The 72,089-nt window shown below is 39.6% G+C and overlaps 2 protein-coding genes across 2 annotated transcripts in view; both read right to left on the bottom strand.

Moving 5' to 3' along the window:
- The window catches only part of mrpl4 (mitochondrial ribosomal protein L4), a 16,401-nt gene extending 15,958 nt beyond the window's left edge, over positions 1-443 (bottom strand). Inside the window, exon 1 of the mRNA XM_020516115.2 lies at positions 252-443. Coding sequence (XP_020371704.2) covers positions 252-302 — 51 coding nt within the window. The 5' untranslated portion in view covers positions 303-443. The remainder of the gene's footprint in view (positions 1-251) is intronic.
- A 12,243-nt stretch (positions 444-12,686) lies between these two features.
- LOC109916401 (arginase-1-like) lies at positions 12,687-44,260 on the bottom strand. Its single transcript, XM_020516113.2, has 8 exons — positions 43,973-44,260; positions 43,798-43,870; positions 42,024-42,198; positions 38,423-38,582; positions 24,298-24,392; positions 14,728-14,832; positions 14,391-14,527; positions 12,687-12,972 (listed from the first exon to the last, which is right to left on the bottom strand). The coding sequence occupies exons 1-8, from the start codon at positions 44,078-44,080 to the stop codon at positions 12,845-12,847; spliced, it is 981 nt and encodes a 326-aa protein (XP_020371702.1). The 5' UTR covers positions 44,081-44,260; the 3' UTR covers positions 12,687-12,844.
- Between the last annotated feature and the right edge of the window lie 27,829 nt (positions 44,261-72,089).

The following is a 72,089-nucleotide window of genomic DNA, read 5'->3' as shown; positions in this document are numbered from 1 at the left end:
TTTCAATAGGCCGCTGTGCACATCATCCAACCTGAGAGGGTAAATTGAGAAGTTGACCCACTAAAAACAAAATCGCCTCTAACCGGGTGGGATCTGGTTCGTTCATTTTATCTAATGCAAAAATACGGAGTAGGTTGAGTGGATGAAATGTCATTTAAAATAAATCAGCAATCATTTAGATCTGCTTAAGATACCGCAAGCACGTTGGGGTTGGAATCAAGGGCAGGACTGGCGGGGAGCTATGTCCTTACCTTTTTCGCAAAATCCTTGCAACAAACGCGGGTAACCCGTACGATCATCATCGTCCCATGTGCCAGTCCCTCTCCAACCCCTCAACGTCCGTCCATTACGCTGCTCGCAAACCATCCACTTCTTACGGCGATCGGTTTTGACCGTACGTCGACACACTTTGGGGGTGGGGTGGGGAAAGGAAAAGGCACCAAACTTCGCGAGATTGAATGGACGAAATCCCATGCTGGCAAATAGACGTAGAGTTCCTGGGTTTGAAGTCATCGCCGCCATCTTGGTGACGGGCAATGCTGGTGTCACAGCGCTCGAGCAAGTACGACGGTTATGTGTCAGCGCGTGCCTCCTCCGAAACCCGAGGGAGGGCAGCAATTGGCATACTGCGTGATGTTGTAATTTCTCTGAATAAAGATAAGGCATTGTATCTACATTTGAAGATGCTCAGCTGGTTAGAGTAGCATTCTTGGAGAAAATACTACAGTTTTCGGGTCGGTGACTTGTGATCAGAACTGGAACAGTTTAGAGATTTAACAGAAATTAACAGAATAAAAGGCAAGTGCTTGGTTGGTGGGTTCAAACCCTCGAGTTTTTCTGAAGTTTAAAATGAAAATATAAAATGAAATATTAATCTCCTGGAGCAATCCGATAATACACTCGTGGGCTTTGGAAAATATTTAAGTGAGCATTATTAGAATCAGTGGTTATAGTACAGAAACAGAACATTCAACCCATTGTTTCTTCGCTTGTTCCAAACAGTCGCCCCGTAATCCTGCATTTTTTAATCTCCTCAAATTCGATTCTCTTCTGAAAACCACAAATGAAACTGTGTCACTACCCTCTTCACGTGCGGCTCAAATCCTAACCATTCACTGCATAGAAGCATTTTTCGTCCTGTCACCTTTGCTTTATCTTTGCTAGTACCTTAAATCAATGACCTTTAGTCCTCAACTTTTCTGCCAAATGGAAGTTCATCCCGATTTCTGTTCAGACCCTTAATGATTGTGAACACATTAGTCAACTCTTAATTTCTATTCTTAAAAACAGTCTAAGCTTCTCAAATTTTTCCATGTAAGCAAAGCCCGTTTCCTGCTACCATTCTCATTCTGCTTTATCCACACCTTCAATGCCTTTGCAACTTTTCTTAAAAAAGATGGTGCTGAGACTTGTACATAATATTCCAGATGAAGTTGAATCAAATTTTATAGTGCTTCATGATAAATTTCTCGCTTTTGTTCATTCCACCCAAGTTTTAAAGCTAAGGATCTTGAGTGCTTTATTAACTATTTCCTTGATCTGTTTCCCACAAGTTGTGGACATATGCCCCAGATCCCTTTACTATCTTTGGAAGTGTCCTTTATTTCATGTGACTTCTCCTTTGTTCTTTTTGCCAAAATATACTGTTTCACGCTTCAATTCATTAAATTTGATCTGCCCCAATATTCTGCTAGACTACCTACATTTATTATTTATAAAAGTGTTGTAAGTAGGTTAAAATGCTATTTGAAAGGATGAGGTAGTTGGAGGTGGGAGGTCATCTGTTGCTACTCAAGTGAAATGTCCAACCAGAAATGGCAACCCTTCTGTGACCAGATGGAGTGATTAAGTGATAGAAGAAAGATGATACAAGGCGAAAACGGTGGTAGTGGGGCATTGAAGAACCAAATGAAATGCTAAAAGCTGAACCATTATGTTGTTACGTTGTTGACAAAAAGCGCTAGTTACAATCTGAAGTTGTTGAACTCGTTGAAATTTGTTGATTTTCCAGTGCTTAATTGAAATATGAGGTGCTGATCCTCATGTTTGCATTGAGGAACTTTGCATGAGACCAAGAATAGAGAGGTCGGAGTGGGAGAGTTGCGTTAACTGCAAATTTTCATTGCCATTGTGGACTTATCTTTATCCCAAAGAAGCCATGGTGAAACCGTGCAAAAGGTAGTGTCTATAGTTACTTGTTAGCTAACTGATGAGGCAAGTTTGATATATTGTCAAAAAACGTTGGAATTAGAGAATGCGTACAGCAGAGAAGGCTGTCGATGCCAGCCCTTAAAATGTAAACCAACTAGTTACATTCCCCACTGTCTTTTGCCTGTAACCCTTCAGTTTCTTTTCTGTCCAAATGCTTCCAAATCCCTCTTGAAATCCAAATTCCTGGGTCGTGCATTCTAGCTTCTCAACACTTGCATTAGTTGCAGCCATTAGCTCTGTTGCCAATAACCTTAAATCTATGAAGGCCAGGCAGCATTAGAGGAGCAGGAAAGTTGACGTTTCGGGTCGGAACCCTTCCTGCTCCTCTGATGCTGTCTGGCCTGCTGTGTTCCTCTAGCTCCACACTGTGTTATCTCTGACTCCAGCATCTACAGTTCTTACTATCTCTTAAATCTATGAACTCTGGTTCTCGATTTTTCCAGCAATGGGAATACTTCTATCTACTCTGCCTAGGCAATTCATAGTTTTAAGCACCTCTACCAAATCTCCTCTCAACTTTCTCCGGGGTGAACAACCATAGTTTCTGCAAACAATTTTCAAAACGGAAGTCCTTCATTCCTGAAAGTATTCTCATAAATCTATTCTGCACCGTTGCTGGAACTTACACGTCCTTCTTAAAATGTGTCCAGAAATGAAAGCAATACACTAGTTGAGGCTGAACCATTGTTTTATAAACGTTAATCATAAATTATTTTGCATTTTGAAAGCTACTTATAAAGCCTTTTATATATATTTTCTTCGTATGCCTTTTTAACCAATTTCTCAACTTGATATATCACATTTAATGATTTATCTTGTCCCAGGGAATAGAACGATAATGTGGGAATTTAATTGTTAACCTTTTTAATTCTTTCACCTCGTTAGTTTTCTTACAAATTAGCACCTCCATATATTTCCCACTAGTGTAAACAGTACCTCCATTGTTTCTTAATTCTAACGAAATAGATCTGTTCCTAATCCCTCCAAAATGTATTTTTTCTGAAGCTACAGCTTTCTCCTAATTACTTTGCTCCTTTCCTTCCCTTACATTGCCTGAACTACTTGTATCCAGAAATATCTAGTTCTCAATCCTTTCTTTTTTCTTGAAGCAAGCCTCTATTATTGCCACAACATGATATTTCCATGTGGCTATCTGCACCTGCAGCTCACCAACTTTATTTGTCATAATTTGGCTCCTTACATGAAGGCACTGTAAATGTAATTTAACTATATTACAATCCATTCTACTCTCATCCTACCTAGGTCCTTGTTATTTCTTATTTCACTGCTCTCTGCCTCTCCCAATCCGTTGCACACCTTGTTTTCCTTTTCTAATGCAGCATCCTGATTCCCATCTAGCAAAGTTTGTTTAAATCCTCATAAGCAGCACATCCAAACTGCCCCATGAGGATATTGGCCCTGGTTCTGTTGAGGTGAATCTATCTGGACTGTATAGATCCCACCGCCTAATCTAATGTCCCTTTGCTATGCCCCTTGAGTCATGCATTCACCTGTCACCGGGAAGCAAAGTTTTGTGTAGACAGTATGGCAAGCTGCATGATTCACCATAAAATATGAATATGTAGATAATGGATCCCTGTTTCAAATAATTGAATCTCTAGTATCAACATGTATAATGCAAAATGTAAACAATAAAAGAGAGGTGGACTAAGGTCACTCTTACTGATAATGAGCAAAAGAAAATATATTTCGAAAAGGTCATAAGACCATAAAAGAGATAGGAACAGGAGTAGACCATCCGGCCCTCGAACGTCTCTGCCATGCAACAAGATCGTGGTTGATCCGACATTGCTCACGTCCACTATTCTGCTTTTTCCTAGTGACCCCTGACTCCCCTACAGATCAAAAATATACCTAGCCCAGCCTTAAATGTACACAGGGACTCTGTCCCCACAGCTCTTTGTGACAAGGAGTTCCAATAACACTCAACTTTCAGAAAGAAAAATTCCTCTTCATCTCAGTCCTAAATGGGCACCCCTAATTCTCAGACTATTCCCTCTTGTCCAAGACTCCCCCATCAGAGAAAATATCCTTTCAACATTTAATTTGTCAAGCCCCTTAAGAATCCTAAATGCCTCAATGAAATCACCTCTCATTCTTCTAAACTCCTGCGAGTGGAGTCCCAAACTGTTTAGCTTTGCTTGTAAGACAGTCTCTCCATACAAAGGCTCATCCTGCCTCCATTGAAACGATATCCTTCTTTAAAGAAGGGGACCAAAACCACTCTCAGTACTCCATGTGTGGTCTTCTTTAAGATTAATTGTTAAGCTATTGCAGTAACTTAGCATTATTACCAGAAAGAAACCACAAAATCCATTTATTATTTTCTAAATTACACAGAACAGTAACTGTTCACAATAATAAATTTTATCAATAACAAAAAACACAGGAAGCAGCATCCCTCCAGTTCAATCAGTGACCATCCATAATGAGAGAATGGAAACAATATGTACCAGAGTTTAAATTATTCAGTTGCTTGATTTTGAATAAGGATCGGAAGTACATTTTCCTGCATGAGCTGTTTAATCTAAGTTCAATGTTGTATTAGGAGATTCACTAGAAAAATACAAGAGGAAGTTTCCACATCTGAATCTTTTTTTGGAAATAAAAACAAGCCCTGGAGAAACTTGTTATCTCAGATTCTCCAGCATCTGCAGTTCCTACTATCTCTGATACAATTTTAACCCCACTGTGAAGCCTCTTCTAAGGATGCCTAGCCTGAAAAAGTTACCCTCCTCCCTCTGGAACCTCTCCACCTATCTTCTCCTCTATCCATCTTCTATCCGCCTCCCCCTCTCTCCCTATTTATTTCAGAACCCCCTTCCCCTTCCCCTTCCCCTCCCCCATTTCTGATGAAGGGTCTAGGCCTGAAACGTCAGCCTTCCTGCTCCTCTGATGCTGCTTGGCCTGCTGTGTTCATCCAGCTCTACACCTTGTTATCTCAGATTCTCCAGCATCTGCAGTTCCTACTATCCCTGGAGAAACTCAACAGGTCTGGCAGCATCTGTGGATATAGAAATAGAGTTACCATTTTTGAGTCCAATATAACCCTCCTTTGGAACCTACTTTTTTGAACAAATGTTTACCCATTAAATTCAAGGATTTAATTTCCACTGCCTGCCAATTTGAAGCACTTGCTTAAGCATTCAAATGAGTGTTCATAGACTCATAGGTGTTTACAACGGAGAACAAGTCTACTCGGCCCACATAATCGGTGCAGTCGATAAATATCTGACTACACAAATCCCCTTTTCCAGTTTTTATTTCATAGCCTTGGAGGCTATGGCAAAGCAAATAAATACTTAAATAATGCTTAAATGTTAGGAGAGTTTCTGACTGGACCATCTTTCAGGCTGAGTTCCATACTCCCACTATCCTCAGTGAAAATTCACCTCAAGTCTCCTCTTAGTCCTCTACCTCTAAAGTAATTCTGTACTCCCTGGTATTGACCGCTCCTCTAATGGGGGGAAAAAGAGCACCTTTCCATCTATCCATATACACCTTATAATCTGTATAATTTTATATACCTCCATCAAGTCCCCTCTTAATTTTTGCAGCTCCAAGAAAATAACCTTAGCCTAGTGAATTTTTCCTCATGCCTCAGACCCTTCAGCACAGGCAGCTCCTCATAAATCTCCTCTGCACCCTTTCTAGTGCAACCTTCCTTTTTCATGGTGATCAGAACTGCATGCTGTACTCCACTTGTGGCCTTAACAGCCTTTTGTACAATTTCAGCATAAAACTTACTTGCTCTTGTATTCTATATCCTAGCTCGTAAAATCAATGTGCACCCTTAACCATCTTACCTGCATGCCCTGATACCTTCAAGCATCTGTAGATGTGCAGATCAAGGTCCCTCTGATCTCCAGTACATTCCACAGTCCCACCATGCTTTTCTAGCCCTCCTTTGTTTTGTTAGGTCTCCTCAAATGCATTACCTTGTACTTCTCTGGGTTGAATTTCATCTGCCCCCTGCCCTGTTCAGCAGATAGTCCATCACTATCCTTCTGCAATTTATGGCTGTACATCTTGCTGTTTACCATCCTCCCAACTTTCATGTCATTTGTGAACACCTACATTTAAATCCAAATCATTAGTAAACACCACCAGCAAGGTGCCCAACACCAAGCCCTGTGAAACTTCCAGTCACAGAAACATCCCTCTATGATCACCCTCTTCTTTTTGCCTCTCAATTTTGGAGGCAAAATGCCACTTTGCCCTGAATCTCATGAATTCGTACTTTCTTGATCAGTCTGCTTTCAAAAGCCTTGCTAAATTACATGGAGACCATATCAAATGCATTACCCTCATCAACATTCCTGGTTAGCCTCCCCAAAAAAAATTGATCAAATTTGTCTAATATAACCTTCCCTTAATAAATCCGTGCTGACTATCCCTAATTAATCCATGTTTCTCCAAGTGCAGATATATTCTGTGCCTTAATTCTTTCTAACAACTTTCCACTGACTGACTTTCGTTAGACTGACTGGCCTGTAATTTTCTGTTCTATCAATTCCTCCCTCTTTTAATAATGGCATAATGTTAGCTATCCTCCTGTTCTCAGGCATCTCACCTGTGACCAGAAAAGAATCAAAAATTACTGCCAGGGCCTCTGATATTTCCTTCCTTGTCTTCCTCAAGAGCCTGGGATACATCTCACCTGGAAATTAGTTTGCATTTTGCTATCACCTTTCTCTTTAAACAAAAAGATTAGGCTTTAGTTCTCAGATAAAATTGTATATAAACCGAAAGTGATCCATGAAGGAGATTAAGTTGCCCTGATATACTTTTGTAAAACAAACTGTTACTACAAATGAAAGTACGCCTGATGATTGTTTATGAAGTTCTCAGTATGATCAGAATGATTGTGTAATTTGGTGTTTGGTGTTAGCAGAAATATAATAAATTGTACAGTTTTATATATAGAGTAAATGGTCAGAGTGTATCTAGGGAAAGCAAATTAGCAGAAAACAAACTTGAATTGAGATATTCGGTCAGTCAGATTCTGCAGTAGTGAACTGTGGGCAACTCTTAGTTATACAGCACAGAAACAGACCCCTCAGTCCAAATCGTCCAACCCAACCAGATATCCTAAACTGATCTAGTCCCATTTGCCAGCATTTAGTCCATATCCCACTAACCCCTCCCTATTCATGTACTGACCCAGATGCCTTTTAAATGTTGTAGTTGTACCTGCCTCCACCACCTCCTCCGGCAGCTTATTCCCTATGCGCACCACCCTCTGGTGTGTAAAAGCTGCCCCTCAGGTCCTTTTTATATCTTTGCCCTCTCATCTTAAACCTATGCCATCTAGTTTTGGACTCCCCGAGCCTGAGAAAAAGACCATGACTATTCACCCTATCCATGCCTCTCATGATTTTATAAACCTCTATAAGGTCACCCCTCACCCTCTGACAATCCAGGGAAAATAGCTCTAGTCTATTCAGTCTCTCCCTATAGCTCAAATCCTCCAGTCCCGGCAACATCCTTGTAAATCTTTTCTGAACCCTTTCAAGTTTAACGACATCTTTCCTATAGCAAGTATTAGTTAAAACCAAATATTGCAGCTCCTGGAAATCTAAAACAAAAAATGACAAAGAAGATTCTAGAAACATAGAGCAGATCAGTCAGCATCTGTGGAGGAAACAGCCTAGCTGTTTAAAGTGCACACCTTTCTTTAAACCCTTGGTCTGAATCTAAAACAATGGCTGCATTTTGCAGAAAAATTATGGTGTCAGAATGAACACGTGGGTTACTGGAGCATAGATCAGCCAACAATTCGTAGCAAGGCACAGAAACATTGTAAACTATGAATCACCATAAGTTTACTGTCCATAATGCAAAGTTCCACTATAGCTTCATTTAACCTTCATGCAATATTCATGAAGTTGCAGCATTTGCACATTAATTGCTGATTAAGGTCTTGTAATTAGATGCAGCTACTTTTAACAATACAATTGCTAATGATTGCCAAGCAATCTTGGAAAGAAAGTAACCAATTATAAATGTGGAATGTTGTTCCTTCAGATCACAAATATTTCTGATATTTTGAAAAGGTCAAGATAGTTTTTTTTTGTTATTTCCCTGTTTCTTTTTCTCTTAATACAATTTTTATTTCCCTGCATCTGATTTGATGTTTAATTCATCATTCTGAGCCTTTCCTATTTACTTCTCAAACACCAACATCTTTTATTTATTTAGTGACTTTAACATAATAAAAGGTCCTTGGGTGTTTCACAGGAGTATTGTCAAACATAGTATGACACTGAGCCACATGAAGAGATAGTAAGTTCAATGACCAAAAGTTAGGTTTTAAGGATTATCTTAAAGACACAAAGCAAGATGGAAAGTTATAGAAAGGGCATTTCAGAGCTTTTGGTCTAGCTGATTGAAAGTATGACCATCAGTGGTGGAGCAGTTAAAATCCTTAAATCTTATAAGTTAGTAAGATGTACAGTTTATCTTGTTGTTTAGACACTCCCAAAAGCTTTTGGTAATTCATCAACTTCACACTTTTTTCGACAATTTTGTGGACAAAACATCTGAAAATAAACATTTGTAAACATGCAAAAGCAAGTCTAACAGAGCAGGTCACAAAATGCCAGCATTAACTTTTAATTAAATCATTGACATTTTATTCTCTATTCAAATACTTAGTGATCTGCTATCTGTTTCCAGAATTTGCAAACAGTGTTTGACAGTTTGTTTAGCAGCAGAGCTGTCCCTTTCTCTGTTGAAATTCAGAAGAGTTCATGTTGAAATACACTAGTTAATGCTGCATGTAGATTTATAACACTGAAGATCTTAAAACTTAAATGTTCATATAAATCTATGTAATTCCCCACATAATTTGTAGGTTAGGAATGTAGGGAGGAACAACAGAAGACTAGAGGTCAGAAGAAGCTTAAGTTGAGGCATTTGAAATAGCTAGACAAAATGTTATTGGGAGATAATTTCAAAAATCAAGGCATGGTATCTGAAATAATAGCTTCTACTGCAATAGCAAATAAAACAGGAATCAAGCAGTTGAGTCACAAGTGCAGAATGATTAAGCAAGGATAAATCTGGAATAGGATGGTTAATGAAGGTATTTAAAGTGTAGGATTTTGAATTCAATTTGGAAAGGTTTTTCTCAAAACTTCGCAAAGACAGGTGTGAGGGAATCTATATTTTGGATTTTCAGTGTTTTAGATGTGGAACCATTGCAATTATGCAACTGTAGGAGTGACTTTTGGTTAACTGAATCTTGTAACATTTAAAATACTGAATGTATCAAGCTTCAACAGGTTAGATACTGCTTCAGGACAGGAATGGAACCCTTCTGGGGGATATTAGCACGTCACGCAGCAGTGTGGGCATAATGACCAGCAGCCTGTCCAGAGAGGACGAAACAGCAAAACGTTGCGATCTTTGTGCTTTTGGAAAGATCAGGGTCAGAGAAGCCCATGGGGAAAGCAGTGTTGGCATGGCAAGGCTGAAGAACAATTATCCACTGAACCATGAAACTGGCATAGGCAAAGGAAAGGCTGTGAGGAATTGGGTTCTGCTCTGAGCAGCTAGGAATTTGGGATCATGCCAGTGATTAGATGTTAGATGCTAAGATGCTCCCTTGTGAATCCTGTAGGCTGCACTCTCAGGAGAAGAGGGTTAGCAGTTATTTAGGCATTTTAAGTTTGACTCCTGTTACCTGACAATTATTTGCAGGCCAAGGAAGCAGGAAGGCCTCCAGGCACCTTTTGAGGGAATCAGACTAGATGCTCAAAAGATAAAAGCTGAAATCCATTGTGAAGAAGACAAACTCTAAAGAAGTTTTGTGATTTATATCTGGGAGAGATACTGAGGAAATTAATGGAATCAATTCTAGTTGTAGTCATCTACCACTTAATGTAGAATTGGTGGTGTATTCAACATCAATGTATCAATTAATTCATGTTTGTTTATTTCATTCTCTAACATGATATTGGCTTTTTGCCTTGTTGATTTGCAGTTGGAACAGTTTATTTCCTTTCATTTGTGGTATCTTGTTTTATTTTCAGTGATTTCTAATTTTGGCTACTTAAAATCAAAAACTAACCAGATCATAAAATAATTTAGAGACTTGCCCAGGATTGTAACATAAGGATGATGTACATTGCATATGGATACGAGCTGCAAAGCACTAAAATGACATTTATGAAGGGAAGAAATAGAAGAACAGTGAGGAGATCATTGAGATTGTAAAGGCAATGATTAGGGTTTTTCTTATGTTGAAAGAAAAAAATGGAACATAGTCAAAACAATATTCTGGAGGAAGAAGAATGTGAATTCGTTGACAGTGTGCATGCAGGTAAAAAGTACATTTCAGGAGTGGAGTAAGATGCTGAGAACATACACCACTACCAGAATGAATTAAAAAACTGGCTACAAAACATTGAACAGTTTAAGGATAGCTCCTCTGAGTTGCAAAGAGTGGGAAATGGTTTTGCAAACAAATTGTTGCTATACCACCATTGTTCTCAATGTACATTATTGATTTGGACTTGGGGGTCAGAAGTGCACTAAAACTTGCAGAGAAGACCAATTGAAAAGTATAGTTAATACAGAGGAAAATATGACAAAGTACAAAATTTTAATAAACTTGCAAAATTGGTGTGTAACTGGCAAATTAACTTCAATATTGACAAATGTGAAGGAGTGCATTTTGTAGGAAGATTAAAAAGACCCCATACTGATTGAATGCTGAATTGAAAGGAGAAGCAATGAGGTCTAGGATACTGATATGCAAGTCACAAAATTCATGTTTTTAAAAATGCACACCAAGCACAGAGATCCAGGAAGACTGAAAAGCAGAGAAGTTATATTAAACTTGTACTGAACCTTCGTTAGACCTCACATGAAGTACTGTACAATTTTATAATATGAAGACCAAAATTATTGAGTAACTGGATAAGATCCAGAGAAAATTATGTAGGATTATACCACTGAGAAGATATATTTATCAAGACAGGGTGGACTCCTCTGAAGAAAAGAGAAGTCACCTGATAGAGGTCTGAACATAGAACTTAGAACAGTACAGGCCCTTCGGCCCACGACGTTGTGCCGAACTTTTACCCTAAACCTAAGGTCTATCTAACCTCCACCCCTACCTTATATTATCATCCATATGCCTATCTAATAGCCGCTTAAATGCCCCTAATGAGGCCAACTCCACTACCCTCTCCAGCAATGCATTCCATGCCCCACCACTCTGAGTGAAGAACCTACCTCTGACGTCTCCCCGACATCTACCTCCTTTCACTTGAAAACTATGTCCCCTCGTAAAAGCTACCTCCACCCTAGGAAAAACTCTCTGGCTATCTACTCTATCTATACCTCTGATCATTTTGTACACCTCTATCAAGTCACCTCTCATCCTTCGTCATTCTAAAGAGAAAAGCCGTAGCTCTCTCAACCTTTCCTCGTAAGACCTCCCCTCAATTCCAGGCAACATCCTTGTAAATCTCCTCTGCACCTTTTCTAACACTTCCACATCTTTCCTGTGATGAGGTGACCAGAACTGGACACAATACTCCAGATGTGGCCGAACCAGGTTTTTGTATAGCTGGAGCATAACTTCACGGCTCTTGAACTCAATCCCTCTATTAACGAAAGCTAACACACCATACGCCTTCTTAACAACTCTATCCACCTGGGTGGCAGCTCTCAGGGAACTGTGAGCATGAACCCCAAGATCCCTCTGCTCCTCCACACTGCCAAGAATCTTTCCGTTAACCCCGTATTCTGCTTTCAAGTTTGTCCTTCCAAAATGAATCACCTCACACTTTTCAGGGTTAAACTCCATCTGCCACTTCTCAGGCCAGCTCTGCATTCTATCAATGTCCCTTTGTAACCTAGAACAGCCCTCCGTACTGTCCACATGACCCACCTTCGTATCGTCCGCGAACTTGCTAATCCACCCTCCCACTCCTTCATCCAAGGAGTCTAACATTATGAAAGATTTTGATAGGGTTGTTGTCAAGAAAATATTTCTATTTGTGGGGGAGTTTTCAAATAGAGGTTAGTCATGTGTAAATCTAGTGAGGAATTCAGGAGAGTTTAAAATCCAGAGTGGAAAGAATGCAAAACACACTACCACAAGTAGTAGTTGAAGCAAACAGCATATATGCACTTAAGTGAAAGTTAGAGAAACACATGAGGGAGTACGGAATAGAATAATATGTTGAAAAGGTTAAATGAAATAGGAGGACTGAGGAAGCCTGTATGGGGCCTAAATACCATCACCGATCAGTTCGGCCAAAATGGCAAGTTTCTGTTCTGATGACTTGATGTAACTCAATGCAACAGATTCAGTGTGAAAAACAACAAGGGAATTGGAGTTGAAGACAATGCATGTTGCAACTGTTGAATTAATAGCAACTCTCATTCAGGACACTATGCCAAGCAATCAAAAAAAAAAACAACTTAATACTTATAAATCTGTCTTAATATTTCATGCAAAGTTTAAAAAGTTATTACATCATTTCAAATTTTCTCTTCGGAATTACGAATGATTCATGAAGCTACAAAACTGAGATATGAGAGAAGATAAATGTTTAAAGCTGTAACAGTTCTAGCAAAAAAAAAGGCTGTGGAATTATTTTGCCAAATAGCCAAGTGCTGTCAAGATGATATCTCGACCAGAATTAACAGTAGATGTAACTTCCTCTTCGGTTTTTCCTAAAGATGGGTTAACTTCCACTAAATCAATTGCTGACAGCAGGCCTGTAAATATAAGTATATTGTATACTTTATGTTTGGAAATACAGTCTGACATTTAATATACTACTAGCAGAGAACCAAAAAGTATTCACAGTCAAATCAGTATCTTTATTGCAATGGTATTATTTTAAATGCACGATTTCTAGTTATTTTTTCACCAAAGACTTTAACAGAATCTTAATAAATTCACTTTGGACAAGCTACATAAATCTACCTACACGTGTAAAGAGGTCTAGCAATTTAAATACAAATGCTGTTAAAAGTCTGTCTTTGTAAGTTATTTAAAATCATATACTATAAATGTCTAAGCGAGATCTGGTGAGTGATAACATTTATGCTCTGTAACAGGCTTCCTCAGACCTCTTTTCATTTAAATGTATATTATGCTATTCCTTTCTCCATCATGTGCTTCTCTAACTTTCACTCAAGCGCATATATTCTATTTATTTCAACCGCCACTTGTTTTCTTCAGAGTTGAAAAGACACAATTATGTCTGATGGGCTCCATATCCTTTGAGATTAAACAGACAGTGAGATTTCCACCTGGGTCATCCAACACAGCAGAATTAATTTTTATTAAATTTAAAAAAAATTCAGATACAAACAAACAATGTGCACCATTATGATTCCCACTGTCGAGAGAGCTTGGCATTGGCAGGCTGTAAAACTGCAGGCAGATTGCAGCTGCACTTGAGATTTGAGTATATTTAAAGGGCAGAAGCACCCCAGATATCGGGTGTTGTCTCACTGAACGCCTTGAGCTGGACCAGAGGTTTTGTTGGGGCAGATTGGAGGGTGGAGAGTCGAATACAAGAGCCTCTCCAATGCTGAGGACAATTATAACAATTTCATATAGTTTATGATCAGTTCCCCACAGTAGTCGTCGGAACTGGTGGTAGCAAAGGCAGATGGAAGGGAAATGCAGTAGAGACAAAGCCATACCATTTCTGCCATCTACCAGTGGTGAAAAGGATGGAGCAGCCATCAACAATCTAGGTGAGAGTGGGTGATGTTAATGAATGTAGGTTAGGTCTAGTTGTGAGGCAACAGTAAGGCTCACTGCCTGACTTCCCTCAAAGACTGCAGTGATTACACACAATTTGTAATTGTAGTAAAGCATTCAGTTTAATGGCTGTAGACTTGAATTCTTTCCTGAAGTTAAACATGGCTTGTGCCCTTTTCAGTTTACATCTGTATACCATGAACTGTCCAGCATGAACCAAAGATAATGGTTTTCATTTTTCTTTGTTTCCTTCTTTGAACAAACCTCAACTACCCAAATTCTGATATACTTGCACCCACAAATTAGTAATATATTAAAATGTCACTTGTCCCAGGTTTCTAAACTTACACATTTGCCCAATGTGGCCAGTACCATGGACGATATAAATGTCTTTTAATTTTATTCCTTTCCCCCATACCTGTTTTATGGATTTCATTTGCCACGAAGATACCTTGTTCATATGTGAGACCACCCTCTACAGGGGTTCCTGTAGCAGGTGCCAAAACAGGATCAAATCCATCAATGTCAAAACTAAGATGGATTGGTTTCTTTCCTCTGAGAAAATCAAATATTAGCTAGAGTGAGAATTTATTACAAATGGATTGAAATCCAGTTAAAAAACAATGACCAAAGAATATCATTACAGCTGTGAAGCACCTTAGGATTTGTTTATATTAAAGATTCTAGAAAATGCACATTGCTCATCTATAATTTTTATAGGCAGCTAATGAACTCAACATTGCTAAAATCCGTACCTTGAATACAGGTAATCGTTGGTCATCTCCATGACTTTTTGTATTCCCATGTGATTTACATCTGTCATTGAGAAGAATTTAATTCCTAATCTCTTTATAATCTCCCTGAAAGGATCAAGTAACAGCATTACCCATAGTTAAAGCAACATAAAGAAAGTAAAAGAGAATTCCTGTTCTCAACATGAGGTATCCATGCTTGCTCAGATCCGAGAATTCACTGCAGTACAGTACAGACAGAGGGTGCTGCTTAATTCTTGGACGTTTTGGTGCAGACGACTAAAGGTTGCAGCAAAGTTGTGTGATGGACAGTGAAGAAAAATAAGGAAGTTCACAGGGAGGAGCATTGCATTTACCGTCCTACAGCACAAAATTGTCAACTGCAGAATCTAAGCTGGATTTATTTAGCAACAGCTCTCATTGCTGTATTGATGCTTCAGAGGCCAGTGTCCCCAGTTTAATCCTGTCTGCAAACACAGCTTACCAGTTTATTCTTTCATTACTTTCCCTGTTTAATAAAAAAGTTAAGATTATAAATTAGTGGAAGCTTTCACAAACCAACTGATGATCCCTCATGCAATCATGACAGTTTCATGCTAGCATAGCCAATATGAAAAGAATAATTATCCAGTCAGGTTTAGAATATTGTGGTGCTAAGAATATCTAGTCTCTCTACCTTCATTCTTGATGCTGCGATTGCAATGACAGCAAGTTACATGGCTGATGATGAAAAGTGCATATATATTTACAAATAAGTTATTCTGTTTAAACTTAAATTTCACCCTTGCCACTTTTGTCCCCTGAGAAGGTTCTCTTTTTCCTTTTCCTCCCACTATAACCAGGTTTTGTCCCAGGGTCTGCAGCCATGGTGGAAGGAGCCTACTCTGTAGTGTAGACTGTTGGCCTTGGAGTTTTGAGCAGGCAAGTCCAGGACATCTATGGTTAGAGGGTTCAGACATTCCGAGAGAGGGTCCAGGCTAGATGCATGTTCACCCATCTTGGCCTGAACTTCCACAGGGTTGAGGGTCACATGCAGAATGCAGGTTGTGAGTCCAGCAGCTCTGCAGTATCCCGAGAGGAGATTTAATGGAAGACCTCTGACAGCACTGGCACCACCTGTTCCCTTGAGACAAGGGGCACCTGGAGTGAGATCATGGCCACTTGTTCCTCTGTCACCTTGCTCTTCGTGCTGAGCACCAATAGCTACAGTGGTAGAGTACAAGCCCATATCGGAAGCAACTGAATGTGCTGGATTCTGTTCTTCCAGGGAGGTGCCAACTTGTCCATGGCATCCCTTAGCACAGTACAAATGGCATTTGTGTCTATCAGTTTGGCAAGTGTCTCTGACAAGCCTGCCTGCTACTACCGTGTCAGCTTATGCACCTTGAAGAAGTTATTAATGGCCAATATGAAATCAATTAATACAATATCTCTCCCAACTGGAACTAAGCAGATGCCTGGTCATTGGCAGTCCTTTCAATGCCAGGGTCCTGGGGTGTTTCTTCCTTGGCCATCAGAGCTTAGTTCAATCCAGAGTGCAGGAGGGCATGCCATGAGTAGCAACCGGCATTCCTAAAAATAGCGTCAACCTGGTGAAGCTACAAAAACCAGAATTACTTCCAAAACAGCATAAATAGCAAGTGATTGAGCTAAGGTGATCGCACAAACAATGGATCATGGACAACCATGATCAACAGCTCTGAAGTCCTGGTGCAGGCTGCTGTGAATGGTGGCAGCTAATTAGACAACTCACTAGGGTAGGAGTCTCCACAAATATCTCCACCCTCAGTGGTGGGGGGAGCCCAGAACATCAGTGCAAAAAATAAGGCTTTAACCAGAAGTGATTAGTGAATGATGCAATTTGGCCTCCACCAACGCTGTCTAGCATCACAGATACCAGTCTTCAGCCAATTCGATTCACTCCACAAGATATCAATAAACAGTTGAAAGCAACTGGATGCTTGCTGCAAAGGCTTTGGGCTTGACAATATTTTGGCAAAAGATTTGTGCTACAGAACTTGCTGCATCCCTAGCCAGGCTGTTCCAGTACATCTATAATACTGGCATCTAGTGGAATTTGGAAAATTGCCCAGGTATATCCTGGACACAAAAAGCAGGAGAAATCCAATCTGGCCAAGTATCACCTGTTTAGTCTTCTCTTGATTGTTAGTAAAGTGATGGAAAGTGTCATCAGCAGTGCTATCAAGCACCACCTGCCTGATGACATCCAGTTTGAGTTCCACCAGGGCCACTCAGCTCCTGACCTCATTATAGCCTTGGCTCAAACATGGACAAAAGAATTAAATTCCAGACATAAGGAGAAAGTGACTATACTTTTTAGTGATTGTAATGAGGTCAAAGAATACAACTCAAAGAATACAAGTTCTCTGATTGAGGCTGTTAACCTGGTTCAATCAGGGAGCCCTGACAGTTGGACAGGAGTGTCAGAGGTTCTGTTCACTCTGACAGCTGGCTTTGAGGAAGCCAGACTTATGTCAAGAAATATGCATGTATAAATAAGGGTGACTTGGAGATGGGATACCGACTTCTGTGGAGTTATTTCAGTGGTGACAAGAGGAAAAAAATATGGTCCTGAAGAAATTTGCTTGTAACAGTTGTATTTGAGTTGGGGTAAGCATTTCTGGCATCATGCTATTATTTGGGAAGCTTGACACATTCAAACCTGCTGTTAAAGACTGGGTTCAGTATGTGGAAAAAATGAAATATCTTTTTCTGGGCAAATTGGGACAGATGAAAAACAACGAGTAATTCTCATGACAGCTTGTGGACTCATAGTATCTCCATTATTAGAAGTTTAATGTTACCTAAGGGATCAGATACTAAAACATTTAAGAGTTGATGGATTTAGTTAAGAAATATTATGACCCCAAGATGCCTCTAGTGCTGAGACGCTACTGGTTTTACTCAGCAGCTCAAGAACCACAGGAATCAGTGTCTGGATCTTTGAGGAGATTAAGATGACTGGCAGAGGCATGTGACTTTGGTTTAACCCTTCAAGAGAGTTGCTGAGAGATTGTTTGGCATGTGGAATTAATGATATAACCATGCAAAAGCACTTACTTGCTGAAGCCAAACTGGACTTCAAACAGGCACTACAACTGGCTTTGTCATTAGAAAATGCAGCAAGTGGAGCATATGGGTTACAGGGTATGCCAATAGAAGTGGACACACTCATTATAGAACATTGAACAGTACAGGCCCTTTGGCTCACGATGTTGTGCCGACCTATTATCCTACTAAGATCAATCTACCCTCCATACCCTACATTTTACTATCCTACAGTCCAACTGAATTTGGCAAACACCACTTAAGTGAAGGCAATTGCATAGTTTCACTCAGGACATATCTTGAACAGAGGGACTCTGGGTCAGCTCACAGCAAAACCCCAAAACAAGGCCAAATTCGGCCAAACAATTAAAGTTTTTCAGGATCCAAATCAGCATGCCTTTGCTGTTGCTGCCGTTATACGGATTCAAGACAACAAAGGAGTGTGAATAGGCCTGAATTGAATTAAAGAACTCATAGGCTGGTATCCAGGAGAGTGCACAACCTGTAAAGCCAAACTGTATCTGGCTTGAAACAGTTAAATTGCTTAGCAACATCCAGATCAAAACCAATCAAAATAATTGCCTGGTTAAGTGGTCATCCGGTTCTAATAGGAGGTTGATACTGGCATGGCTGTATCAATAATTTCAGAACCAGTCTTTAACAATACTGACTTTGGATTCCAGCCCTTAAGTTTGCAGAAGGCCTTGGCTAAACTGAGAACCTATACTGGGGGACCTTTACAGATGAAGGGTACAACTTCAGTTCCGGTCTCTTATGAAAAGCAGCTGGTTCAATTACTACTGATTGTAGTAAAAAGCTCAGGTCAAAGCCTAATGGGGTGAAATTAGTTGAGAAAGATTCACCTTGATTGGCTTAATATTTTTCGATTAGAAATTAGCTGCCTGAGCGAAGTCCTAATTAAATACCTAAAAGATTTTCAGGAAGGTCTCAGGACTATCAAAAGGAGCCAAGTCCCCATGCATGTTGGCTAGTAAGCAATTGTATTATTCTGCAAGCACCCCCACAGCGCCATTGAGGCAGAAATCAGAAGGCTGGAAAGCAAAGGAATCAAAAAAGTAGCTTCCAGAATGGGCTGTACTGGTTGTACCAATGGTGAAGGGTGATGGGTGGTTCGTTTTTGTTTGGATTTTAAACAAATGGCAAACAGCTTCTCGCAGTTGGATAAATACCCAATCACTTGCTTGGAAGACTTGTACGCAAAGTTGCCGGAAGGAGGGGAAGTCGTGGTTGTGGGGCCTCGCCTTCACAGAGCCATTTAGGGTATCATCAGCCCGTGCCATTTTCAGCAGATGGAGAGCATTTTACAACATCTACCTCTGGTCACCATCTATCTGGATGATGTGCTAATAACAAGGAAGACCAATAAAGAGCACTTTGAGAACTTGGACATTGTCCTTAGACGTTTCTCTAAGACAAGCATAAGCCTTAGCACAGAAAAATGTGTTCCAGGCACCCGCAAATGTCTTACTTGGGATGCAGAGTCAACAAAACCAAGCAACACACATTGGAAGACAAGTGAGGGCAATCGAAGTTGCCCCAGCTCACATCTGTACCAGAGCTTATGTCTTTCTTTTGGCTTGGTGAAGTATTATGGAAAGTTTCATACGTAACCTGTCCTCCATTCTGACAACCTCACGTCTGCTATTGAAGAGGGTCAGCCTTGGAAAATGGTCTCATAGCCAAGAGGTAGCCTTTAGGGAAGTGAAGAAACAGCTATCATCATCTAAAGGTACTGGCTGACTACGATCACAAGTGAGATCTGGTGTCGACATGTGATGCCTCCCCATACGGTATCAGGGTAGCATTGGCTCAGATGGCCCAATGGAGCGGAACACCCAATAACGTATGCTTCCCAGACTTTGGCTGTTGCAGAGTGCAAATATGCACTAAGGAAGGTTTAGCAGTCATCTTTGGTGTGAGAAAGTTCCACCAATACTTTTAACAGACATAAATTTATAATAGGAACTGAGCACAAACCTCTGCTAGGTTGAAAGAGGGCAAGGCCATTGCTTCAAGTTGAATTCAGCTGTGGTACTCATTCTGAGTGGCGTACAATTACAAGTTGTAACACCATCCAGGAGGCCAAGTAGCAAATGCGAATACCTTGAGCTCCTTCCTGCTGGCAGATCGAGTGACGGTACCACCGGTGGTGCAAGTGTCTGTTCTGGTTTGAAACTTTCTGGACATCCTTCCGGCCACCGCTGACAATAATCGGGCTGTGGACCCAAAAAGGTCCGGTCCAACTAAAACAGCTGGTGGTGACTGAGGAAACAAAAGGGCCATCACAACCAGAACGGAGGCGTTTCTGGACCCAGCATGACCAGATCACTGTAGAGGATAGCATCTTATTATGGGGAGCAAGAGTGATTATCCCAAGCAAAAGGTGCTGCCAGATACTAGGTGAACTCCACCAGGGGTCTCCAAATGAAAACGTTGGCGAGACTTTGTCTGTTGACCAGGATTGGATGGATACATAGCCGCATTGGTGGGGCAGTGCCCAGAGTGCCAATGAGGACAGCTCCTCCACATTCTTGAGTGACTGTGTAAACCCTGAACTAGATTATATGTCAACTATGATGGCTCCTTCATGAGCTCAACATTCTTGGTCATTGTGGACACCCACTCAAAGTGGTTTGATGTTCATGGAGTTCATTCGTCAAAACAGGGACGGTCGTAGAAATGCTGTGAGCATCATTTGCAATACATGGGCTCCCAGAAGTGTTGGTCACAGACAATAGGCTATCATTTACCAGCAGGGAATGAGTCAAATAAAGTCAAATGGCATTCAGCATATAAGGACAGCTCCATACCATCCATGGTCCAGCTGTCTGGTGGAAAGAGCAGTCCAAAATTTGAAGGCAGGCTTAAAGAAACAGCCTAAGGCTTTGTTTGATACCAAACTGTCCCAGTTCCTATTAGATTATCAAACAACCCCTCATGCAACTACAGGAATCGATCCAGTAGAGTTGTTAATGGGAAGACGACTCCACACCAGGTTAAATCTGATCATCCTGACCGGGGGATAGTGTGAAATAGCATCAGGGACACCAATGCTGGATACAAGACTCCTCTAAGTGAGAGACAGTACACTTCAGGGGATGAAGTTTGGTGTTGAAACTACAGAAGTGGCCCTGTATGGGAAAGAGGCATGGTTGATGCAAGGTCAAGTTCCATGACATACATGTTTGGGTAGGTGAGGCACTCCTGAACAAGCACATGGATCTATATGAAGGCTGCAAACTCATGAATGGGGCAGCAGCAAAACATACCTGGCCCATCAGAACAGCTGGAAAGGCTGTCTGAACCCATGCATTCTCCCCCCTCTATCTAGCATCGAAGAAACCGCGAAGTCTGAGATGGACACAGTGGATGTCACAGTCTCGACACCTCTACCATCTGAAGAACAAGACGAATTTCTTCTGAGACGCTCCAGGTATGAGAGGTGGGCTAAGGTCTGGTACATGCCGTCCATATCTGAGGCTGAGTCGGAGGAACCAGACCTGGTGTGAAAATGCCCAGGAGAGACAAGAAAAAGAACATGCCTATGTCCTTGGACTTAGAGTAGAAGTGATACAGTGATCATAACAAAGTCAGTAAAATGGAACTCAGAATAGGAGTTCCCTGATTGGCGCAGTTAACCTGGTCCAATTAGGGATCCTAGCAGACAGAAATTAACAGGAGTGTCAGTGGTTCTATTCACTCAGAGCTGGCTCTGAGGAAGCTGGACCAGTGTCAAATGCTATACACGTGTAAATAAAGGGTGACTTGGTGACGGGATACTGGCCTCTGTGGAGTTATTTCATTCTTGACATCAAGGCCACAACTGACTGTCTGAACCATCAATGAGCCCTAGAAATTTGGAGTCAGTGGGAATTGGGAAAACTCTTCACTTACAGTTTAGAGTTAGAGTCATACCTCACATAAAAGAAGATGGTTGTGACCGTTGGAGGTCAGTCATTCCCAGATTCAGAACATCTTTTCAGGAAGTCCTCAGGGTAGCGTCAGAGGCCTAACCATCTTTAGCAGCTCCACCAAAAACTTTCGCTTCACCACAAGGTCAGAAGTGGAGCTTTTCACTGCTGATTCAGTACTGAAAATTGTGCACTCAGTTCATTCAGGACTCCTCAGATACTGAGGCAGTCCATATCCAAATGCAGCAAGACGTGGAGAATATCCAAGCTTGAGTTGACAAGTGGAAGTACCATTTGCACCAGACAATGATCATCTCTGAAATGACACAACCTAACCGTTGCTACTTGCCATTTAATGGCATTACCACTGCTGAACCCTCCTGTTGGCGAGGTGATGGCCTTGTGTATTATCACTAACTATTAATCCAGGTCCCAGGTTCAAATCATGCTATGGAATAGGAGAGTGTAATGATGATAGTGAAACTGTTGTCAGGAAAGTCCCATCTGGTTCAGTATCGCTCCTTAGGAAAGGAAACTGCCCACTTTAATAACTCAGCATGTATGCGAGTTCAGACCCAGAGCAAGGTGGTTGACTCTTAACTGCCCTTTGGGCATGTAGGGTTGGGCAATAAATGCTGATCCAGCCAGCAACATCTACATCTCGTGAATGAATTTCCCCAATCAACATCCTTTGGTTGGGGGTGGGAAGGGAAATTATCGTTGACCAGAAATTGAATTAACCTAGCCATATAAAAGTACTGTGGCTACAACAAAAGGTCAGAGCCTAGGAATTCTGCAGAGAGTAATATACTTCGTCTCCTCAATGCCTCTTCACCACCCACAAAGGTCTGGGTGCGATGCTCTTCAGAGGGTTGGAGATGAAGATTATATTCTTTTAATGTTTAACAGTAACCGCCAATCAGCTGGTATAGAAGAATGGGCTTGATGGGCCGAATGGCCTGTTTCCACATTCTAGGGATTGTGTGATTCCAAGTCAGGAGTGTCATGAAATGCCTGGATGAATGCAGCTCCAACAATGCTCAGGAAGTTTGAAAACATCCAGAACAAAGCAGCTTGCTTAATTGGCACCATGTCACCAGCAGTGGGTACAATCTACAAGATGTACAGCAGAAATGCAAAAAAGCTATTTTACAGCATCTCCAAACCTTCGAACACCACTATCTAGAAGTACAAGGGGAGTGGATGCAATGGAAACACCACCACCTACAAATTCCTCTCTAAGCCACTCACCATCTTGACTTGGAAATATATCACTTATGGATAGTAACTCTCAACTCGCCTCTGAAGTTCAGCATTTTTGTCCATGTTTGAACCAAGGCTTTAGTCCTAATATAGATTGACAAAATCAGATTGGTAGAGGTAGTTGTAATTCATAAAGCAAACTCAACAGGTTTCTAGAATAATATTTTGTGGATCCATCCAGTGATCAGGCTGATTTGGATCTGGTGGTGTGTAAGAGGCAAGTTTTATAAATGATCTCGATCTCAATAGAAGATCCCAGAGGAAACTGACCATAACATGATAGAATTTAGCATTAAGTTTGAGAAACTCAAATCAGAAACAAATATGCTGGACATTTTTTTTTTCAGGATAATTACAAAAGGAATGATGGCAGACTTGGCTGGAGTGGACAGGGAAGTAGTTTAGCAGAAGGGATAGCCGATGAACAAGGTTCAATCATACAATGAACATAAGGTTTAGCAAGGGTTTGAGAAAATGGGTGCTGAAAGATTGTTTCCTTGTGGCAAAGTCTATAACCAGAAGGCATAATCTCAGAGTAAGGGGTCACCCAATTAGGACAGAGGGGAGGAGAAATTTCTTCTCTTGGAGGGTAGTGAAACTATGGAATTCTTTACCGCAAGGCTGAGCTGTTCAGTATATTTAAGGCTGAGATAAGGAAATCAAGGGTTATGGGAAAAGGCAGGAAGGAGAAGTTGAGGATTATCCAATCAGCCATGATCTCTTGAATGGCAGAGTAGACTCATAGGCCAAACAGATGAGGAGAAGGGAGAGATCATTGTTTTGCATCATAGCAATGTGCTAACCATTGCGGAAGGCTACATTTTCAGGAAGCACAGCAGCAGAAACAATCCTTGTCAAATGAGTTATACAAGAGGGGGCTGGTCTCTTCAGCTGCAGCAGAATAGTCCATAGTCGGAGCTCAATCTATGCCCAGGAAATGTGACCCTGCTTTAGGAGGTGCATTTGTGCTTTAAATAGGCCTCGAGTGGAATGAAAAATAAAATTGTGTTTAAAAGGTGGGCAACGTGTCCACTTTCAAAAGACATCAGGGCATGTTCATCTATCAATTATATTGAACGGAGGCTAGAAGTTGGAAACAATCAGTTAATTATGTTGACAAAGTCATGGGCACCTCAAATAAATTTGTAACAGTTATCTAGAATCACCAGAAATTAATCCATTATATAAAGAGAAAAATTATACTCACAGATATTAAGATTTACTAAGTACAATTGCTTTTAGTGTTGGAATGAGAATATAAATTGGACGTATCTCAATTTTCAGTGTGTCTTTCAATTAAGAAACTCACTTCTCACCAGGATCCATATCTCTCAGACCAACATAAACAATATCTTTCGCAGTTAAGCATGGTTCCAGCCAACTGAATCCTGGGACACCTACAATCTGAGGTAGAAAACGTGAAGAGTGACTTGGAGTGAGTTTAAGGAAACTGATCCATTAGAAAATAGTTAGATAATTTGTTTAAAATGAGGTAACCTGGAAGTGTAAGAGCATTACAATCATTTTAATGGAGAAAGAGTTACCTCATACTTGGCACGTTGCAAACAATGAACATTGAACGAATTTGTTTTGAAACTATTCTTATATATTAAACAAGTTGTTTATTAATTCCTCAAGAGTTACCAGCTCACATCAAAGGCCAGATTAAAATATTGGTCAAATGTGACCTGCGCTCAGAGATAATTAAGTATAGTATTTCATTTTCAACTGAAGCTCCATAAAAACAGCAGCAGCCACTGAATCAGTTTTACTTTGGAACAGTATATTATGATATAATTTGCTTTATTAGAAATGTTAATACACTATGGACCTATTTCTTCTTATAATTTTACTATATTTTAGTCCTGATTTTAACATTTCTTGCCTGGCAGAAAGGTGTCCAGATGCATTAACCAAATCTTCCAAAAGTAAAATTGAGTACTAAATATCTTGCACATTTTTGACAAAATATTTCCTATTAAGTATTTATCAAACTTTTATACTAGATATTTACATTGGAAAAAATTATGTCCAGATTTATGATGGAGATTGCTCAAGACTAGTAACCTAGTCCGGCCATAATTTTACTCCCTACCAGTCATTGTAACAGCTGCTCAATTTGTGTTACCAAAAAAAAAACAAATTTTAATGCAAATTCCTTCCTTCTCTAACTACCCAACAGTGAATCAGCACATTTCTTGAATGCTCCAGTTTTAGACTGTCACAAGTTAGTTTTTAGTGAATAAAATGAAGATTATATTCTTTTAGTGTTTAACAGTAACTGCCAATCAGATGGCATAGAAGAATCATACACACAAACTGCCTGTTTCACCAAGGGGAGATCCAAAATCCTGAAAAAAAATCCAAAATCCAGCACTGACTGTGTCCTAAGGGTGTCAAATTTTTGACATGAGACCTGCAATTAAATCTGAAAGTGCTAGAGGAATTCAGCAGATCTGGCAGCATCTGTAGATAGAGAGAAATGGCATTAACGTTTTGACTCCAATCGGACTCTATGTTTATTTCAGATCACCAGCATCAGCAATACTCTGATTTTATTATTATAATTAAATCTCCTTTGTTCCAATAATTCTTGCCCTCAAACCCTGCTTCATCTGAAGGGTCCATTTGGTCTTGAGTCTCCATGAGTAAAGTTAAAGATTAACTGTCATTTCTGACTCATGGAAACCTTTCAGTCCATTGAGTTAATGCTGATTTCCCTCACAGCAATCCAGTCAGTCCTACTCCCCTACATGATCCCTGCAGCCCTGTAAAGGTATTATTTTCAAATGTCCTTTTCAAATCATTGATTGTTTTTGCCTCCACCACCCTTACGAGCAGGGAGATCCAAATATCACTCACTGTGGATAAAAATTCCTCCTTGTATTCTCTCTGCATCTCTTTCCCAGATTCTTAAGTATATATTCTTGTCCTTCTACCATCAGCTAATGGGAAGAGTTTTCTTTGACTACCTTATCTAAATCAGCAACTGTAGAATAAAAGGTAATTCTTCTGAAGAAAACTCACTGGACTCAAACATTAACTCTGTTTTCCTTTCACATGTGCTGCCTGGATCTTTGCATTTAACCTAAAGTGTGGTGGCCAGACTGGACACAATTTAGTTGGAGCCTAGCCAGAACTTTACAAAGGTTCAGTACAACTTCCCTGCTTTTGTACTTAATGCCTGTAACTTATGAATCCCAAGATCCCATCTGTTTTTGTAAAAAACCTTCTTTACTTTTTGCAACTATAAATTAAAACGGACATTGGACTGCTCTAAAATTGAAATACATGATGAGAAGTTTCCAATTTGAAAATCAAGTGTACTTATGAACTCTGCATCACAATGTTGTTTTTTGAAGCAGTGAATGAGAAAATTCAAGACGGAGTGGCACCGAGATTCTTTTGAGTTATGGAAATTCTGCCTAACAGCTGAGATTTAGAGTGTTAAAAAGCTATTTATGCTGCAACGACAGAAAGAAATATCCAGTGCCTACAAACTTAAAGCATCCATCTCTCTCTCACTCTCCGTGTGGTTAAAAGACAGAAAACCAAGAAAGCATGAAAGAAGGAATTATAACAAGAAAAGTGTAGGCTGACCTGATCAACTATTGTGCTGAAGAACAGCCATTATGCTGTTGTCTGTAGGGTGTCATCAGTGCTAAAAATCATAAAAGAGGACCGTGAGAGACATTTAAACCCTCACTTAAAAATCTGGATTTGTAATCCTTGAAATTTTGTTTGATACAATTGTGTTATAATGAATAGTTCTTTTTTGTTAATGACAAAACCAAGTATGAATTGATGTTGTCCTAAACAGCTGTTAGTCAGACAAAACCAGCCACCTGTACAAGACCACAGATTAAAAAAAAGAGTATAAGCAAACCATTCAGCCCATAGAGCCTGCTTTATCACTTAACAAGATCACGGTTGATCTGATAACCACAATTCTTGGTGAACTAATTAGAATTTTATATATTTTTGGAAGGTTTGTGGAACAGTGGAGTATGATTTTTTTTGCACTCCCCTTCCCGGTTAAGTTGTAACCCAAGATCTTTGAAGACAATGCAGGGTTGGGTGTGGAGTTAGTATAACTGGTAAAGGATAAAAAATACCTGGTTTCTCATACAAATAATAAATGGCTAAAATCATCCTGCAGTTGGAACAGATATCCCCGATGGATTTACAGGCAATAACAAAAATCAGACTGCTGGAATTGGCAAAAACTTTATAAGCAAATAAGTTGCCTGCTGGAACTAAGAAGGCAGGGTAATTGAAATATTGGCCAAGCATTTAGGACTGCATTACAGGAATACATAAGGGATGAGGTATAGAGAGTGATGTCACTTGAATTAGCAAGTATTTGATTACAGTTTAAAAAAAGCTTAAAACATGAAAAAAATAATTGGGGCAACTTGAGGTAGAAAAAGAATTTAAAAAGTAGGAAATAGATTTTAAAAATTGAACTTTAATTTCAAAAGAACACAAGAAAGAAAATGTACTTCTGGAGAGAGAAAGAAAACAAAAAGGGAAAAAAGGAGACAGATAGAGAATCAGCTTAAAATTGTGTAGTTAAAAAATTTAGATGCCGGTGAAAGTCGTAATGGAGAAAATCCCAGTCATAATCTAAAATCCAGTGGAGAAATTTTTAAGTTCGTACAGGCCCTACCAAAAGTTGAGGGAAAGAATTTGGAAACATTCTTTATATCATTTGGTGAAATACTGAGCAAATGAAGTGGCCAAATGAAACCTGGATATTACCAATGCAAAGTAAATTGACAGGTAAAGCACAGGAAATTTATGTTTTACTGTTAGGAGGTTTTATAGGGATTACGACTGTAGAACTGCTATTTTGGGTACGTACAAGTTAGTTCCCCAAGCACACTGGCAAAACTTTTGAAATTTGACAAAACTGCCTGGATAAACCTTTGAATTTGAAAAGGATAAAGCAGAGTAATTTTGACAAGTGGTAATGGGTTTGTGAGTAAATACCACAAATGAAATTCTTAGAAATCATTCCCTTGGAAGAATTTTAAAACTCACTACCTTTTATAATTGGAACCTATGTTGAAGACCAAAGGATGGAAATGGCTGATGATTATGAACTCATCCATAAAACAAAAAAGCAAAACAAACAAGCAGATGCTGAAAAATCTTAAAAACAAATTGCTGGAGAGACTCAGCAGATCTGAGTGGGTGGGTAAAAAAACATGGAAAAATGGAATCAGGTTCAAAAATTAGAGAACTCACTGTTAAGTACTAGAGGCTGCAGGGTGCCCATGTGGAAAATGAGATGCTGTTCTTCAAGTTTGCGCTGAGGCTTGCTGGAAATGGCAGCAGGCCTAAGAAAGAAATGTTTGTGTGGGAATACAGTGGCAGGCAACTGGATGCTCTGGATCATTTTAGCAGACAGAATGTAGGTATTCTGCAAAGCAGTCACCTAGTCTACGTTTCATCTCCCCAATGTAAGGGAGCCTACATTGTGAATTGTGAATACAGTATTCTAAATGAAGTGAAATACAGGTAAATTGCTGCTTCACCTGGAAGTATATTTGGGACCTTGGATGGTACTACACCTTGGAAGGTATTACACTTTCTGCATGGGAAGGTGTCATGAGAGTGGGAGATGTTGGAAATAGAGGAGTGTACCAGAGTGTCTGGGAGGAATGATCCTTGTGAAATGCTGACTAAGGAGGGGAGGGGAATATTTTTTCTCCCCTTGTCTAATCCCTCTCCATGTACGTCCCCAGTTTGCAGGCAGCAGCGACTTCCTCACCACCACGGACTTCTGTCTTGCCCTGCTATCTATATCTCTCTCTCTGGGCTCCATTTCCACTTATCTGCTCACCTCCTTTGTCACCTCCTCCATAAACCTGAGAAGGAAAGAGGGTGAGAGAGTGAAAGCAAGTAGCTGGGGTAAAGAAAGGAAACCTGAGAACATCCCAAGATCCCCATTTAAAATCAGAAATCAGCTAAGAGTGGAGATGAAAATTGCAAATCTAAATCTTTCAATTGTAATAAAGTCAGGCATCTCTGTACAAAATGCTGGAAGTTGCAAGGGAATCCCATAGGATTTATTAGGACTTGTAAGAGCAAGAGTCATGAGAATCCAAAAAGAGCAGGCTCATAAGAGTCCAAAGATGGAAATCAAGAGAAAAAGAAGATTAAATTGTAACTTTACCTCCAACCAGGAAACCTAAGTTCGGAAGAGGAGAATAGAGATATACAGGAAATATATTCCCCTTTTCTTCAAATGAACTATACTATTAGACACAAAAGCTACTCATACTCTTGCTGTAAAAGAACAGTTTTCCTTCCAGAAAGCGCAAAGCCAAAGTGTTAATAAATGGAGACTCTATTCCAGTTCCATCATCCAAAGTGTAATTGGAGTGTGACTTTTTTCCAGATCAGTGGTAATAGCTGTTGTTGAGAAATTCCCTGTGGATGGAGGCAGTTGACTTACTCCTGGGTAATGATTTGACAGGAGTAAAAGCTATAACTTTGCTTATTAATCACAGAAATGGAAGTGTTAGGAACAAGTCCCAAGTATTTTTCCATTGTCTATGGCAACCAAATCAATGGCTAAGCAAAGTCCTCAGAGGCCAAAGTAATACCACAAGCAGATGTTAGAGTAGCCAAAACCTTCTTTAAGGATGGGGATGACAATGAAGAGTTTAGCACATCTTTGGTATTGGAGGCTCAGAAGGCAGATCCAGAGTTAAATAAGGAGCTCACAACAAATTTGAAGCTGAAGGACTTTCAGAATGTTATTGTATTATAAATGAAATTCTGATCAGGAAATAGAAGTATCCTTACAGACCTGCAGATATTGAATAGACAGTTGTTGTCAAATTGTGCTACCACCAAAATATCATGAGATAATGAGAGTAGCACAAAATTCCTGTGGCAGGGCACATAGAAATGCAAAAACTCAAGCTTCAATAATCAGGTACTTCACCTCATAAGGCTATAGGAGTTCTGTGAAACATGTTATACATGTCAGATAGTGGGAAAAACAACATGTAATCAAACCAGCACCTTTAATACCCATACCAGTTTTTTTGAAGAACCACAGTGCGTTGTGTAGGACCAATGCAAAAAATAAAAACTTGAGTCTTTTGAGGATGTAACCAAAAAGATTGATGAGGGCGGAGTGGTAGACGTTGTCTACATGGACTTTAGTGAAGTCTTTGACAAGGTTCTGCATGATAGACTGGTTAGTAACATTAGATCACATGGGATTCAGGGCCAGCTTGCAAATTAGATACAAAGTTAGCTTGATAGTAGGAGACAGAGGGTGATGCTGGAGGGTTGTTTTTCTGACTGGAGGCCTGTGACCAGCAGTGTTCCACAGGGATCAGTGCTGGGTCCACTGTTGTTTGTCACTCATATGAACAATTTGGATGAGAATTTTGAAGCATGGTGAGTAACTTTGCAATGACACCAAAATTGGTGGTATAGTTGACAGTGAAGAAGGTTATCTAAGATTATTATGGGATCTTGATCAATTGGGCCAACGGGTCAAGGAGTGGCAGATAGATTTCAATTTTAAATAGGAGGTACTGCATTTTGGTAAAACAACCAAGGACTTATACAGTTAATGGTAGGGCACTGGGTAGAGTTGTTGAACAGAGACACCTAGGGGTTCAGGTATATAGTTCTTTGAAAGTTGCGTCACAGGTAGACAGGGTAGTTAAGGCAGCATTCAGCATGCTTGCCTTCATTGCTCAGACCATTGAGTTTGGGAGTTGGGACAGCATGTTGCAGTTGTACAGGATGTTGGTGAGGCCACTTTTGGAGTACTGTGTACAGATCTGGTTGCCCTGCTATAGGAACGATATTATTAAATTGGAGAGGGTTCAGAAAAGATTTACCAGAATGTTGTTGGGACTGGAAGAGTTGAGTTATAAGGAAAGGCTGGAATTTTTTTTTTTCCACTGGAGCATAGGAGGTTGAGGGGTGATCTTACAGACGTTTATAAAATCATGAAGGGCATAAATAAGACGAATAGCAAAGGTCTTTTTTCTAGCATAGGGGTGTTCAAAACGAAGGGGCATATTTTTAAGGTGAAAGGTGAAAGATTTAAAAGGGACCTGACAGGTAACTTTTTTTAAAGTACATAGGGTGGTTCACGTGTGGAATGAACTGCCAAAGGAAGTGATCGATGCAAGTACAGTTACAGCATTTAAAAGACATTGAACAGGTACATGAATAGAAAAGGTTTAGAGGGATATGGGCCAGACACAGGCAAATGGGACTAGTTTAATTTGGGAAACTTCATTGGCATGGACGACTTGGACTGAAGGGTATGTTTCCGTGATGTTTGACTCTATAAAAAGCAAAATACCAGTGTATTCTTGCAGTAATACATATTACAATCCATTTTCCAGAAGCTATTCCTTGAAAGGCCAATTACAGACAAGGTAACAGTGGAAAAGTTAATTCAGGTTTTTACTCATTGTGGACTACCAATTCAAATATGAAGAAACCAAGGTTCTAACTTTAAGTCTTGAAAACTTTAGGACTTAATAAGCAATTTGGGTATAAAGCAATTCAAGTCTACCATCTATCATCTGAAAACATGGAGTTTTGGAGAGTTACCATCAGACTCTCAAAACAATAAATAAGATTTATTGTCACAAATATCCACAGGACTAGGACTAGATTTCTTACTATTGCTACCAGAGATTTCCCAAATTAGTCTACTGGGTTTAGTCCATTTAAATGTATATATCATGAAATGAGGGCCATTAAAATTGGATTAAGGAAGCATATTTTAGGCAAAAGGATGAATCCTCCGAGTTCAATTACATGTCCACGGTTGTTGAGAGACTCAAGAGCATATAAAGTAGCACAGAAATACTTACATACCTTACAGGCAAAAAATAAAAAGAATGAGCAGAGGAACATGCTGGGAGAAAAATTGTTTATATTATTACTTTTACAGGGTGAACCTCTGAAAGCAAGATTGAGTTGTTCATGCAAAGGTAGTCAGGAGGGTGAGTGAAGTGCTAGACATCTGGTAGATACTCTTGATCATAGGAAGAATCAGGTACTTCATGTAAAATGTTAAAGCAATAACATTGTAGTGGAAGATAAGAAAGTGTAGGTATGTAAGAGCAGCAAGAGTGAGGTAGATGGTTCATAAAGCAAACCATCTACAAGTTAACTAATCAGTGCTGAAATACTAAGATAGCTGTAAAAAATATTTTCATACTTAGACAAATGGGAAGCTCTAGTAAGATCATTTAACAAATTAAAGGAAATATTAAAGATACATTGTAATGTACTGTGCATCCAATTGTTGTGGATGTAGGGTAATCAGTGCTGATAAAACAGCATTATTAATCGGTTAAGATCTGAAAAATAAGTTCAGGTGAAACATAGAAAATAAGAGCAGGAATAGGCCATTCAGTCTTTTGAGCCTGCTGCATCTTTCACTAAGATGGCTGATCATCCAACCTAGTACCCTGTACCCACTTTCCCCAACATCCTTTGATCCCTTTACCTCTAAGAACAAATTTACTTCCTTGAAAACATTCATTGTTTTGGCCTCAACCTCTTTCTGTGGCAGAGAATTCCACAGGCTCACCACCATGAATTCCATAGGCTGATCAGAGTTCTAAATGGCCAGCCCTATGACCCCTAGTTCTGGAAGGTTCAGTACAGGTTAGTAAAACATGCTGTTGATACTGCTCAACCAGCCTATGCTTGCTCTTCTCAGAAGAGCATATCCACCACTGTGCTAAGAATTACACTGAAAACCAATTTCAGATCATCAGCTGGGTTCACAATTGGAAGCATTTATGTGTGCTAGAAACTACACAAATACACAGGATCCAGTTGTATGTAGGCAAAAGGAATTTAGGCTTTTTTTTGAAAAAGATGCAATCATGGAAACAGCCAATCTCTGCTGCACTCCCATGGCAACAGAAAAATTAGAATCTACCTACTTGATCTCAGAATTAAGACTGACAGGTAACTGTTCTTGCTACATACCCATGCCAATAATTGGGGGAGCCAATCAGCACAATCTTTTTATGCTGTATAAAATGGTGTCCCATTGTTCGGGTTGGTTTCCTGCATCCCAGATCTGATGATTGCATGAGACAACTTCTTGTCACCTGTTTAGTAATGTTTAAGTTTTGTTCTACTATGCAATTATTCAATTAGATTTGTGCTAGTTCTTTTTAAATTATCTCAAACAACTCTAAGAACTTGTTAAATTTTTCCACTGATATGAACTCCAAAACCTTACCCATCACTGATGTTAAACTAACAAGCCTTTAAATTGCTAGGTTGCCAGTTCTTAGGAAGGGTCACAGGACCCGAAATGTTAATTCTGATTTCTCTTCAGATGGTGTCAGACTTGCTGAGCTTTTCCAGCAATTTCTGGAATAAGGGTGTCACATTTGCCCCTCTCCAATCTTCTGGCACTTTCCTCATTTGTTTTGTAAAGGAAAAGCATTTTAAAGTTATATTTTAAATAAGAATAAAAGAAATCTGTGAAGTGAGATCAATCATCATCAAGGTTCAGAAATTAATGAACCTAACTGAGACAAAGGTTATGCTGCTTATTCGTGCATGCTTTTACTGTAGCAAATTGCTATTCTGTTAAGATTAAAGTATAAAGTAAAAGTAACTATTTGTTGTTGGTGTGTCAGGTGTGCTTTGTCAACTGAATCAGAATGTATTCTATTCATTGCTTTGTGATAAAGGCAATCAGCTAAGGGATAACCAGGAAATATTGAAGTAGTATCAGAGAGCACCAGGCTCAAAAAGATAGTTTACTGTACAGCATGAAAAATATGCCAGTGTTTGGGGCCATTACTTGCAACCACAAAGTTTTTAATGCATAAATAATTAACTTCCAAGCAAGGATTGCATAAATTAAAATTAGATCATAATGAATTTGAAATTTTTCCTTGAATACCCCATTTGTTACGATGCATTTTATTAACTACTGTAGTGATGAGAATTAAGTTGTATCTTTTTGCACTAGTTGTAATTCATCATTACTTATTTTGGGTTATTTCCAGCCATAAGAGCTAAGCACAGGACTTTATTATAAACAGACAATAACCGATCAGTTCCTAATATCCAGCATACTGCGTGTGCACGCAAAAAAGCAGATTAAGAAATCCCCAGAGTTCGCATGCCTGTCAAATCACTGACCATCACCCTGACAACCACAGTCACACTTCTTCTAAAATGGGGACCTAAATGAGTTCATTCCAATTTCTCTTCCATAATACATTACCAAAGCCTCTGAAAAACACACCCGAAACGTCAGCCTTCCTGCTCCTCTGATGCTGCTTGGCCTGCTGTGTTCATCCAGCTCTACACCTTGTTATCACAAGTTATTGGCTCATTTTATCAATACATTCATCTCAATGTTTAGTGGTTAAATTTACTAACATTTTAAAACAAAAAAAAGTGTGCAAAATCAAATGAAACACATTCATCATATTTTACTAATACTGAACATACATGAAATTTAGTTTGATCAACAGTTTCCCCACCCCCGCCGAAATAAATTCTTTATTTTACACATTTTAACAGCTTGAAAAAGCTAGCTAATAAACAGTCCAATGCATTGCATTAATATGTAACTTGCATTCTGAGTTTTAAAGTTTAATTACAGAAAAACACAAATGGTTTCATAAAAGGACAATAATTACTTCAAAACTTCCTTTTGATTGTAGTACAGTGATAGAAATTCATGTGGTGCCAAATGATCAGTTTGAATTTCTACCCCAATTATGTTATTCATTTTCTTTAATAATGGGAGATTGTAAGGCTTATCTCTGTGTTAATGGTGACGTTAAAGTACATGGTATTAAGATTAGATAACAAGCTTCCCCAGATACGGATGCTTTGAACTCTATTACAAGACTTCACCTGCAGTAATATTGTACAATGTAATGTATTTATGAAGAAGGCTCGAAGCACTGACTTTGTTCATCTCTCTAATTTGCTGCCACACCTACGGAGTTTCTCCAGCATTTTCTGTTTTTATTTCAGATTTCTTGCATTCACAGTATTTTAGTTTTATTGATATAACCTAGCATTTCACTGAATTTTGTCTTCTACCTTTCTACGTGAAATGGTTCAGTGTCAAGCCTAGCACTTTCCATAATATGCAATGCAGACATTTACACATGAAAGCCTGATGTTATTCTTCTATAGAATTATTTTGCATCTTTAGCATAGCAGGATCCACACATTTGCCACACTTGTGCATTTACACTATTTCAATAGCATGTAGAGGAGGACAATGCATTTGACAGAGTCTACTTGAACTTCAGCAAGGTTCTTGATAACATCCCATTTGGAAGACTGATAAAGATAAGAACCCATAGAATTCAAGGAAATTTGGCAAATTTTGATCCAGAATTAGCTGAGTAGCAGGAAGCAGACAGTGATTGTTGAGGTGTTTGTGTGACTGGAAATCTGTATCCAGTAGGATTCTGCAGGAATCAGTGTTGGGGCCCTTTCTGTTTGTGATATGTAAAAAAAAACCTATGTCTTGAGCGTCAGAGGATTGATCAGTAGGTTTGTGGATGATATGACAATTGATGGGATGGTAAATAATGAAAAGGATAGCATCAGATCACAGGATGATATGACAGGCTTGTCAGGTGGCCTAATCAATGGCAAATGAAATCATGCACTTGGATAGGACAAACAAAGCAAGAAAGTACATGATGAATGGTAGGAGCCTTGGAAGCACCAAGGATCAGATAGACCTTGGCATGCATGTCCACTGGTCCCATACAGTAACAGAACAGAACAATAAACTGATTAAAAAGGCATGTGGGATACTTGCCTTTATTAGTCAAGGCATAGTGCTGGAACTGTATATAAGTATTAGTTAGGTCACAGCTAGAGTATTGTAGTTCTGGAATTCACATTAAGAGAAATGAGATTAAACTGTAGAGGAGATTTGCCAAGATGTTGCCTGGGCTGGAGAGCTTTAGTGATGAGGTGAAATTGGATAGACTGGTATTGTTTTCCTTGGAGTGGAGAAGACTAAAAGGGGTCATGATTGAGGAGATGTGCAGATTTCTAACGGGCACAGTCGAAGGAAATTTCCTCCTTGGTGGAGGGATCAATGACTAAAGAGTTGAGGGGATGTGAAGCAAATTTTTTTCCACTTAGCGGATGGTGGGAATCTGGAATCACTGTCTGCAAGGGTGGAAGATGCAGAACTGCTCATAACATCGAAGCAGTATTTAGATGTAAACTTGCAATGCCAAGGCACATAACGGCATGAGCCAAGTTCTAAAAAAAAAATGGGTTTAGAGTAGTTAGGTGGTTGTTTTGGACAGAGCAGTCCCAAAGGGACAAAGGGCTTATCTCCATGCTCTGGATATCTGACTCTATAACATTTCTTGTGAACCTGAATGACTGGTACACAACAGCCTATGTACAAAGATGCTTTAAATGTTGTTAGAATTTTTTCTCCTTGACAGTTTTTTGATTGTAGAGCTTTGTAGGATATATGAATAGAACAATTCCAATTGTGTAACACAGAAAATAAATAAACTGTATTAAAACAGGACAGAAATCAAGTGTGTCTCTATTTAAGAGAATGAGCAAATTCAGCTGAATGACATCTTATTTCACACCCTTATTCAGAAAAAAAAATTATTAAAATAAACAAAGGTTGTCTAAATTATGATTATAACAGCTGCAGCTCCAATATACTCTATACATAATGGGATGGATTTTCAACTTCACCACATCAGCTTTAATCTGATGAGAGTATCACCAATCTTTATTGCATTAAATATAAAGGAAATATAAACATCAGGCATAAAACCTGTGGCTGCAAGAGCATATAAGGGACTAGTGAGTAAATCAACTTCGATTCTCCAAAGTCTTTACAAGGCCGTACTTAGAAGCGTGACGGAATGCTTTCCACTTGCCTGCCCGAGTGCAGCAACAACAGCACTCAATAATTCAACAGTATCCTACATAAATCAGCCTGCTTGTTTGGTATCTCATTCATTTTAACATTAACTGCCTTCATCACAGACACACAATGGCTGCACTGCCTACCATCTAAAGATGCATTTTAACAACCTGCCAATGTTTCTGTAACAGTACCTCTCAAACCACCTAGAAGAACAGGGTAATAGTGACATAAGAACACCATCACAACCATTCTGACTTGAAAATATATTTACTGTTCATTCATTGTCTCTGGGTCAAATTCCTGAAACAGTCTACCCAATAGCACTGTGGATGTACCTTCACTTCACTGACTACAACAGTTCAAAACGAACAGGTAGCTCACCACTGCCTTCTCAAATATAATGTCAAATGAGCGATAAATGCCAACTTCGTCAGCCCACGTCCATCCTAGAACAAATTTTAAAAATCTATAACTGATGGTCGCTACATTAGCAACAGTGACTGATCAAGAAGTCAGTTGCAGAAAATAGTATTTTTGATTTTTAGATTAAACATCATTGGGCTTTTATCTCAGTATTCTTTTGAAACATACAGATGTACTTTAACCTTTTCATACATTTTATACCCTAAATGGTCAGATGATAGAAAGTTTCGATCATTGTGCAATACTTCTTTGTTAGTGCTAGTGATTATCTGCTAAAAGATGATGCAACATGGATGAAAATGCAGCACTTCAGTGCAGCAGAGATACCAGCAACTTCCTAAGGGGAGAATTTGTTTCAGATTTGGAATGTATTCTTTGATCGGTGGTGGACACAGATCTAGTCATACCTTCTAGAGGGAATAGATAAAAGTGAAAAGAGAAAAAAAGCAGGGATATGGAAAAAGAGCAGGTAATTAGAATTAACTTATTTGTTCTTCAAAAAGGCCAATGCAGATGTGATAGGCCGAATGGCTTCCTGCTATTTGCAATATTATAACGGTTATCGTGGTTAGATTGAACAATTAGAATAACCATTTCAGCCAGCAGAGAAAAGAAATCTCAACGAGTAGCAAAAGGAGTGTAGTATATCGGGGTAAAGTAATAGCAGCATCCAATGGTATTATGGGTAGAGAGTAAGAGTCAGTTTCACTCTTTGTCAGAGTCAATATTCTTGGTCATCATTCAGATGAAGTCAAAATACTGCTTGTAAATGTTCAACAAAAACCTAGAAGCTGCACTAATATGTCCTGTATCTTCTAAATTCATCCTAGACTTTCAAAATTTAGTAAAAAGGAACGAAATACTACATTTCACTTGAATTAGTGTATATGACATTTAAGTCAGATTACGCATATAGCATATTTACCTGTGTTGTGTTTAAGGCATTTTCAAAATTAATGCTGTGACTAAAATGGCTTAAAGGTAGTAGTCACTCTGCCAGATTACTACTCAGACAGTGAAATGGAAAATCCAGCCTAATTTATCTGTACACAATGATGTAGATAATTTTTGTATCTCATTTCACATTTACCTCAGTCTGGAGTTCCTGGAGGAGAAACGACAATGGTTGGCCATGCAGATTACCTGATGGTGTTGTGTTAGGAGTGTTTATGTCAGCATGGGCATCTACCCACACCACACACAGGTTTGAGTGACATGATGCATCCCCAGAAATCGATCCGATTGCTAAACTGTAATGAGAAAGTGCTTTTTATATTATGTCAGGATTACATCTTAAGCATATTCCAAATTGCTTCTTTTGTAATGTGAAGTCTCTATGTTTTAAAGATGGATTTTTAGTTTCTTTACTTCACGAGACTCCATGGTAAGAAAACATTTTACAGACTGTTCTCTGGCAAATCGTAAGTCGGACAAATCCATTGTACGATGCAATTGACAAGTAGCACCAATCTAATTCATAGAGATATTGTCAATCATAATTTTAATACTATCAGTCTATTAAAAATTATTGGTTCTCTTGTGTTTCATATCTATCAAACAATTTCTGGTCATTTTGTTTTAAGTTGTTTTTGGGATTGAATAGTACTAAAAAGGGCAGCATTAGTTGCTCTTGAATTGACTGGCTTGTTTAACCATTTCAGAATGCAACCAGGAGTCTACCATGTTACTATGGGCCTAGAGTCTTGTGTAGACTAGATGGAGTAAGAATGGCAATTTCCTCCCTGAAAGACATTGGTGAAGCAAGTCAGTTTTGATGACAAACCACAATTATTTTCAGTGGATCTTGTAATTTATTCCAGTTTTATTAATTAACTGAATTTAATCTCACCAAGCAGATGTAGTGGGATTTGAACATTTGCTTGTAAAGCATTAGTCGAGGTGTGTAGATTAGTAGGTCATTCTGCTGCCATCCCAGTGCTGTTGTTACTTTGACAAAGCATTACACAGTGAACAATTTGCACCACCCATCTTTTAAATATTTCTGTTAGCAGATGTCACTGATGAGATCTTAGTGAGGCCATACACATGAAGATTGTTGGGAAAATACATAGACCTAGATCCATAATAATTATTAGGATACATATATCTGTGTAGTAAAACAGAGAATTGACATTCCACAATAAGACGGTGCTGAGAACTAAAATAAAAGGTCCCATTGTAGATAGGAATTGCATGGGTAGGGTGGAGTCTGTACAGTTTTGACGAGGGAATACAACAATATTTTCTGTCTTGAATTCTAAGGCTGTTTACCTTTTTGAGATTCAGGGATTTAGAATGGGCAATATGTTATTACAATGAAACAAAGTTTTAACATGTTAGAGGTGCTATATAAGTTGCTTTTGGAATAAGTGTGGTGTTGATAAAAATAAGATCAACTTAGTAATAGAGAAAATTAAACAAATTGAAAACAAATTAATTCAATTGACCAATAGTCCACTTGTATTTTTAGGGTTAGCAAGAGTGCATCTGATTCATTTGGGGTCTGCAAACAGCTAATATGTACAGATCTTTAGCACCTACCATCCCTATAATGCTGAGATACCCAGTGCCGGCTTACCATCAAAGAAGTGTGTAGCCATCTCACTCCCTCAACCCACACTCAACAAAACATTGGCACTCAGTGGGAGACCATTCATCATCTCTTTTAGTGACTGTCAAATTCTGGAACGATGGGTTACACTTTTAAACTCCCTATTAGTTTAATGCTGGGTCAAATAACTTTGTTCTGTTCAGAGCCCATTTGAAGCAGTGCTTTCAGTTCTGGGCAATACGTCAGTAAAGATGTTTTTACAGAAGTGTCAACATGATTTACCAGCATAATTATGGGGGATCTGGGGTAAAATTAAGGATTGATTGCCTTGCACATACCAGTGGTCCTCAGACTTCGTACAGACATCCCACTAAGTTCACAAAATAACCGAGTGTCAGAGGAGAAAGGCCAAAAGGCAGCAGCAGAGTTGTCATGTGCAGTGCTGAATGCACTTTGTTGTTTCACATGGAAGGGAGTGCTGAGAGAGTGGCATGAAGATCCCTTCGTAGACCCATTAACAAGTCTGGTGGTGGATGCCTGGTGAGTTAACCTTGTTCAAGAAAAAGGGAGTTTTTTTTAAAACTAAATGTTTAAATATTTCTGTGCAAGGAGAAGCAGGCATACCCATCTCATTGATGTCTGCAAATAGATACATATTTTCTTAGAAGCAATTTCAAAATACTTCACATTAGTGCTTTCATATTAAGTAATATTCGAATTTAAAATGAAGATTGTGTGATTACTAATGCATTTGAAAGGAAGATCTTCAATCTAGTAGTCTGAAAACCATTGTTTTAGAATATTAGTCTCAACCAGAATACTGACAGATGCATGTCTTTCCCTTCTCTCATTATGTATGATGTGGAAGTGCTGGTGTTGGACTGGGGTGGACAAGGTCAGAAGTCAGATGACACCAGTTTATAGTCAAAAGGTTTATTTGAAATCAAGCTTTGAAGTGACTTCACCTGACAAAGGGGCAATGCTCCAAAAGCTTGTGATTTCAAATAAACCTGTTGGACTATAACCTGGTGTTGTCTGACTTCTGACCTCATTATGTATGAATACCAGAATTACTTATATAGCTACTGATTAATATTCCAATAAGTCCAATGTGCACTTACAGAAATCAGCAGACTTCAGTTTCAGGTAATAGTTGACTGCACCCATATGACTATTGATACACCCCACAATGAGCTCCCTACCTTCATGAACATAAAAGGCTTCTGCTGTTGAGTGATTACGACTGATGTAGTATGCAGATACAAAATCCACACTTGTCCAGAGAGCACATACATCCAGAGCCTTGGAACCATTGGATCATCACTGACCACATATTAAACTGGTCAAATAATGTTTTTGCTGCCTTGATATGTCAGAAGGCTTTGCAGTAATAGACAGATTATCAGAATTAAGCTTTTGACTTTGCAAGTAACTAATTGTACAGGCTTGCCGTAGAATCCAGTGAATATATTACATTCAAATTTGTCAGCACACTCCCTTAATGCACTTGAGGGTTCAGCAACAAATCCAGTTACCTCCCCAAACTAACTAACATTCAACTCTTGTCCATGCGAACTTTTGATATTTCAATCTGACTCTCTCTCCCCCTTCAATCAAACATTGCCTGATTTCCCCATTTTTCCACACAAATAGGAAATACAGGGCATTTTAACGATCTTCCAATATCTTCAGTAAGTGCCTGAAAGAATGATTGAATCCCTACAGGTGTGGAAACAGGCCATTTGGCCCAGCAAGTCCAATCCGCCCCTACAAAGAGCATCCCACCCAGACCCATTCCCTCTACCCTTTCCCTGTAGCCTTACATTTCACATAGCTAATCTACCTAATTTACACACCCCTGGGCACTACAGGCAATTTAGCATGGCCAATCCACCTAACCCACACATCTTTGGACTGAGGTAGGAAACTGGAGCACCCGGCAGAAACCCACACAGACATGGGGAAATTGTGCAAAGTCCACACAGACAGTCAACCGAGGGTGGAATCAAACCCAAGTACATGGCACTGTGAGGCAGCAGTGCTAAGCACTGAGCCACCATGCCAGTTGATGAACATTTTAGATAACATCCTTGTAGATGCCTTTGAAGTTAATAAATTGAACAAAAGGAAAAGGAAATACCTATGATCGCCCCCAAGAATGACACAGAGCCGGCCATCTGCTTTTACTTTGTTTACAGCTTGAAATAATTTTGCGTTTGCTTTCCCCACGGTCCTTGGCATTTTGACAGTTCCGAATGGTTCATCTTTCGGCTCATCTTCAAATGTCAAATTACCATAGTCCTTCAGGTCACAACCTTGAAATGTAAAAATGGAAGGAAATTGTGGGTGGTGGGCAAGATAAATGCAAACTTACTCAATCAAGTACAATTTTAGGAATCAGTAAATAATCTATAAAAGCCCTTCGTGTTCTCAGTAAAGTGCATCTATAGGTGTTGTGAACAGATTTTAGAAACCGGTAAAGTCACAAGTTAAATGTTCTGTGCTGGATTGACTAGTTGGAATGCGAACACTGATCAAAATCCTGTGCCACAGGTGGGAAAAATAACAGACAACCTTCCAAATATCTGGTCCTAACACGGTATTTCCGGCTCATGTGACATTTCAGTCGTAACATCTAACAACAGGACACCTTCTATTATAGTCTTTATAATAGCTAGGCAAAATAACTTGGCCTTTTCTGGACCTTTACAATTTATCACCTGCTCAAAGCTCAAATGTTCAGTTTTATCACTGGAGTTAGCCAAAAATTTACATTCAATCCCAATTAACAGCCTAATTTCAAGCAAATTTGAAAGTGAATTTACCCAAGCCCCCTTCAACAGCACCTTCCGTACCCACTGCCACCACCATCTTGGCATTGGCGGCAAGGTGGCTCTGTGATTAGTCCACAGATGTGCAGGTTCGGTGCATTAGCCGTGGGAAATGTAGGGTGACAGGGATAATGTAGGAGGTAGGATGCTCTTCGGAAGTCGACGGACTCGATGGGTCGAATGGCATGCTTCTGCACTGTAGGGATTCTATGATGTCAAAGGACAATGGCAGCAGATACATCACTATCACCTGCAAATCCAAGCCACACGCCATTCTGAACTATATCACCGTTGCTTTGGGTAACAATCCTTTGGCACACCTTTCGGGGAGAGTCAGTGTGGAATGCAACGATTCAAGAAGGCAGCATACCACCACCTTCTGAAGAGCAATTAGGATAGGCAATAAATGCTGGCCTAGCCAGTGACGTCCTTTCGATTTGACACTTCCACAAGCCACACGGAGTTCAACAATTTCAGGTCATAAATGCCATCATTCCAGACAGCAGCTGTTAATAATGATTGCCATTTACACCTCCTTTAGAACAAGATTTGCTTTCTTATCCTGTTCGCCGTGCACTATCATCCATTTTGTTACTTAATCTCCCCTGCCTTCCACTTTACCAGAGGCCAACTTTTTCATTCCTTCCTCTCCTCTTTACCACTGTGCTTATTTTAAAAACCGATTACCTTTAACTTTTAGTGACTCTGAAAGGTCACTACCCTTTTTTTTTGAGTTGTCCAGAATCATCTAACATATCTATTCACCGCCAGTTTAAAAGTTTCATTTTTGCTTTGTTTTCAATTTGAAGAGATAATGCCTATTTGATTCAGGAACTGCTCGTTAAAAAAGTGAATAAAAAGGCTTTCAGTAATTTTAACTTGTGACTTTTCTTTATAATGTGAGTACAAGATTTCAACCCTCCCCTGTTTGTAGGTACGGTGGATCGATCGCAAAGATTGTGTACGCGCAAACATATATATTCCCAGCACAAAATGAAAATGGAAAAGTTTCCGATCATAACTTGTTGACCTTTTTGGAAATGATTTCAATATTTACGTTCTAATGACTCTCCGAATTATTACCTCCAGCCTGAAGCGCAGTCAGCAGCCCGGATCTTCTTAAAGCGTCTGGTCCCGTTTTTACGCCCTCCTTTCCCTATAGACATGCATAAGGAGCTTACAGTAAAATAGAAAATAAAAGAGCCTTTTAAAAAATACGGTTTTTCCGAACCCTAACTAGCGCATTCGCACAGCATACCTGTCCCCTTGATAACGGTGCTCCAAGGATTCCGATTTTGTGGTTAAATCTTCTACAGATCATACTGACACCGCGGTTTAAAAGAATCATTCCCTTTCCGGGCAACATCTTGCTTCTTGGTTTCTAACAGACAAACTTCAAACTAATAATAGTTTTTCGCAGCGAGTAATTTACTGTTTGCAGATTATATTTGAATTAACTCAGATATCCTTTAGCCGACAGGTGAGCTTTAATCGTTGGTGAGTATAACTGAAGTGAACACACATAATCGGAATTATTATAGACAAATTTGCACACGGTGCAGGGATTGGTTACATGGATCATGTGTCACTAGGGATATAGCCTGAAAACCCCGCCCTCCCTCAATAACACAATTATACGGTTGCTATTCAGCTTGATAAATGACATAAAGAGCTACAAATCCAAAGTCTGTGGATACTCAGAGATCGTAGGAATTACCGATGCTGGAGTCAGAGATAACACAGTGTGGAGCTAGATGAACACAGCAGGCCAGGCAGCATCAGAGGAGCAGGAAAGCTGACGTTTCGGGCGTAGACCCTTCTTCGGTAATGGGGGAGGGGAAGGGGGCTCTGAAATAAAGAGAACGGGGTAGGCGACGATAGAAGGTGGACAGAGGAGCAGATAGGTGGAGAGAAGACGGACAGGTCAAGGAGGCGGGGTGAAGCCAGTAAAGGTGACTGTAGGTAGGGAGTTGCGATGGGGGTTGGTCAGTGAGGAGGGAGGGCGGGTAGGTGGGAGGGAAGACGGACAGGTCGAGGAGGAGGGAATGAAGCTAGTAGGTAGGATGTGGGGCTGGGGGGTTGGTCAGTGAGGTGGGAGGAGCAGATAGGTGGGAGAAAAGATGGACAGGTCAAGGAGATGGGCTGGTCTTGGGATGCAGTTTGGGGAGGGGAGATTTTGAAGCTTGTGAAGTCCACATTGAGACCATTGGGCTGCAGCATTCCCAAGCAAAATATGAGGTGCTGTTCCTCCAGCCTTCGGGTGGCATCGTTGTGGCACTGGACGAGGCCCAGGATGGGCATGTCGTCCAAGGAGTGGGAGGGGAAGTTGAAGTGGTTCACGACTGGGAGGTGCTGTCGTTTGTCAAGCCTCCGCTTGGTTTCTGTGATGGAGAGGAGGCCACATTGGGAAAAGAGGATACAATATACCACATTAGCAGATGTGCAGGTGAATATCTGTTTAATGTGGAAGGTTTTCTTGGGGCCTGGGATGGGGGGTGAGGGGGGAGGTGTAGGGGCAGGTATAGCACTTCCTGTGGTTGCAGGGAAAAGTGCCGGGAGTGGTGGGGCTAGTGGGGAGTGTGGAGCGGACGAGTGAGTCAAGGAGAGAACGATCTCTCCGGAAGGCAGATAAGGGTGGGGAGGGAAATATATCCTTGGTAGTGGGGTCGGATTGCAGATGGCGGAAGTGTCGGAGAATGATGCGTTGAATCCGGAGGTTGATGGGGTTGTACATGAGGACAAGGGCAATTCTGTCTTTGTTGTTATTGTGGGGAGGGGGTGTGAGGGCTGAGGTGCAGGAAAAGCGAGAGATGTGGTCGAGGGTGTTTTCGACCACTGTGGAGGAGAAATTGTGGTCCTTGAAAAATGAGGACATCTGGGATGTCTGGGAGTGGAATGCCTCATCTTGGGAGCAGATGCGGCGGAGGCAAAGGAATTGGGAATAGGGGATGGCATTCTTGCAGGAAGGTGGGTGAGAGGAGGTGTATTCTAGGTAGCTGTGGGAGTCGGTGGGCTTGAAATAGGTATCAGTTTCCAGATTGTTACCAGAGATGGAGACAGAGAGGTCCAGGAAGGAGAGAGAGGTATCAGAGATGGTCCAGGTGAACTTCAGGTTGGGGTGGAAGATGTTAGTAAAGTGGATGAACTGGTCGAGCTCCTCGTGGGAGCACAAGGCATCGCCGATACAGTCATCGATACAACAAGGAAGAGGTGGGGAATGGGGCCAGTGTAGCTGCGGAAGAGGGATTGTTCCACGTATCCTACAAAGAGGCAGGCATAGCTTGGGCCCATGTGGGTACCCATGGCCACCCCCTTTGTCTGTACGAAGTGGGAGGAGTTGAAGGAGAAGTTGTTATGGGTAAGGACGAGTTTGGTTAAGCGGATAAGGGTGTCGGTGGAGGGGGACTGGTCAGGCCTGCGGGAGAGGAAGAAGCAGAGGTCTTTTAAGCCATCTGCATGGGGAATGCAAGTATATAGGGACTGGACGTCCATGGTCAAGATGAGGTGTTGAGGACCAGGGAATCGGAAATTTTGGAGGAGGTGGAGGGCGTGGGTGGTGTCACGGACATAGGCGGGGAGTTCCTGGATCAGCAGGGAGAAAATGGAGTTGAGATAAGTGGAGATAAGTTCAGTGGGGCAGGAGCAGGCAGAGACAATGGGTCGACCAGAGCAGTTGGGTTTATGGATTTTGGGAAGGAAATAGAAACGGGCGGTGCGGGGTTGGGGAACAATGGGATTGGAGACTGTGGGTGGATGGTCACCTGAGGTGATGAGGTTACGAATGGTCTGGGAGATGATGTTTTGGTGGTCAGAGGTGGGGCCATGATCAAGAGGACGGTAGGAGGAGGTGTCAGGGAGTTGGCGCCTGGCCTCGGCGATGTAGAGGTCAGTGCGTCATACCACAACTGCGCCTCCTTTGTCTGCGGGTTTTATAGTGAGGTTAGGGTTGGAGCAGAGGGCTGCACATTCTGTGGGGGAGAGGTTGGAGTGGGTGAGAGGAGTGGAGAGGTTGAGGCGATTGATATTTAGATGGCAGTTGGAGATGAAGAGGTCGAGGAGGGTAGGAGGCTTTGGGGTGGTGTCCAGGAGGAAGGGGTGTGTTGGAGGTGGGAGAAGGGGTCAGTAGAGGGGTGGTTAGGTTCGAGTTTAAAGAAGTAAGCGTGGAGGCAGCACAACAACTGTTCGATGTCCAGGCATGAGCAATATTCATTGATGTTCGGGTGGAGGGGGATAATGGGATACTCAGCAGGTCTGACAACGTTTATTAGAGAGGAGTTAACATTAGGACAAAGATCCTTTATCAAAACGTGACATGAAATTATGTCATACTAATGTTGTGTTATCAGTATGACTAATGGTTGCCAACCAATCAACATACTCCCCTAAAATCCAAGCAAAATAATTTGAAGGATGGAAATCTGAACTAAAAACAGAAAATGTTGAAAATGATCAGCCAGTCAGCAGCACCTGTAGCAAGAGGAATAGAGTTAACATTTCAGATCAGTGCCTTTTCATCAAAGGAAACAGCCATTGATCCAATAGCTGATCTGATAATACTGAACTCCACTTTCCAGCCTAAATTTCCATAACCCTTGATTCCCTGATAGATTACAAATCTGTTCATTTCAGCTTTGAATATATTTAATGACCCAGCCTCCACTGCTCTCTACCTTAAAGAATTCCAGATTCACTACCCCTTGAGAGAAAAATACCCTGCTCAGCTCTGTCTCAACAGGGGAACCTTTTACTCCATTGCTAATTACATCCTTTATAGTAGACTCTTCACATTTTCCCAATGACAGATGTTAATCTAATTGGTTTATACTTACCCACATTTTGTCTCCCATTTTGAATAAGAGTATTACATTGGCAGTTGTGAACCTGCAGCTTTTTGGGTTATTAGGAACCTAACTTTCCCTGAGGCACCAGATACTAAAACTTTTCAAGAGTTGACAGGTTTAGTTAAGGAATATTTATGACACCATGCCTCCCCTAATTTTGAGACGCCAACCAGACATCCTAATCTGACTTAGTCCCACTTGTCAGCATTTGGCCCATATCCCTCTAAACCTTTCTATTCATATACCCATCCAGATGCCTTTTAAATGCTAGAATTGTACTCGCCTCCACCACTTCCTTTTGCAATTCATTCCACACATGCACCACCCTCTGCGTAAAAAAGTTATCCTTGGGTCTTTCTAAAATATTTCCATTCTCACCTTAAACCAATGCCCTCTAGTTTTGGACTCCCCTGCCGTAGGAAAAAGATCTTGGCTATTCACCCTACCCATGCCTGTCATGATTTTTAAACCTCTTTAAGGTCACCCCTCAGTCTCTGATCTTCCCAATTTCTGAGATGCATGTTCTGCCAAAACCAAAAGAAGAACATTTGCTGAAGGGAAATGTTATTACTACTGGAAAGAATCATAGCAAAGGAAGAAATGCCAGAAGCAATCAAGGTAGATGTTGGCAATTAGGAGGGCTACAACATAGTTAATTTGTAACTCCTAGCATTCCCTCATCAAGAAAGCCCGAGGCAAACATCACAAAAGAATTTTACTCCAAAGATAAAGTTGACAAACCAGAAACAATCAAAAGGGAGTGGAAAAAATGCGATCAGTTTCATAAGATGTAGAATGGCATCTGCTTAGTATGATGTATGAAGCAGAGTGTAAGGCAGATACTACTATTAAATTTAGTATTCAGTGATCTACTAGACCTTATTTGTTACTGGTAAATGTGTGAATACTTTATTTTTAGTTTATTTAAACTCAATATGGTATTAAAAGCTGAAACCAAAGTTAAAGTACTGACATGCAAAGTATCAGATGAGTAACTACTACAAATGTGGGAGGGTTTGAAGGAATTAATTGGGAAAGTGAACCAAAACATAACATTTGATTTGATTTATTATAGTCACATGTACCTAAGTACAGTGAAAGGCTTTGTTTTGCAAGCAGTACAGGCAAATCATAGCAAACAAGGACATACAGATCATCGGTGCTTATACAGAGTGAGGCATACAGGTTACACAGCAGATGTGCAAAGCAAGATCAACAGTATTTGAAGTTAGAGAGATCATTCATCAGTCTGATAATGGCAGGGAAGAAGCTGTTCTTGAACCTGAGATAACAAGGTGTAGAGCTGGATGAATACAGCAGGCCAAGCAGCATCAGAGGAGCAGGAAGGCTGACGTTTCGGGTCTAGACCCTTCTTCAGAAATGGGGGAGGGGAAGGAGATTCTGAAATAAACAGGGAGAGAGGGGGAGGCAGATAGAAGATGGATAAAGGAGAAGATAGGTGGAGAGGAGACAGACAGGTCAGAGAGGGGGGTGGAGCCAGTAAAGGTGAGTGTAGGTGGGGATTTAGGGAGGGGTCTAGGCCCAAAACGTCAGCCTTCCTGCTCCTCTGATGCTGCTTGGCCTGCTGTGTTCATCCAGCTCTACACCTTGTTATCTCAGATTCTCCATCATCTGCAGTTCCTACTATCTCTGTTCTTGAACCTGTTGGTGCATGTGTTCAAGCTTCTGTATCTTCTGCCTGACAGAAGAAGTTGTAAGAGAGCATTACGTAAAATCAAGGAAAAATTGAATGGCCCAGATATTACTGTTGAAATAGCAGTGAGGCATCAGCATTCTGGGTGGTTTATGTGCAAATGTCACAGCAATTTCAGGTGAGGCCAGATTTTTGGGTGTTCTTTTTAAATAACACTTCTTGCTTTTGAGGAAAATTAGCCATGACGCTGGTCTGAAATTTTAGTGCACAGTAACACACATTAGCAATTGAGATTCATTTGCTATTTTAAACCAGGCTTTTTTTTAAATGAGTTAGCCTTTCCTAAAATTGTAGAGAAAATAATTCATAGTAATTAGCTGGCTACTGACACATATTGCAACCCCCTTGAGATTGAATTCCTGGACAAGGATGGCACCAATAAGTTGAAGGTAAATAAAAATATTTAAAAGTTGTGAGGAAGCATTACGGGTAGTCTTAGTAAAGTAAAACTAGTAAAATTGCAAGGCATGAGAGACAGTAGAAAGTTGTCCAGCAGGTAGCAACACAAACATTCTGAAGAAATGCCACCACTATACAAATGGTGGCTAAGGATGTTAAAAAACAGAAGTAAGTTAAGAAAGTGTAGAGCTGGATGAACACAGCAGGCCAAGCAGCATCAGAGGAGCAGAAAAGCTGAAGAAGGGTCTAGACCCGAAATGTCAGCTTTCCTGCTCCTCTGATGCTGCTTGGCCTGCTGTGTTCATCCAGCTCTACACCTTGTTGTCTCAGATTCTCCAGCATCGGCAGTTCCTACTATCTCTGTAAGTTAAGAAAGCATCGGTTAGAAACATTATGGGATTGGCTCCCCCTAATGGCACTGTGTGGTGTAGTACTAGGCCACACAGGCAAAATTATGCTATGTCTGGCCTGTATTCATCTTACTTGGGGAGCAATTGGATAGGGAGGGAAATATTAATCATGGTACGTGAGTTATCTGTGTCCAAGTTCTGCTGTCAGAGAGAAAGCAAACAGAGATATTGAGTGAAGACAGGATCAGATATTGACAGTGAGTGATGACCTTGTCCAGATTTATGACTCTGTCCTACTCCTATTGTCTTCCTGTGAATTATACACATTAAATCATGGTGCACCAGAAAGATGGTGTCATCCGAAACTATTTGCAATTAGAAAACCAGGTACTGTATTTGGTACAATTAATATGATGAAACTGTTGGCGAAAGAAACAGAAGAAAAAATTCAAAGATTGGAAGGAGGATGTACAATCTGTCAAGTACATGGTGGTGCAATGCAAGAGAACTCAGCTGGTCCCAGTCCTTTGCTCTTTCCCTGTAACTCTATAATTTTTTTCACTTCAGTTGCTTATCCAGTTTGATATTTATTTTCATTCACAGAATATAGGTGTTGTTGAATTGGCCAGCATTTATTAACCACCCCTAATTACCCACGAGAAGGTGTGTTGAATGTGTGAGCAGGCGACAGGGCTGTTTCTGCCGTTGTCTTTTCCGGTACCTAGGTCGATGCCAGATGATCCGTCTGGTTTCATTTCTTTGAAACTTTGTAGCAATCGGTACAACTGAATGGCTTGCTAAGCCATTTCAAAAGACAATTGAGAGTCAACGACATTGCTGTGGGTCTGGAGTCACATAAAGGCTAGACCAGGTGAGGATAGCAGATTTTCCTTCCCTGAAAAACATTAGTGAACCAAATAGGTTTTTCCGACAATGATTTCATGGTGATCAGTAGATTCTTAATTCCAGACTTTGTTTTTATTGAATTCAAATTCCATCATCTTTTGTGATGTGATTCGAACCCGGATCCTCAGAACATTAGCTGGGTTGCTGGATTAATAGTCTAGCGATAATACCACTAGGCCATTGCCTACCTTCAACTGCTGCAGTCCGTGTAGTGTAGGTACACTCTCAATGCCCATTAGAGAAGGAGTTCTAGGATTTTGACCCAATAAAGCATGTAGGATGGTGATTGCCTTGGAGGTGCACTTGCATTGTATTCCCATGTATCTGCTGCACTTGTCCTTCTAGATGGTAGTGGTCGTGGGTTTGGAAGGTGCTGGCTAAGGAGCCTTGGTGAATTTCTGAGGTGCTTCATGTAGATTGTACAAACTTCTGCTACTGAGCATTGGTAATGAAGAGACTGAATGTGGATGTGGTACTAGTCAAGCAAGCTGCTTTGTCCTGGATAGTGTCAAGCCTCGTCAGTGTTGTTGGAGCTGCACTCAACAAGACAAGTGGGAAGTACTCCATCGCACTCCTAACTTGTGCCTTGTTGATGTGCACAGGCTTGGGGAGTCAGGGATGAGTTACTTGCTGCAATATTCCTAGCCTTTGACCTATTCTTGTAATCATATTATTTATATGACAAAACCAGTTCAGTTTCTGGTCAATGGTAACTCCCAGAATGTTGATCATGGGGCATTCAGTGTTAGTTATGCTATTGAATGTCACAAGGCAATATTTGGATTCTGTCTTGTTGGAGATGTTCATTGCCTGCCACCTGTGTGGTGCAAATGTTACTTGCCACTTTTCAGCCCAAGCCTGGATGTTGTACAGATCTGGCTACATTTGAACATGAAATTTTTCAGTATCTGAGGAGTGGAAAATGGTGTTGAACACTGTGCAATCATCAGTGAACATCCCCACTTTGGACCTTATGATGATGGAAAAGTCATGGATCAGGCATTGAAGATTGATGGGCCAAGGACACAATTTAAGGAACTTCTGCAGCAAAGTCACGGAGCTGAGATGACATACATGAACTAAAAATAGGAAGTTATGCAGAAACTTGGCAGGTTTGGCAGTATCTGTGGAGAGAGAAACGGAGTTTACATTTCGAATCTGATATGACTCTTCTTCTCTTTTTCAGATTTATCTCAGATTTCTAGTTCCACAGTACTTTGCTTTTATTTAATGCTTACTTCGATTAAATAAAATTCAATTAAATTAAGTGCAGGTTGGATAAACCAGATTGGCAAAATTAGTCTAGAAATAATAGAGTGTATCTATGATAATTTAATGCCATCAATATGTTCAAAAGCTATTGTAGACTCAGAAATAAGTAATGGTCAAATTTAATATTCAGTTTGAAGGGGATAAGTTTGGTTGTAAGACTAATGTTTTAACACCAAATGAGGACACATATCACTATGAAGGCACAGCTGGATAAAATGAACTGGGAAGCTATGTTTAAAGATAGAGCAATAGCGATGCAATGGTGGGCTTTTAACACTTGGTAAGACGGTGGCCTAGCCTGGCCACGCAGCCAGGGACTCCTGATTATGGTAGGCCCAGGACAGGGACTCCAAGCATCAGCATGGTGGCAGCCAGCAGCAGCAGAGCCGGGAGCTCCTGGTTGCTGGTCCAGCATAAGACCCAGCATCGGTGGCTTGTTGGCAAACTGGGCCCCAGCAATGAAGAGATGGCACCTGAAGAGTGGTGACTCCAACGTTGGTTTGTCCAGCACAGGTGTCATTGGTCAGACAGCTTAGGACTCATGGTGGAAGTGGTGGAACAAAGATGGACTTTCTTTCAGCTTTATCTTTTTATACTTTTTATTCTTAAACTACACAAATAGTGCCGGATTGTGGCAACACTGTATTTTACTGTGTTGTTCATTGTAGACTACAAGCGGCAACAAATCATCATTTTTTCATTCTTATCCCTGTGAGAAAGAAAGACTCTGAGAAGGATCCGTCATTTGTAGCCAACATTTTAAGGATGGTATCAAATTGAAATGAACACTGTACCAATTCTGTACTTAACCAGCCATTGGACAGATTTTAAGGGCCAGCAAAGAATGACTAAATTATAATAAGGAGGCAGTATGTAGAGTATGAGAGAAAGTCAGAAGTCACATGACACCAGTTTATAATCCAACAGGTTTATTTGAAATCACAAGCTTTTGAAGCGCTAATCCTTCATCAGGAGGTGAGAGAAAGCTGACTAGTAATAGAAATTTTAAAAATGAGTTTCTACAAGATTTTAAATAGGAAAATAGTAATTAAATGTTTGTACTCTAGAACTGATAATGGAAAACAAGGAAATAGTGGAGACATTAAACAAGTATTTTGAATTTGTCTACACTTTAGAAGTCCTATAAAAGTTTCCACCAACATTTGAAAATCAAGAGGTAAAAGGGAGGGAGGAACTTAAAATAATAACCACCATCAGGGAAAGGGTGCTGAGAAAATGATCAAATCTAAAGTGTGACAAGTTCCCAGAGGCATTGGCTATCATTTTCCAAAAGTCCATAGATTCTGCAAGGGTCCCAATGGATTGGAAATTAGCTAACATAATACCATTTTGGAACAAAGAACATGGTGAGACAGTATACAATAAAGAATGCTATTCAAAAAAGTGTCCAGGTTAGAGAGACAGGACAGGTAGAAATAACTGTTGATAAAGCATACTGTATTCTAGACTTCATTAATAGGGACATAGAGAACAAGAAAAAATAAGTTATGTTGAACCTACAAAAAACACTAATGTTGTGACTCCAGTTTAGAGTTATGATCCCAGTTGATACTATTCGTGAACAAGTCAGATCCCAGACTGAAATCTGACTTGATAAATCATGTCTTTTTTTGTTTTAACAATAAAACAAACTTTATCATGCAAAGAAATGAAAATAAAATCAAATAACCAAACTATTTGCATAAGGTTAAAGATTTCAAAACACACAGCACCCCATTACAATACTCATATAGCGAAAAGAGAATTCCCCTCTTTATCACATATGGGGTTTGACTTGGATGTGGCTTCAATTCCCAAGTCTTGAGTATCTGATTGCATCTTCCTTGAATCTTCATGCAACCGAGCTTAGACTTTTTCAGCTTCAAACAACCCCCTTCAGGATTTTAACCCAATATTTCTGGTCTGGAATTTTGAAACTAAACTCCTTACCTGAGGCAACCTATATTTTAACAGTTATAAACCATTTATTTTCATCAAGGGCAGCTGTTTTACACATCCAGCTACAGAAATATTCACAAGTTAATCATTTAACCCCTTCAGACACAAAGACCAAAACCCACATGCCACTGTCACAAATCCAAACTCAAATAAATTATAAATAAAATATATATAAATCTTATACCTCACCTCCCAACAGAAGAGAATGAAAATGTATGTTTAAGAGGCATTTTCATTACTCATCAAAAATTATCTTAACACCATAACTATATCACATTAGTATAGCAATGACTTAAATAAGTCCATGGACATCACGTCACTTGGTGTCCTTGATACGTGCCCTCAAGAAAGCATCCACTATAAAATGTTATGTTCCAAGCACATAAGTGTTACTTAAATTATCTGGTTGATGAACAAAGCTCTACTGAAATAATTATAAGGGCATGTCTTGAAATTTTTCCAAAATAAAATCAATAGATTGTGATCCAGATAAGTAACAGTATCTTCCACATTGTTGGTGATGTATATTTCAAAGTGATGTAAAGACTCAATGTTTCTTTTCCAATTGCTGAATGTTTTTATTGTAAAGTAAGAGGTAAAACCAACATAGTATTACCAGACTACAGGGCTGCTGTCTAATTAGAGAAAGGCGATGCTGATGGTTTAACCTGAAGGTCACCATGCTTCAGGCAAGGGGAGATGTTGAAAAGGAGAATCCTCTGTGTTAACCTCAGGAATTGAACCCACATTGTTGGCATCACTCTGCATTACAATCCACTTGGCCTGTTATTTTTGACATGCAGTCAATTAGTTTGAAAAACAACTGATGGGCCTTTGGATCCCCATCTCACTATCTTGCAGAAAAATTGATTTTTGAGAAATAGTGCATATCCAATTCACTTAATGCGGTCCTCCAATCTTGGACCGGGATATTAGCCCGTTTTCATCACCATATTGACTTGGCAAAATCAATACAATATCTTTGTGACCCATCCAGTTTTAGCACTGTCACAATAGCTGAACTCCAGGTACTACAATTCAGTTCAATAATGTCATTGTCCATTATGAACTTAATCTGTTCCCTTACTTGAGCCAATCATGCTAGTTAGAGTCTGTAAGGGTGTTGATTTATCAGTAAGATATACCCTATATTAATATCAGCCAAACTGTTTTCTTGGCTTATTCCAAAAAAAAATAAAATCCTGTAAAGACTCTTCATAAATTACTTCAATAGATTTCTGGAAGAAAAACATGATGCTAGCTAACTTCTTAAATACCTCCGCATTTTCCAGTCTGATTGTTGTAGGGTCAACTTTTGAATTTTCACAGCTGATTCATTCTCCAATCATTCTGCTATGACCTGTTGAGGTAACGTGCCAGAATTTGAATCCTGCTATTCACATAGTCTGCACAAAAGTTAAAGATTTTATCAAGATTTTATCAAGTTACCTGACCTTCAGACATGGGTTGATGGAAAGCACAGACCAGTTTTCTGTACTGAACAAGAAATAGAATTTATTAAACTAATTAGACTCTAGCTACAGGTAAACAGATATGAACTATCTAATAATAACATAATATATAATACTACTTCAAAACTCTAATCCCTTTATAAACTCCTTTGCACACACATACAGGCAGATAAACAGACAGGGTAAAATAGATTTAAGGTAGAGGATAGAAACTGGAAGGTCAGTTCAGAAATCTTTTATTCCCAGGTTCTGTTGTTGAGATCATCCTTACAACTCTTCTGCTGTTGACCAGCATGTTGCTTCAATTTCATTTCTCCAGATGCTCCCACTCACTCACAAAAAGTTGGGCCTATCAATTAAAAGTCACAGCAATTGTTGTAGGAAAGATGAACTGTTTTTTTTTCAGGTTTATAGTGAGTTTTGACTGTGGAGACTAGAGAGACCGTTCCTGAGTTAGGGAAGGCTAAACTCTTCTTTCTATAATTGTTCCCAGCTCCAAGCTATTCAATTACTGAGAACCAATCACTTAGTTGTTGGCAGAAAAAAAAGCTCTCTATTTTCAATTACTGGTCACCAGTTATCTTTTCAGTATGTCAACTACACTACATAACTTAAATGATTGAGTTGCTTTTTGATTTGATAATATTTAGCGAACCTTGCATTTCTAGATTTCTGAGAGACAGACAACAATACTAACTCCCTGTCTCCAGCAACAAAATTTGAATTTCAATCTTTTTTTATGTTAAGCACTTTTCAAGTGCTTTTTAGACAACTTAAAAGCTTTGGTCAGTTTTTCTGAAATTCAAGACATTGGTTGGAAGTGTAGATTCTGAGTCTTTTTTGGTTTATCAATTTCTCTTCAATCAATTCAAATGGTCCTTTCACATCATGTTCATACATTAGTTCAAAAAGATTCAATCCTGTGGAGGCATTAGGAGAATCCCTAATGGCAAATAGAGACAATATAATTCCAGTATTATTCATTATGACATAGTTGACAATAAGTTCTAATCATGGTCTTCAAAGTTTGATGCCATCTTTCCAGTGTACCTTAAGATTATGGGTGATAAACAGAAGATGTTAATTGTTTTATTCCAAACTGGTTATACTTTCTTTGAATATTTGTGAAATAAAATTTGAAACTTGACCTGATTGTATTTATTTGGGTAATCCATATCTTGTAAAAGATTGATCTAACTTTTCTACTGCCAATTTTCGCAGTAATTCTTCCTATAGCCTTGCCTTCGGACATCTTTTGGAAATGTATATACTCATTCAACGATATTGATTTCCATTCTTGATTTTACGTAGTCGTCCTATATAATCTATTGAGACCCTGCTAAATGGTTCTTCAGAAGCTAATATTGGAATTAAAGACACACATTGATTTGAGGGTTGGAATTTCCCCACTGCCTGATGTATATGGCTTGTCTGACAGAATTGACTACACCTTTATGTAGTCCTGGCCATTAAAAATGGTTTAACATTTTAACCTTTTTCCTGGTACCTAAGTTAACTCCCATGAGAATTTTGTGAAAAATTACAAAATTTAATTATGATACTCAGTTGAAACTACCAGGTGGACCAATGCCCACAAGAACCTGTAACTACTGAGTTCTGTTTTTTTGTTGCTTGATCAACATCATATTTCACACTTTCCCTTTGATTTCATGCTCGTCAACTTCATGAACAAGTCTATTATGAGATAATTTATCAAATGTCTCTTGACAATCTACATATACCACATCAAACTCATTACCCTTTTTAACCAACTTTTGGTATCTTCATCATAATTCTGGTTTCCCTTCTATAGAAAGGATGTTGTTAAACTTGAGAGAGTACAGAAAAGATTTGCAAGGATGTTGCCAGGACTGGAGGGTTTGAGCTATAGGGAGATGCTGAATAGGCTGGGGCTGTTTTCCTTGGAGTGTTGGAGGCTGAGGGGTGGCCTTGTAGAGGTTTATGAAATTTTGAAGGGCATCTATAGGGTGAACAGCCAGGGTCATTTTACCAGGGTAGGGGAGTCCAAAACTAGAGGGCACAGGTTTAAGGTAGGAAAGGAAAGATTTAAAAGGGACCCAAGGGACAACTTTTCATGCAGAGGATGGTGTGTGTACGGAACGAGTTGCCAGAGGAAGTGATGGTGATGGGTACAGTTATATTATTTAAAAGAGATCTGGTCCAAAATGGGGAGGAATATGGGCTAAATGCTGGCAAATGGGACTAGTTCAGTTTAGGATCTGATTGGCATGGATGTGTGGATTAAAGGGTCATTTCTGTGCTGTATAACTCTATGACCCAAATTGGCTCCAAAGGCCAGTTCAAACTGGTTGCAAATGCTCCTGAGTCTGTGCACTGACAGCGGATCCAAGCAGAAAACTGTGATGTCATCCATGTACAAAGAGGCTTTGACCTGCAGGTTTCCATTGCTTGGAATAGCCACTCCTCTCAGGCTTGCATCCTTCCAGATGGACTCAGAAAAAGTTTCTATATAACACACAAACAAAGCAGGAGAGATTGGGCAGACCTGCCTGACTCTAGATCTGATTGGGAAGCTTTCTGATTCTCACCTGTTGATTGACACTTCATTACTGATATTGGTGTAGAACAGTCAGATTCAATTGAGGATTCACTCCCCACAGCATGTCTCATGTACATGTACAATATCCTCTAAAAGGTCTTCTCCTGGTCCAGGCTGATGATATAGGCATATAACCCCCTGTCCTACATGTAAACAATTGTATCCCTGAGGAGTGCGAGGTTGTCAGAGATCCCTCTACCTGGTACAGCACAGGTTTGGTTGGGGTGAATACTGATCGCAGAGCAGACCTGGCCCGGTTGGTGATGACCTTGGACAGGATTTTGATTTCCTGTGGATTTGCCAGAAGCCCACTGTTGTACTCCTCCAGCAGGTGGTGGCCAATCAAGTCCTACAGAGCTGAATACAACTCAGCTAGTAAGCTGTCACTTCTGGGAGTTTTATTTTTACAGTCTACATACACCACATCAATCTCATTATCCTTTTCAACTATCTTTGTTACTTCATCACAATTCTGGTCGCCCTTCTATAGGGACAATATTGTTAAACTTGACAGGGTACAGAAAAAAATTACAAGGATGTTGCTGGGACACGAAGGTTTGAATTAGAGGGAGAGGCTAAATAGGCTAGGGCTTTTTTCCCTGGAGTGTTGGAGGCTGAGGCCTTAAAGAGGTTCATAAATTCATGAGGGACATGGATAGGGCGAACAGCCAAGGTCTTTTTCCCAGGGTAGGGGAGTCCAAAGCTAGATGGCATAGGTTTAAGGTGAGAAGGGAAAGATTTAAAAAGGACCTGAAAGGCAACTTTTTCACACAGAGGAATTGATGGAGGTGGGTACACTTACAAAATTTAAAAGGCATCTGGATGGGTATTTAAATAGGAAGGGTTTAGAGGAATATGGGCCAAATGCTGGCAAATGGGATTAGGTAGATCAGGATGTCTGGACTGTGCAGCCGAGTTGGACTGAAGGATCTATTTTGTGTTGTATTACTCTATGACACAATAAAAGAAAATTCAAATTAGTTTAAACATGATTTCCCTTTAAAACTGTGCAGGCTTTCCATTTTTAATCAGCATTTATTTTTGCAACAATTAATTGTTGTCATGATTATCATCTTTAACAACTTTCCTACCGCCAAGGGTTAAATTAAGTGGCTAGCTGTTGCTGAATTTATCCATATGTCCTTTTAGAACTTAGAACCGTAGAAAAGTTCAGTTCAGAAAGAGGCTATTCTGAGCTAACTGAATAAACTAGATGCCTCAACCACCAAACTTAGCATTAGATTCCAGACACCAACCACTGAATAAAAAGCTTTTCCTTTTGTCCCTTCTAATACTCCGCCAATCACCTTAAATCTGTGCCCTCTCAATGGAGTGAAGCCAATGTAATATAATTATATCTTATTTGGCACAACTGCCATCTATTGATTGAAAACTGTTACAACAGGCCTGCATTGTTTGATGGACCAGCTTGGAAGTGATTGAAACTCAGTCCTCAGATCCAGTCCTGAAGAAGGGTAATACGTGAAACATTGACTGCTGCTTTCCTCCAGATGCTGCCTGGCCTGCTGTGTTCTTCCAACCTCCTGTTTGTGTACCTTGGATTCCAGCATCTGTAGGTTTTTTGTCTCAAAACTCAGTAAATGGCTGATACACTGAAGAGCAAAGTGAAAAAAAGCAACAAAGCAAAAGATTAATTGATTCAAGACACAAATCAGGAGCAGGATAGAATATTCCCCACTTGCTTGGATGAGTGCAGCTCCAACAACATTCAAGAAGCTTGACATCATCCAGCACAAAGGAACCCGTTTGATTGGCACCATATCCGCAAACATTCACTCCCTCCCCTACCGATGCTCATTAACAGCAGAGTGTATCATCTACAAGATGCACTGCAAAAATTCACCTAGGCTCCTCAGTCAGCACCTTCCATAACCATAAACACTGCCACCTAGAAGGATAAGTGCAGCAGATACATGGGAACAATTCCCATTTCCAAGCCACTCCTGTCTTGGAAGTGTATCGGTGGTCTTTCGTGTTGCTAGGTCAAAATCCTGGAACTCTCTCTCTAGAGGCATAATGAATCAAACTAAACCAAATTGACTGCAGTGGTTCAAGAAGGCAGCTCACCACCACCTTCTCAATGGCAACTAGTGATGAGAAATAAATGCTGGCATGGGCAGCAATGGACATATCCCATGAATGGTTAAAAAAATGAATGAAAAAACCAAGGAAAACAAATAAAAGGAGCAAACAATCCTTACTATTTTTTCATAGAATCCCTACGGTGTAGAAAGAGGCAATTTGGCTCATCAAGTCTGCACCGACCCTCCAAAAGAGCATCTCAGCCAGACCCACACCCACCCTATCCCCATAACCCCATATTTACCATGGCTACTCCATCTAGCCTGCACATCTCTGGACATTACAGGACAATTTAGCATGGTGAATCCATCTAACCTCCACATCTTTGGACTGTAGGATGAAACTGGAGCACCCAGCGGAAACACATGCAGGGAAAACATGCAAACTCCACACAATCACTCAAGGCTGGAATCAAACCTGGGTCCACCTGGAACAGCAGTTCTAACTACTATGTCACTATGCTGCCATTTATTTCTTAATAAATTATTTACAACAAGAAAGGGAAGGCAAATAGTTACTTCTGAATTGGGAGCAAATTATCTGTTCACTGAATTACAGCTATTCAAGCAACATAGGCAGCTGTATTTCACAGATCTAGAATAAATGATCCTAAGAAATCTATAAAAATCTTATGTGCTGTTGACAAGATAGGCTTCACAGAATTAATATGTCTATTGTTTCTATGACATCTGAAGGATTCACAAAAGATCTGCAGAGTACTTGAAGACCAGCTTAAGGTAAGAATTAACTTCAGAATTAACAGGTCCTAACTCATGTCACACTGTCAATAACACCAAAAGTTTATTGATGAGCTTGTTGCAAGATATCACAACAAAGGATATAAGTATGATGTCTCTGAAGAAGAACTCTCAGAGCGGCACATGGAATTAATCATCCCCTCCAAATCAATTAAGACCATCAAGCAGAACCTTCTGAGCAAGAAAATGGACCATATCATTAATGTATTAATATCATTGTTTGCTTGAAAATGGACATCTGCTTGAAGTCATAATTGTAGGCCACCAATTAGATACAGCCAACACTATTGCCACAGTCAACAAATTGCACCAAACCTAAAAGATCTGTAACAGATGTGGATTGGTGTACCTACCCAAAAGCTGTCCAGCTTTCCTTCATGTCTACAAATCATGTGACACAAAAAGGATATTGGGAACATGCAGGATATTTGCTTCCAAAAGTCAATCTAGACTGCAAAGCAAAACATAGGTGACCAACAAGATCACCAAAACACTGGCAGCAAGGCAAAGTTACACAAATGTAGATGTATCGATGAAGTGCATAGTGAAATAAGTGAAAGGCAAATTCATCCTCAGGTGAACATTTCTTAGGCACAGTTCAACTCCTTTACTAAAGTGGTATCTTATGCTAAATGTGTGTTAAATTATATAGCAATTCAAGATACCCATTATGGCCTCCATTGAGTTAGATTTTTAGGTTTACAGGATTCAAAGAATAGATTGGTGAGGAAAATGAATCTCATGTTTTATGAGTATGAGAGTCATAGATTGCATGTGAGGATTTTTGCATTTCTACATCTGGGGATTTTGATCATGATGGCCCACATTGCTATGTGTTGTTTATGCCATGGAGACAGACAGCCAAACCAAATCAGCCTTTTTACCTCTGTATTTGCAGCACAGAAAAATTAAAACCTTCAAAGACCTTCAAAATTGACCCCAAGGATTCCTAACCAGTCTTTTGAATGACCAATTTCAGACTCTGCAAATAATCAATCCTGAACGCCAGTTTGTATTTAAAAAAAGACTTAGCAATTTAATATCAATACAGTAACTTTAGCAAAGTAAACTTAAACAACAAAATAATTTAATTTGTCTATGCAAAAGCCCAAAAGTCTTTGTTGTCTGCCCCATTCACACAAAAGACAGATCAATAAACAAATACAGTTAAGGAATAAATAATATAAAATAACAAAACTAGCTAGATTACTTATGTAGTTTTTACAATGTGTTGCTTCAACAGCATAGATGATGGTTTCTTGGTTGATTTTCTGACGATGTTGATCAGGGTCACCTTTACAGTTCACTTAGATAAAGGCAGCAATGCTTTTATAACTTAGTTTTCTTTTCTCTGAACTTCTAAGATATGCTCATGGGAGTTTAGGCAGGTAAATTTCAAGTCTTCATTCAGTTGCACCAACAGTTAGATTCCTTTTTCCCAGAAAATACAGGTCAAAACCCAGTTCAAACTTTAGCCCCTCTTTAACAGACTGATCATCTCTTCCACAATGTCCCAATTAGCACTTAATATGTCATCTGCTTGAAAATAAGGTCTTTTCCAGACTTGCTGGAATCAATTCCCAAGTACTGACATCATTAATGGCCATATTCTGCAATCTGTTTAAACAAACTGCTCTTCCCTAGTGATGAAGCATCTGCAGGACCTCTTGATCAGGAATGAACCTGCAACTAACTTCCATGCCTGACCTCATGAATAAACAAAAGCTTGTTTGGTCTATTCTCCTTTTAACACACACTGTTACCCACAATTCAAAAGTCATCTTTAGCTCATAGCTTCCAATTCACTGCTCCAAGTTAAAAATTAATGAAAGAATAAAATAAAAATAATTAAAAACCAGCAAATGTTCTAACATTATCCAAATGCATGCCATTCACCAGTTTTGACAGTTGCTATTTCTGCCTAGCCTCCCTGACCTGCAGTCTTAATGTACCTTAACAGATACCTGTAATTAATACAAAATAAACACAAATTTATAAGAAACACCTGATGCAAGTATTTAGCAAATTGGTTGTTTGACATGTGTGGTTATGACAGTTGCACACAAAAAAACATCCCAGTGAAAAGAGTCAACAGATATCACTGGATGTATTTACAGTACACAATTCACAATAGCTACAGGCCACTTTTCAAATGTAGCTGTTTACATATTGTAATGTAAACTGTCAGATCATGTGTAGCAACTGTTTTTGTTGCAAGTAGCTTTAGGGAAATACATTAAAAATAATATAGTTGTAATGTTGGTTTTCCAAATTGAAAACATGACCTAGTTACAAAGCCACACTTGAAAAACATGTCATATAACAATTGAAAGGAGTTTGGTATATTTTTCCAAAAATAAAATATGTTTATAATTACTTAGGAGAAAGACAATTTAAATAATGCCTTGGTGTATAGGCTGTTATAACTGAGGTTGAAGGTGTCTTTCTCTAGTTCCACAGTTCCACAAAATATATTTAAACATTTTACTCATTTACTGATATAGCTAATTATATTCTTGATCTACGTTAGTTTCAGAATAAAATATCTGTTAACCAAATTTTTTTATTAAACAATAAAAATATTAATTTATTTTAACAAGACTTGTTCAACAAAAATGCAAAGCTGATTAATGCACAGTTTGAAATATGAAATATAAATATTGAAGATTCCAAAAAACCTAACGCACACTCAGAGGTTCATGAAAAACAAAAGAAACTTTCTTTACATGGATCAACTTTTTATAAAAGTACTTTGGCCAAATAATTGTTAATTCTTGAAGGAAAAGGATAGAATATGAAATATTCCGAATACATTCAGTCTCACATCCTAGTGTATGTCTGTGAGTGTCACTGGACAAATACTGTGGTCACTGGTATTATTTAGAAGCAATCCATTCAGAAAATAGAGAAAAAATCTTCCACAAGTTTCTCAGAAAAATCATAGCATCAGGTTTCCACGTCTCACACTCTGAATGGTTTTTCTAAAAAGTTAGGAAAGAATGAGTTAGATGACTTTCTTCTTAGGCTATCCAACTGCCTTTTCCAAACAATATGCAAAACAATTCAAAACATCTGACAGCCATCAATCCAGAAATATTACTTCTCTTGTAAACTTGTCCAAGAAGTTTCATAGTATGTCAGGCTCTAACTGTTTATTTGTCCGTTCCAGTAAGTTTTGTTTAAATGCCCATTAATCTTTTATGAAAAAAGCAAATTCATGGTCTCCACAGTCTTTCAAATTAATGAAATTTCACAATCTTTTAAACAAGAGTCCTCAAAAAATACAGATGTACCTTCATTATAATGATTCTAAAAAATAGTACATTACAGCACAGGAACAGGCCCTTCAGCACATCATGTCTGCATCTTTAATTGTGAAGTTTGAAACTCGTGCTACAATGCAGATATGGCTCAAGTTCATGAGATAAACTAATAGTCATGACTTCATGACTTCTTTTGATCAATATTTATACACCCAGTGCGTCAATATTCTCCATCAGCCCTATTACTGTAATTTTCTTTAACTTAATATTTTAAGTTTGAGCTTAGATTCCTATTTTGGATGGGTCATGCCATTTCTTATTCTGACTAATATTGAGGAGATGAGGGACAATTTTCCAACAGCTATAGATATAATAATCTATTATTTTAGAACCATATTTAGTTAACTATTGCTAAAATATGAAACTTTGATATTGAAATGTATCACTAAACATCTCCTGTATCCTTTCTGAATCTTTATAACATAGAATTATATACAAATGAGTTTATTAAATACCAAAAAGAAATCTATATGTTGATAGTTGCCATTCATAGTTTCTACACAGAGCCGTTAGTTTAACCAATGTAGAGGAGAACGTTGGCCCTGCTAAGAATATCGCCATAAAATGCAGTGGTTGTAAGTTGTATAAAATATTAGGAGGCAAGGAAAACACAGAATCACAGAATTGTTACAATACAGAAGGAGGACATTTGGCCCATTGTGTCTCCAACGGCTCTCTGAATAAGTAATTCACCTTATGTTGTTCTTTCCATAATCAAACATGTTCATCCTTTTCAGATACTAATCAAATTCTCTTTTGAATGCCTCAATTGAATGTCTCCACGCTCTCAGAGAGCACACAAATCTTAACAACTCACTGTGAAAATGTTTCTCCTCGTACTTCCATTGCTTCTTTTGCCAATTACTTTAAATATGTACCCACTCTTCTCAATCATTCCATATGTAGAAAAAGTTTTTCTGTATCTACTCTGTTCAGCTTTTGAACAACTGTGTCAAGTGGAAAACAGTCATAACTTTGTTAATTTAACTACATAACTGAGGCTCCTTATGCCTGAAACCATTCTCTTGAACCTTTTCTACACATCTTCTAATGCCTTTAGAGATAGTAGGAACTGCAGATGCTGGAGAATCCGAGACAACAAGGTGCAGAGCTGGATGAACACAGCAGGCCAAGCAGCATCATAGGAGCAGAAAGGCTTTCATTTTTTGTAAAGTGTACTGGCCAGACTAGATGCAGAGCTCCAGTGTTTTGTAGAAATTTAACAAAATCTACTTGCTTGTGTATTTTGTGCCCTTATTGGTGAAGTCAAGGATATTGTATGCTTTATTAATTGATCTCTTAACCTGTCCTGCCACCTTCAATGACTAACCCTAACCCTATGCACACACAGAAGCAAGTGATTGCAAAATGCACAAGCATATGAATTCATCTGGAACAGTCAAGTGAATGGAATGGCTTTCTTGGTAGTTTTATGATTTAACTCTTCTATCCCTGAGCACTATTCCCTGCACTCGAGGAATCTGACTTGTCAGATAATTCTGTAAGATATCAGCTACTCAACCTAAGACAGTTAGTTTTCAGCCTAAGATAGCAACATTGAAATAACTCATTAAGTTCTTAGAAGCGCTTATAATACACATTCCTTTGTATCGGTGGCAGTTAATCTAGCCAAACCATCTCAGATGATACTAATGGACACAGCCATATTGTGTGCCAATAACAATTTTCACATTCACAAGTCAGGAGAGTTATTTCTCCTCTGATTCTGGAGAGATCGATAACTTTAAAAAAAAATCTGAACTTCCAGTTGATAGATGAAAGGATGGGATGACAATATTTCATGCATATTTTTAGTGCAACAGACTAGAAGCACTATTGATTAAACACTATTACTGTGGGCAACATCTACTTAAACTACAATCCAGAACATTCTCCTTTTACTTTTAACACTCACTTACAATGAGCTCTGAGTAGTCATTTGATTTTCAATTTCCAGTCTTAAGTCATTCTTATCTCTCAATGATTAACCTCTGCTCTGTTTCCTTCCCTGTCTTTAACTCTAGAACTGTCTCTCATGGTGAGGATTTTTCCTGGCAAATCTCCCTCCAATGCAAGCTTGACGAATTTTCCTGCCTCATTTTGAATGTTTACCAGACTGATACCAGGAATTGGTGAGTTGTATTATGAGGAAAGGTTAGACATGCTAGGCTTGTATCTACTGAAGGCTAGAAGAATAAGAGGCAACTTGCTTGAAGCAAATAAGATCCACAGTGGTCTTAACAGGGTGGATATGGAAAAATGTTCCTTCTTGTGGGAAATTCTAGAATGAAGGGGTCACCATTTAAACTTAAAGTTGTCTATTTAAAACAAAGATGAGAAGAATTTTGTTTTTCTCACTGAGGGTCATGAGTGTTTGGAACTCTCTTCCTCAAAAGGCAGTGGAAGCTGGATCTTTAAATATTCTTAAGGCAAAGGTGCATAGATTTGTGTTAAGCAAAGGGTTCAAAGGTCATTAAGAGTAGGCAGGAAATTGGAGTAAACAGAACAGCCATGATCTTATTGAATGGCAGAGCAGGCTTCACAGGCTGAGTGGTCTGCTGCTCCTAATTTGCATGTTTATACATTGTACAACTATTTAGCAAGCTATTAAAATAATAAATTACGAATTTCCTCAGATGTGCTGCTACTCCACTGCTGAAACTTCACCAGTGCAGAAATCTTGTTTAAATATATATGAATATATAAACAGGGTTTCTGTCACATTTTTAGTGAAGTTACAGTGAAGAGTAGAAACATTTCTGCGGAAATTCCCAGCTCCAAACTTCTCTTGTTCTGTTTTCTGATACAATCTAAGTAGAGTGTACAATATCTATGAAAAATAAGAAAGGGCCCTGGCTGTCTATAAGGAGTTGAAATTGCTTGTCAAGCTGATTTTCAAAAATGTTTTCTCTTTAATGCCTAACATCTCTGTTGCATGTATTGACACATTACTATGCAAGAAACCAAATATGGAAACTCTTGTGTAGGCTAAATGAAGAAACATGATATGATTGAATGAAAAATGCATCTCCATCTGCCTGGAAGCTCTGTACAAAGGCCTTATTGAAATCTCAGCTGTAAAGACATGTTGTTGCATCAATTTGGGATATAAGTCATTAAATTATAATTGGAAACAGCCGTATTGATAAAGCTTTGTGCAACTTCTCCTTGTTCCAGAAGTGACAAGAACTGCAAATCAAAATACAAATACAATCAATTTCAAAAGTAAATTAAAGAAAAACTTTGTATCATATATCTTATAGGAGGTGGGTTCATTACATTTAAGGCTGAGTCTTTTGTACACTTAAATATGGTGACTTAAATGTACAGTGACAGTCACATTATGATGGTATAAGTAATATGACATATGAAATATTTTTCCACGATGTTATTTATGTCTTTTATTTACTTTTCTTTAAGTTTCTAGTATTTAAGATTCAGCATTTGATAGGAAGGGAGCAGTTGCTTGACCCAATGCCCCTGCTGAGTCTACTCTGTAATTATCCACAAAGAGGTGAATGAACAATTTTATTTGTTGCCATATTTCTGATCCCAGTTTATAAAGTTGTATCCGTACTTTATTATTACCCCTCAGGTTCAAGGCACAAGTACTTAAACTACTTGGACATTTTTTTTACTTTTCTATGATATAGTACCAAAGTATGAAGATTGCAGATTCAGAATCCATTGGAGTAACAAATGTACCATAGCTGGAGTGAAATCATATCAGAAGAAAAATAGAAAGAATGTTCGCTCCTGATTTCTGTTCAGTGATCTTCAAAGAGAACAGACTCAGTTTTGTCCTCAATGACTGAATAATCTGTTGATTTTCATTATCTAGGCTTACATTTACAGTTTATTTCTCATTGACTGGCAACAGCAATTTGGTGTGGGTGGCCAGTTAACCATGTATCACTTTATTACCTAAACGTGCAGAATGTTTTCCCAACAGAGGCTTCAGAATGGCAAACTATGAAAGAGTTGTAAGCTTGTCCACAGGCTTTGTAATTAGTATATGTAAAGTTATGCATTTAGGTATGCATCATTAGGCCATGTCTTTACATCACTGCAACCAAAATCCTGGACCCCACTATACATTAAGCTCCTAGTTCACCATATACTTGGCCCCTGGTATGACACTAAAGTATTAACTAAGCTAACCACTCATGATAGTGTAAAGTTTGCACATTTCTGCACAGGCAAATGGAATGTGAAAGGAACAGTGCTCCCTTCCAACCAATGTACGTATAAGATCTAAAATTACCATTATTATTCCTAATGTGTAAGATCTGCAGATAGTAAGAACATTTTTAAAAGACTGCTTGTATATTAGTTACCAGTGACAAATTATTCACAAGCTTTATGGGTAGAGTTTAATAGTCGTGGTGGCAGGCCCATCCATCAGCTGGCAAGCCAATGACAAATCAACCGTGGCCATTCCAGGTTGTCCTTAACCAAAATAAATGTGAATCAGGCACTCATCTGGTTGGCAATGCATCTTCGCTGTCTTCAGGGTGGATGCCCTGCCTCCAAGGGCTGCTGACCAACCATAGAAAACCCCTCTGGGAGCAGAGGCCACTGCTTGTACTCCTGTAGGATCATTTGTGGAGCGCTGGAGTAAAGATTGATGAGATGGGATTACAGAGACCAGTTGAGTGGCCCCGTCAGTGAGGTTAGTTTAAAGAATAGACAGGAAATTTCCAATTTGGGTATCCCTTGCAGCCAGCAGGCCTCTCCATTGGGCATGGGCTTCCCAAATAGGAGGGTTCCTGACTTCCCACACCCAAGTCACAGACATATTCACTACATGTTAACTGATGGATTGTCAATATGTTAAGGCCCCGCAGTGCTATAGCAGTGGTAGGATCAGACCCTTAAGTAGCCTCTGGATGGAAAGTCTGTCCTTGAACATTTGCACTTCAAACTAAATCAGGAAAAGTTGGGAAAGTGACAGGGACTTCACACTGGAAGTTCCTTTTAAAATATATGGCCCTCGCCATACCTTCCACCCTGATAATGGAGAAAAAAATTAGCTAAATTAATAGCTAATAATTAATTAATAAATAATCAATGACTGAGAATTGCAATAAAGGGAGCATTTTCAGGAAGGCAACCTGTAAATAGTGGAGTGCCACAGGGAACAGTGCCGGAGCCCCAATTACTTACAGTATACTTTAATGACTTGGATAGACTGTCATCAGGTTTTCAGATGACACTAAAATAGGTATGAATGCAACTAGTGGAGATGACACAAAAAATCCATAGACAGATTAATTGAGTGGGCAAAACCTTGTAAGTTATAACTTTTTCAGGATGAATAAAACAGTTGAATATTATTTAAATGGGGAAAGACTGCAGAAAGCTAATGGATTTTGGGGTCCTTATGCGTGAGTCGCAAAAACTAACTTCAGCAGGTAATAGGGAAGGCCAATGGACTCTTGGTCTTTATTTAAAAGGGAATGGATATTAAAGTAGGGAAGCCTTGCAAAAACTATACAAGGCAGTAGTGAAACCACACCTAGAATACTGTGAATAGTGTTGGTCCCCTTATTTAAGCAAAGGTATACTGCCAATGGAAGCAATCCAGAGAGGGTTAACTAAGTTGAGCCTTCACTTATTGTTATTTAGAAGAATGAGAGGCAAATCATATAAGATGTTGAGACATATTGAAACTTATTGAGACAGATAAGATTCGTAGGGGGCTTGACAGGGTAGATACTGAGAAGTTGCTTCTCCTTGTGGGACAGTCTATGACCAGACGGCATAATTTCAGAGTAAGGGATTGCCCATTTAAGTAAGAGGTAAGGGCTGAATCTTACAGTTTTTTGGCTAAATGCAAGTCTTATTGAGTCTAGTGCAGCGATTCTTACCATAAGGCTGAGCAAGTTATCTCACCAAACTTGCTGCATTAATTGCCATTGCCAGCCCAGTGGCAAGTTTCACATCCAATTTCCACTCCATCTTACCGTGTGTCATTCCCGGAACAACTTATTACTCACCAGGTATCTGTCCTAAAACCAGAATCACTTATGTTGTTCCACCCTTGCGAGTCCGCTGCATGCCTGGAAAAGTGTTGGCATCAGGCAGCAACCCTATCAGTTTCTGGGGACTGAGGAGAGATTGCATAGAATGGAAATTGGCACCATGGTTCTCCAGTAGGAACTTGGTTGATGATGGTGCAAAGGAGGACCATCCTCTTCCCAGAGTACCACAGGAGGCAAAGACACCACACCACACCATGGAAATCACCACCCAGGTTTGAGCCATCTCAAGGGTATGGGCTGCAGTGCAGCAAGAAGGTCAACAACCTTCTCTACTCCACCAGTAGAAGTGCCATACTGTGCTCTCTGTTACTTCACATTTGTTCTATGTCTGCCACCACAACACACCTCCCTTCAAAGCTCCTGACACATGTTCTGTTGCATGCAATACCTTTGCTCAATTGCTTTTGTTCACCCCCATTCTTCAACATCATTAACTCTGCATCCCTATATTCTGCATTCTCACTACCAACAAACGCCTCGGCACCTTTCCCCTCTTATCCATTAGCACTAATAACCATGCCACCCACCTGCATCCTATTTATTTGCCACCTCCTTTATGTCATTACAGGAAAAGATACCCCCATAGGGAGACGACTGGGACCTCTTGACAACCAAGTGAGTATCACGTCATTGCATTGAAATGCTGACATTAATCTTATAAGTAATTATCTTGTATTGCAGACCACTTGTAACCACTTGCTGGCTTCTGTCTCTTGTGTTTTACAGGTGCAGCCAATATTTCAAATAAACCTGCAGAGGGCCACCTGTCGCTCCAACAGGATATGGCCCCAATCTCTACAGTTGGCAGTGTCCAGGGTCTGGAGGAAGCATTTACAAAGCTGCCTCTTGGAACCCACATCAGCTCCAATACTGAATAGTGGTATGGTCAATAAGTGAACTGAATGTGTGTTTACAGACTGCTCTCTAACTCATACTAACTGATGCATAGATGTGTGTACATAGCACTGACTCACTCCAACACCTTAGGCTCCCCCCAACTTTAGCACTGCCTGTTGTTCAGATTGCTATATTCACAAGAGTGTACATGTCCGGTGGTTCCCGGCAGTGATAGTACCAGGGAGGTGCAACACACAGAGAGGGTCAATTTTGCAGGACATAGGTTACTGTGGGCATTGGTCACAACCATCCTTCCTTTGATGGGAGGGTGGACAATGCGGCATGATAGTGTCTTTGTTTTTTTTGTTTACTTGTGTGATATCAGCTTTGTTGGTTGGCACAGCATTTATTGCCCATTCCTGATTGCCCTTGAGAAAGTGGTGGTGAGCTTCCTACTTGAACTGCTGCAGTTCTTGTGCTCTAGGTAGACCCACAATGCCACTAGGGAGGGAATACCAGGATTTTGTCCCAGCGACATTACAGGAATGGCAATATATTTCCAAGTCAGGATGGTGACTGCCTTGGAGGACAACTTGCAGGTGGTTGTATTCCCATGTTTCTGCTGCCCTTGCCCTTCTAGATGGTAGTGGCCATGAGTTTGGAAGGTACTGTCATAGGATTATTGGCTGTGTAGTGCACCTTGTAGATGGTACACTCTGCTACTGATGTTGGTACTTAGGTAACTGAATGTTTGTAGATGTGATGCCAATCAAGCAGGATGTTTTGTCCTGGATGATGTCAAACTTCTTGTTTTTG

This window comes from Rhincodon typus, chromosome 9, assembly GCF_021869965.1.
Source record: "Rhincodon typus isolate 14 chromosome 9, sRhiTyp1.1, whole genome shotgun sequence".
NCBI lineage: Eukaryota > Metazoa > Chordata > Chondrichthyes > Orectolobiformes > Rhincodontidae > Rhincodon > Rhincodon typus.
This window is presented reverse-complemented; position numbering and strand designations above follow the sequence as displayed.

Excerpts from the sequence above, each read along its gene's own strand:
- LOC109916401 (XM_020516113.2), bottom strand. The coding sequence starts at position 44,080 with ATGTTGCCCGGAAAGGGAATGATTCTTTTAAACCGCGGTGTCAGTATG. Across the intron at positions 43,871-43,972 it reads CACCGTTATCAAGGGGACAG|GGAAAGGAGGGCGTAAAAAC; the intron begins GTATGCTGTGCG and ends GCATGTCTATAG. Across the intron at positions 24,393-38,422 it reads TCCAGGAACTCCAGACTGAG|ATTGTAGGTGTCCCAGGATT; the intron begins GTAAATGTGAAA and ends TTTCTACCTCAG.